The 67,601-nt window shown below is 46.7% G+C and overlaps 3 protein-coding genes across 3 annotated transcripts in view; 2 read left to right on the forward strand and 1 right to left on the reverse strand.

Annotated features, from left to right (window-relative positions):
• Positions 1 to 43: 43 nt before the first annotated feature.
• On the forward strand, positions 44 to 14,011 carry LOC306952581 (DEP domain-containing mTOR-interacting protein-like; the record flags this gene model as incomplete). Its single annotated transcript, XM_079543299.1, has 9 exons — positions 44 to 174; positions 5,821 to 5,999; positions 8,336 to 8,459; positions 9,593 to 9,771; positions 10,341 to 10,526; positions 10,895 to 11,035; positions 11,165 to 11,235; positions 12,927 to 13,031; positions 13,886 to 14,011. The coding sequence occupies 9 exons, from the start codon at positions 44 to 46 to the stop codon at positions 14,009 to 14,011; spliced, it is 1,242 nt and encodes a 413-aa protein (XP_079399425.1).
• Positions 14,012 to 19,649: 5,638 nt separating this feature from the next.
• COL20A1 (collagen type XX alpha 1 chain) lies at positions 19,650 to 60,545 on the forward strand (the record flags this gene model as incomplete). Its single annotated transcript, XM_079543213.1, has 39 exons — positions 19,650 to 19,722; positions 22,495 to 22,605; positions 23,827 to 23,970; positions 24,402 to 24,560; positions 24,679 to 24,873; positions 26,012 to 26,167; positions 26,889 to 27,008; positions 27,170 to 27,334; positions 28,292 to 28,456; positions 29,790 to 29,962; positions 30,628 to 30,757; positions 31,253 to 31,398; positions 32,667 to 32,790; positions 33,205 to 33,344; positions 33,516 to 33,645; positions 34,124 to 34,266; positions 35,456 to 35,588; positions 39,483 to 39,625; positions 40,226 to 40,355; positions 40,643 to 40,699; positions 43,275 to 43,313; positions 45,104 to 45,242; positions 46,851 to 46,993; positions 47,370 to 47,479; positions 48,957 to 49,115; positions 50,938 to 51,015; positions 51,411 to 51,497; positions 53,536 to 53,589; positions 53,985 to 54,080; positions 54,572 to 54,625; positions 54,807 to 54,860; positions 55,204 to 55,257; positions 56,760 to 56,831; positions 57,219 to 57,254; positions 58,577 to 58,643; positions 58,880 to 59,068; positions 59,170 to 59,247; positions 59,894 to 60,049; positions 60,532 to 60,545. The coding sequence occupies 39 exons, from the start codon at positions 19,650 to 19,652 to the stop codon at positions 60,543 to 60,545; spliced, it is 4,416 nt and encodes a 1,471-aa protein (XP_079399339.1).
• Positions 60,546 to 66,739: 6,194 nt separating this feature from the next.
• CHRNA4 (cholinergic receptor nicotinic alpha 4 subunit) overlaps positions 66,740 to 67,601 on the reverse strand; it is a gene marked incomplete at both ends in the record, with an annotated part of 18,148 nt that continues 17,286 nt past the window's right edge. The window contains one exon of the mRNA XM_079543334.1: positions 66,740 to 66,865. Coding sequence (XP_079399460.1) covers positions 66,740 to 66,865 — 126 coding nt within the window. The remainder of the gene's footprint in view (positions 66,866 to 67,601) is intronic.

Consider the following 67,601-nt stretch of genomic DNA (forward strand, 5'->3'; position numbering starts at 1 on the left):
ACCGCGGGCACAACCCCCCCCACCTCCCCTTAACCCGCACCACATGGGCTGCGCGGTGCCCCCGGCCCGCAGCCGCCCGCAGCCCGGCATGGAGCCTCTGAGCGGAGCGCTGAAGAAGAGAGCGACGGAGCAGCACTACCGAGCGGAGGTGATGATCGCCGGAGAGCAGCTGAGGTAGGGCTGAGCCTGGGCTCTGCGCTAACACGGCTTCAAAGCTTGGTCCTTGAGCAAGAACTTCCCCAAGGTGCCCCGAACTCAGAGCCTGAAGCAGGGATGGGGACCGCCCTGCAGAGTTGTCCCTTGGACGCCACATGCCTGAAGCAGGGCAACACGACACAAAGGGTTTTTGTTTTGAAAGCTACCTTTGGGCACTTCTGCTGTTTTATGGCCCTGGTTCTCAAACTACTTCTAAGCTTTATTCTTAGGAAGGCAGAAACGCACCCTGCTGTGCAACAAAACCGGTGTGACTGAGAATGTGTTCCTTGTGTGGATGGGGTCACAATACCAGAACTGCTCTCAAGTGTGTGCCTGAAGGCTTTTCCAGCTCTCGAGCAGTTTGCTTGTTTGTATCTCGAGCCATTCTGTTCTGTTATGAAACATATAACTAGAAAATACATCCTCGAGTAACATAAAGAGTCCATGTTTGCTAGCACCAGATTCCCAAAGTTAGCTCTGTGTCATTATGTTGTCCAGCCTCAGTGAGTCACATCAACCTCAGCTTTATTTATCTGCACCATATCAAGGACTGATAATTCCCAGCTAAATACTAGAACTGCATATTGAATACACAGCCCATGGCCAAGGTGGCTGGAATTTAATAGCGCCATCAAGGTCAGCTCCATCTCCGCTGTCTTTCTAAATTGTTGCTTTCCTGGCTCCAGAAATTACATCTGGTTTGTTTGTTTGTTTGTTTGATAGTAAACGGGAAAGAGCTGGTGCCAGGGATGGGCTGCATCAAACCTTCACACCATTCACAATTCATGTTGCAAATGAGGCTTAAACATTGAGCTTAACTTTCTTATACAGAAGAGCAGCATCAGATCGAAGGCTGGGTTGCTTTGTTTCAATAACTCAGTGCAAGAGATAAAAAGTTGTGGCTTTTTGTGTGCTGCGGGCAGGGCAGGTGCATTTGCATTTGTATTTTCAATTCTGTACTCATCCAGGGTAACTGAGGGTTAAAATGGGTTCTATGGCCAAAAAAAGGGGGGTAGGTATGCAGAGAGAAAGTAAAATAACTGAGCTGTCCGTTAAAATGGCAAAGAGTGAGCAAGCAAGGGCAACGATGTGGCCTTCAGTGAAGAGCTGGGGCCATTGCACCCAGGAGCACAGTGCTGGCAAATGCTGTTTTGCAAACACAGTGCTGTGAGGAGCAGAGCTGGGCGGCCTCAGCTGTTTCATGCCCCAGAGCTACTCTCTCCAAGCACTCCTACTCCATGTTAGAGAGAAGCAGGTGGCCTTTATCCAGCACAGCTGCATTGCTCTTCACTTGTGCTTTGCAGGTGATAGGTAAAATGTCAGTAAAAAGTCCTGGAGTGCTCAGGGATGGAAGCATGCAATTGTTTGCTCATGGTATGGCATGAAGCAACTGCATCCTTCTGCTTTGGGTTGGGGTGGGAGCTTATTCCCTGCACAGAAAGGCTGCAAATTGCTGCTGGGGAGGAAGGTGGAGAGCTGGGTTCTGCCAAGCTTGGCTAACTGAAAGGGGAATGAGGGATGGGTGAGCACTGCACTGAGTGCTTGAGTCCTTTGCCTGTCCTTGGGGGACTCTTCAGCCTGGCAGTTAGAGTGGAAGCAGTGATGTGAATCTTCCTAAGGTCAGTTGGGTCAGTAGTGATGGGGAAACTGAGGCAGGGAGCTGGATGACGTTGTTTGAGGGAAGGACTGAGCAGAACTAAATGCACTGTGCTTCTTTGCTTGCCCAAGGAGAAGGAATCAAGGTGCTGTGTGAGACGGCCTTGTAGCCTTCTCCTACACACACTCAATGTGCCTTGATCAGCTCTTGCATCTACAGAAAATCTCAACCATTTGTTTTCCCTGTTCCCTGCTTCCTGCCCTGCCTCCTCGCTATTGTATCCAGCCAAACAAACCTTTGCTCTGTCTTTATGGTTCTTTGGCTTGCTAGCAAGTTTGCAAATCCCTCTCAGTTTGTTTTGGCTGCAGCATGAAGTCTGTTCAGTGTCAGGACTCATTTCCCAGCCAGAAATAGCTGCGCAAGTGAGGGGTGAGGAAATGCTTCTTGGGGGTGGCAGGGAACAAACACATCCCAAAGAAATCAGTGGGAGAGGAGTTTGGGTCTCGAGCCTCTCCCCAGAAAGATGGAAGTATTAATTTCCATTTCAGTCACTGCTGTGTTTGCAGGGCTGCTGTGTCAGGCATTCCTTGCATCTTCTGCTGTCGGTCTTTGTGTTTCAGTTGTAAAATCTGGCGTGAAAGTCACCTCAGTTTTACTGAGTGGTGAGTGTTCCTGGGTGGCATTCTGTAAGAGAGGCCCCAGTAATTGCAACAAATGGCTGATCTGCACAGAAGTGCTCTGGAGCAGCCGCTGCTCTTTGAATTCACTCTCCTCTGTAACCTGGGTTTCTCAAGTACAGGCAGGTCCTTGGGTGCAGTTTGGGGATTCATTACTGTCAGGTGAACCAGATGTTCGCCACTAACTCTGCTAAGCTGCATTAATCACTCTGAGAAAGGAAATCTCAGTAAGTTCATGTCCTGGGCAAAAGGAAGGGAGAGAAGGAAAGTTTTTTCCTACAAAGAACAGAACAGTGCTTTCAGGTGCTGTCCAGGTGAGTGCTTTTATTTGGATGCTCAGATTGTAAGGCTGTTCAGCAGAGTGTGAAGATTTTGATGCACTGGGCTCGCTTTGAGATGCAGGGCTGAATGGGTCCTGGTTTGTACCTCTGTTTGGAACTGTGGGTACCTGATGTGGTGGTCCCTGGGGACCTTCTCTGGGCTGATGTTCAGATCACACTACATGATCAGAATGATCTTAGGAAGCCTACTGTTCCATTGTTTAGCACCGGTGAAAGAGAAGGCTGGAATGTACAGCTGTTCTTGCTGGAACTGCTTTCTGAGATTTAAGTCCTGTTTTCCTATTTGTGCTTTTAAATAGAAAAGGGAAAATAAGACTGCATTTTGTATTGCTTTGGGTGGGCTGCCTTGTGCATCCAGGGCTCTCCCCTTCCTAAAGCCTTTGTGCTCTTGTAGACATGGGAGAGCAGCGAGCTGAGTTTTGCAGCAGTTGTTTTGCATCAGTGTTCATCTCCAGCAGCTATTTAGCAGGGGTGCTTTTGTGACTGTTTCTTCCATTTACTGAGCACTCAGCTTTATGATTTTTCATCTTCCTCTAAAGATAGGAAAACATCATTTGGATGATGTGCCTTCAGGGTCATTCATTTGTATTTAATCGCTGTGGGAATGCAGCCTTGTGTTCACATCCTTGAGAGCTCTATCATTACGGGAGGCTCCAAGGTTCAGCTGTCCAGCTGCCATGCAGGAAACCCAGCTCCTTTTCCAATGAGAGGAAGCTGTTGGCTTTCAGCAAGGTTAAGCAGGATGAATGAGATGAATAAAGATGTCTTCTTAGTGACCTTGACAAAGAAACGAGTTGGTTCCCCAGTGCTGCCCATCCAAAGCAAGAGCATGTGCTAGCAGAGAGCGGGTGTGCCAGACTAGGAGTGTTTCACAACAGCTGATTGTCATGTTCCAGCAAGCATTTTATTTCATTTTTTTGTCTTTTTGAATTAGCAATAGGTACAATGGGAAAGGTTTTGGCATGTAGAAGAGTCGTAATATTGCATTACATGTTCTTCCTTAACATTTTTTTTATTTTGAAGCATGGTTATGAAACAATTATCATTTCACTGGCTTCGTTGTCCCAGCATGGTGATAGATTGCATTAGACTGCCTCGTGTGATTATGGTCTGTGTCATTAAGTGTCAAGATGTGTGTGTGTATAAATATATACACATGTGGTCCTTGTAGACTTCTACAAACTCTTAACAGTAATGGATGGCTCTTGCTTAAACAGTTCCTATCTTCAACAAACATTCCTCTAGAGTGGCATCCCACTTGTTGGTTTCTAGGGAAATAAAATACATCAGAAAGGCCTGCTCATCACTTCTGGCACTGGGGGATGCTGTCTGGGTGGGGAGAAGGAGCCTCTCTGCTTGCGGTGGCAGCTGTCCAGGTGTGATTGCATTGGAGGGTGCACAGTAAAATAATGGAAGGAAAAAGAGCTCAAAACTGTAAAAATAGCAGGCAACTGTCTGCAGTAGGGTAAGCTGTTCTCTTCAGGTAAAATCAATATGCAGAATATCTGTTGGTTACTTGTGGGAATGAATCTTCCTGGTAAGGAGAGTAAGATGCTGACGCAGAGCTCAGTGTTTGAAGGAGGCCAGTCAAGGCGGAACCAGGAGCTGGCTCTGCGTGGCACGCTGGGTTTCACCATTTGCATTGCTTTCTTTGTGTCTCTGCTTTGTCACATCCTGCTGTGTTTCTCTGGGGGTTACCAGAAAGGTCTGGACCTATACTGCTAAGAACTTGGCCTGAAGTAGCCCAAGCACTAATTGCAGCCATCACTTAGGACGTTTTCATTCAACAGAGGTTTTATCTTAACACTTTTGAGACCCTAATTAATCCTTATATTGGAGGATAATCCATTATTATCCAATAGATGTCAGTGAGTTTATTGCTTCTTGTACGGTACCTAAAGCTATTGTCCAACAGGCTGCACCACGTACGCTGTGCTGTACACAGAACCTCTTCAAAAAGAACAAAAGGAGTTGAGGAATTAAAGAAATGCTGCTGTGATTAATGCCTTTGTAAAATAAACCAGTCAGGGGCAAAACTGTGAGCTGAAATGAATAACTGGAAAGCAGAAATGTCCTGGAGTTACAGAGAAGATATTAATTAAACATCTCTCTGAGTCTGCTGCATGCACTGGGCACTTTCCAGGGTTGGTGTTCTGGGAACAGCAAAGACTACAGGACAGGAGTTTGTAGGCTGCGTTGGCTTTGGCCGGGACACAAAAGTTCTCTGTGCTCTGTGGCTTCATTGGCTGTAAAAGTCCTTTGAAAAGCCAAAGCCGTGCCCACCTGAGCAGCCTTCCTTCTTATGTATCTTTCCATCAGAGCTACAGACGAGCCATAACATCAGGGTGCTCAGGACAGGACACTTGTAGTTCTGCCCAACTCTGCCCCAGTCTGTCCCAGTTTGAACCAGAAAATGCCAGGACTGCTGATGGACTGAAGGCAGTGCTGTGTCTGGGTGAGCTAGAACTAATGTGTGTGTGATTTGGATCAGTGTGCTCACGTGTGCTGTGGGTGAGTGTGTACAGGAACACAGGAGAGCACAGATCTGCCTGGCATTTGTCCTTGTTGGAAGGACAAGTGCTCTCATCCAGCCCTTGTCCTGGAGGCAGTGATGTTCCTGCTTCCATAGACATGGGGAGGAAAATTAGGCACAGAGCCATGCAAGATGACAGAAACGCGTACAATTATTATTTCCTGTACTTTGGCCCTTTGGTTAGCTGATTTTAGAGGCTTATTTCGAGCACAAAGTCATGCATGGCTCAAAGTGAGTCCGGTTCAGACAATTACAAAGTGCACAAAATGGTAGTGGGAGAACAGGAGACGCTGAAAAGAGGATCTTGGGGATGGATTGATGCAGTTTGTAAAAGTGAAGAGGTTACACATAATTTTTAAATGACTGGGTGTTTCCAGGAGTCCCAACTCATCGGTAGATTCTCCAGGCTGGGCTGGGCTATTGAATTGAGATGTCCATGCCAAGCCAGCTGTGCTCTGTGCCCATTTCTCTCTCCAGGCTTCGCCTGCATGATGGAAAGCTCATTAAGGACAGGCGTTACCACCTCCGAACTTACCCCAACTGCTTCGTGGCGAAGGAGCTCACGGACTGGTTGATTGACCACAAGGAAGCCCCAGATCGAGAGACGGGCATCCGCCTGATGCAGAAGCTGATGGACCATTACATCATCCACCATGGTGTGTGGCATTCTCAGTGCATCCCCGGGGGACGACCACTGGTCTAGTCTCTGCTTGTGCCTAGCAGAGGCACAGCCTTGCAGCTGGGCTCTATGTTCAGCCTTCAGCCAAGCACTCGGGAAGATGCACAGATGTTCAGCCACAGCTGGGGCTGCTTCCCTCTGCCCTGCCCCTGCCTTTGGCAGTGCATCTTCTGCTTGGACAAGCAAGGGCAGAGGTGCTTTAATGAAAATGCTTTCAGTTGCAGTGAAGATTTCTTCAGATATATCTTAAACAAGGTTTTCCAAAGAGATCTTAGGGCTTTAGGCCAAAATGGTTTTGGTTTTGATTTTTAGGTTTTTCTTTTGCTACCAAAAGAATAAAACAGCTTTTACATTGCCCTTGGTAGGCAGTTTTGGGGGCTGAGCTGCCACCCTTGGCTGCTATCTCTTGCAAACCCGAACCCAGGTCTTTGGGACATGGTGGCCATCTGGTTGGAGCCAAGGAGACAGAAGCAGGTGACAGTCACAGAATTCTGCCCTCTTCTGCAGCGATCAGCGTAAGCCTCCTCCAATCATTGCAGTGCACTCTGTTGCCATCTACTCCTTGCTGGGTTTCATGCCCTTTGCATTAAGCTGCCCTGACTCAAAATCAGCTCTGCGGCTGTGATTTACCACAAAAGCATAGCACTGAAGCAGTGACTTCTCTGTTAACCATTAACACTTCAGACTGATTATTTTTCCATCTCTCCAGCCAACAATTTCCAATAAGCCCATTAGTTGGCTAAACCTGTGCGGACGTGGCTGCCAGAGCTGGATTGATTGCTTATCATGGGCATGTCCCTCCTGCTCCTGCAGAACACACAAGCAGGTTTTCCAGCTTGCTGTGGGACCATAAGTTGTTGTTGGTCCTATGGAAACGGGACTGTCTGCTGAATGCCTTGCAGTTGGCTGCCTATGCTGTTTGCCCTCCTCTCCACTGGTATCCAGAAGGACCATAATTATTCCATGCAGATGCTCTGTGCTGCCTTTAAAGGGCTGATATGCTTCGAGCTGCTGCTCAACTACATGCTGGAAATGCATTGAAATTGGTCTCCATGTGGCAAAATGTTTTCACTCAGAGGGTAGTGACGCACTGGAACAGGTTGCTGAAGGAGGTTGTGGCTGCTCCATCCCTGCAGGCATTCAAGGCCAGGCTGGATGTGGCTCTGGGCAGCCTGGTCTGGTGGTTGGTGACCTTGCATATAGCAGGGGGTTGAAATGAGATGAGCATTGTGGTCTTTTTTTAACCCAGGCTTTTTTAACTATGATTCTGTATGATTCTTATGGGTGCTGTCTGTCAAGGCTGTGTGCTTATTTCCCAACTATCACCCCATGCTATCTGAATCACTGCTCCTTTCAGTTAAGGGGATCCAAGCTTTCTCTTCTAAAACAACCACCTCACCCTGCCTTCTGCCTAGTGAGTCTCAGGCTTTGGTGCCCTGGCTTCCCACCAACACAACTGCTCAGGAGGAGTTCTGAACTCAAGATGTTCTGATGGGTCTTAGCCTTGAGTTTGTCACCAAAAGGAGAATGAAACATTACTCAGAAGAACAAATGGTAAAGTTTTAAAAAAGAAATCTATCTTTTGAATTTTATTCAAATCATATTTGCAAGGCTGACTTATTTGAAAACTGGACCATAATGTTTCATTTTATTTTCATTTCATTTCAGTCAAGTTGTTGTACAGTCATCTCTTCCAGCCAAGTTTATCTCAAAACAGCATCCCCAGTATTTTCCTGCTGAATGTTGCAGGCATTTAATAACCATGCTTTTATAGACCACTCTCATCTCCAAGGTAAATATCAAGCTGGGGTTTTTATCCCAGTTGTATGCACCTAGCTGCAGGAAAAACTCTTGAGGTCTGCTTGCCATACAAGTGATTTGGCACAAAATGGTAGGGAAAAGTTTCTCATTATGTCATTACACATTGTAATTCACAAGTATTTTTGGCAGGGATGGAGATGATTTGGTGGAGGTTTGGAGGCAGTGATGTCAGGTTGTTTTCCCTCTCCTCCAAGTCTGCTTACACATGGCAAAATTCCCATTCTAATGAAGCAATTTAGCGACCGGGTCAGAGTGTAAACTTGAAGTCAATCTGTCCCAAGGGCTTTCCCATAGGGCTGACCTCTCCCAGAAGCTGCGCAGGTCTGATTTGGGGACGGAAGGCTCAGATGCTGGCTCAGCAGCACAGTCCAAGAGGAATAGAGAGGGACGCAGCACGTTTCCCATAGCAGAACATAAGGACAACGCACTGCTGAGCCTGTGTGCAGTGCTTCTGTCTGTCCCACATACACTGACCTCCTCTCCTCCTTCCAGTTTGTGATGAGCACTCGGACTACAAGGATGCCAAGCTGCTGTACCGCTTCCGCAAGGATGACGGGACCTTCCCCCTCAGCAAGGATGTGAAGGTGTTCATGCGAGGACAGAGCCTTTACGAGAAGTGCGTGAGTCCCTTCCCAAGGCCTTGGGTCTGCCAGCTGTCCTTGCTGTGCTGCTTCATGGCTGGAACCACAGCAAACTCGTCTCTTTCTGTTCTGTATGCTGCAACCCTGGGAAATACTCTTTCTTGGAGAGGAGCTGAGCTCTGAACTAATGCGTGCTTTGATGCACCTTCTCCATACCTGCTCCCCTTCCAAGCCCATCAGTGGAGCACTCCCACAGACACCCAGCAAGCTTCCTAACTCAAAGTTACCCCACAAGCACAGTGTCACCTAACAAGTACTGATGGATGTGGTGTCCTGTCTCTCCACTCTACAACAGTGAGAAGTTGATTGGCCCAAAAACTTCGGGAACCAATTTAACATCCTCAGAGGTTTTTCTTCCCTGATAGAGCAGCAGTGTGATTGGGGTCATCAATCACACACATCAGCCCTGTTAGGACTTGTGTCCCAGCACAGCCAGCAGGTACAGGGCCAGCAGGGCCTTTCAGCTCTGTGATCCTGAGCCATAGAATGGCTGGGCTGAAAGGGACCCCAAAGATCATCCAGTTCCAACCCTATGCCGTGGGCCAGCCACCAAATCAGGCACCAGATCAAGTTGCCCAGGGCCCCATCCATCGTGGCCTTGAACACCTCTGGGGATGCGCAGGGATGTCCTTTGGACAGGTGTGATTTCTGTCCTTCATACAGGCATGATTTCTACTTCCCCGTGCCCTCTGCATTGCTTTCACTTCGCTTTTGCTCAGCAGTGGATGGGAGAGCATCGAGATTCTTACAGCTGAGGCTGCTGCACCCTCTCGTGGAGGCACTGCGTTCAGCTCCGCCACGCCACAGAATGAACATGGGCTTACCACAACGCACCTTCCCCATCCATCTGGACCAGCTGTTATTTGGGCACGCATTCGGTTGCTTGCTTAGCTTTCCACTGTAGCCTTTTGCTGAGGTTGCAGCCGAACTTGATTCCTCTGCCTCTGCTCCCGCTGCTGGGATGAAGATTTACAAACCTGTAAATGCAGCTGTGCCTTTCGCCCTCCCTTCCCACCGCTCGCAGGCAGCGATGATTTGGCTTTGCCCACTCTTCTCATCCTTGCTTCGGGCTGCGTGGCATCACGGGCGCTTGTCCCACCTCTGCCAGGCTGGTGAGCGTGGAGGGCTCCATCCTGAAGGTGAGGGAGGAGAACTCGGTGAAGTACCAGCGGGCGTTCCTGGGCTGCGAGATGGTGGAGTGGCTGGTGCAGGAGGGAGAAGCAGAGAGCCGGAGGGAAGCGGTGGAGCTGGGCCAGGCGCTGCTGGAGCACGGGATCATTCAGCACGGTGAGAGGAAGGGAAGCGAGCGATGAGCATAGCTGTCATGCCAAGAACAAATCCCCATTCATGGCATGCAACAAGTGCTGGTCAAGTGCCCACTTAGAGATAGCAACGGGGCCTTTTAGTGCTATGTTTGGAGCCGGTGACCTTTGAAGCCAGAGCAATCCACTGCCCACAGAGGCTTTGAGCTGCAATTTGAGCTGTCGCTCTGCGGTCCTTCAAAGACCTGGGCTGCAGGGCTGAGCCTCACCCTGAGTTTCCAGGGCTGGTTGTGAGGTTGCAGAGCTCAGCTGGGCTGCAGGTCACACCCACTTACAGGGCTTCAGCTTTCCATCTGTGAGGCAGGGAGCCCTCTGAGCTCCTGGAGCTTGGTGATGTACTGATGGGATGGCATGTCCTGGAGAGGTGGCCCTGCTGCTCTTCCTTCTTTGCACAAAGCATTCTCCAACAGTCAGAAAAAAAACCCTAAAATATAATGCAGAAGCATTAAAAGCAATTCATCCAGATAGCTTGGTATGTTTGCTACACATCTTTCACGCTCCCTCAGCCTCTCCTTCCTCTCTTGTCCTCTCCAGTCTCCAACAGGCACCACTTCTTGGATTCTGACATTCTCTACCAGTTCTGGATCAACTTCCGACGGCGGCGACGTCTCACCGAGCTGCTCAGTGAGAATTCCTCCCGTGCTCTTTCTGAGAGCCCCGACAGCCCCTTCTGCCTCCGCAAGCTCAACCCAGAGCCAGGCAACACCAGCTTTCTCTCTGGTAACTGTCTCTGCATATTTGAAGGGTGTGAAACCGAGGCTTATGCTGCCAGAGCATCTCAGGGCTGAGGTGTAGCTCCAGCATACACCATAGGGTGCTCCTCCAGACTTCTTATGAAGTAGCCACATGTCCTGCGTGCTGGTGGATGTCATGGTGCAGTGGCAGTCTCTATCACAGTTCCCCATTCCAGGAAAAACAACTCATCAGCTCGGCTCTTGGTCCTTCTGTAAGGCTAGTTTTATTCTGCCTAAACTCAAATGCTGTATTTGGTGCATGCACATCCTTCAGATGTGGGTCAGGCTGCCGTGGGAAGTTTACTAAACTGATCTGTTCCTTCCCTGGGTAACTGTTACTTCTGACTTTTGCAGTCCAGCCCAACAAGGAGATCAAAGTTGTCTCAGCAGTTCGGAGGAGCAGCATCACTTCCCTCGCTGGAAACTCCAACCCCTACTTCAGCATTACTCCCACTCTGGTTTTCCCTCCTGTGGCTGAGTGCAACCCCAAATCAGGTCTGGGCTCCAGCACTGTCCTTTTTGCTACACAGGATGCATCTGTTCCCTTGGGCATGAGCTGCCTTATTATGTGCTTTAGTGTATGAAACCCTCAATTCTGATCAGATCTGTCACCTTCTGCCCTAGTGTTAAAGAGACCCGTCACCAATGAAGAGCTCCTGTCCCCTGGGGCCCCCTACGTCAAGAAGACGCTAACAGTAAGTGACCATCATGAGTGGTGTCACTGCTCTGATGGCACCGATCTCTCTTTGATCACTTTCTGCTTTGATCACATTTTGCTGCTCTGACCTCTCAGCATTGAAACTTTGATTGCATGTCACCTCATCCCAGCTCCTTCATGGTGTGTCTCAGTGGGTCGATGTCTTCACACGTCCTTGTTGCTGAAAGCAGCAGTGACCGCTGTGGCCTCTGCTTTAATTTAATATATATCAGAGGGATATCCAGGAAAGAAAATGTTTCCTGGACAGGAGAAATCCAATTTTTGTATCGCCAACTTCACACAAACTGTAGATTCAATCAGGTCTTGTGGCAGCTGGGACTTTGACACTCATCCTGTGTGTCACGGAGATGTCACCTTTGCACTGCTTTATTCAGCTTCTGATTTCCTGTTGCAGAGAAGATATATTAATGTGCTCTGTCAGCTTCTGATGGAGTAGAATTGAAGGGGGAACATTCAAGGGCTGCTCTTCTTTTACTATGATGGGCTTTCTGTCATGAATAAAATAAGCCCCTTAGTTTGGGGCTTTTGCTTTTCACATTATTTCTAGAGCTGTAGGATCACATTAAAACAGCCCTGCCTGGGCTGGGGGCTGTGAATGTCACAGGACAGTTCTTGCCCTGAGGATCCTTTTGTGCTTGGCTATTTCTGACTCTCTCACTATGCTGGTTTGACTCAGGTGGGTTTGGATCTGATCCCCAAGTTAACTAGGCTGCAGAAATTGGAGGGAAAGAATGAGGAAAAGAAAGCAGTTGGTTGGTGTGGCATGCATGAAGATGTGCCACTTGTTCTCCTCCTGAACGCTCTTGCCCTGCCCTTCAACTCTGCCAGCTGGGGCCTTTCATGGCTCATTGCATTCTGCTTCGCTGTGCACTTGCTGTTATTTATTTATATGGCTAATGTGCAAAGTCCTTCGAGAATTCTTTTTCTCCTTTAGTCACATCATATGGCTGCAGTGTTAAGGCAAACTGCTTTGACAAGCTGAGATCAGAACAGGAAAGGTTAGGAGTGGCTGGTCCCATCCTGCAAATTCTGCATTAAGGCACAGTGTCCCTGTGTTTTGGAAATGCTTGGTGTGCTCTTGGTGCACACCCTGCACTGAACTTCGTGTTGGCATAAGAGAAATGAACAGTCCAGGAGTGCCAAGGCTCCTATGTGCTGTTTTCAGGTGATACGTGTTCAAAAACCTTCCACAAACGCAGAGTGGAAAAATGAAGTCAATCTTTACCCGTGGCTGAACATGGAGGAGGAAATGGGGAAATTAGAAGGGATGTGTCATTGCCAAGGATACTGTGAGAGACTCTGGCACAGGTGAATGAAAAAACCTCCAGGATTAAAAAGAGAAACAAAGACTGCCCTTGAAACCAATATTTGCAAGAGCAGTTTGTCCTCAGCTGTCGTGCATGGAGGTGGCAGAAGTATTTAACTGATATGGAAAGTTTCCTGGTGCCCAAGGATGCTCTCATTTTATCTGACAGACTGAGAAAACCACAAAGTAATGACAACTATTGCTAATGCAACTGGAAACAAAGAGTGAAGGTCTTTTTGTCTTCTCTCCTGCGCTAGATGGAAATTAGGATAGTGAGCAGAGCTCCGTGCATCAGTAGGAATTGCAGCATCCCCTCTATCCAGCCCATTCCTTTGTTCTAAGTTCTTTTGTTCTGCTTGCAGATCGTGGGGGATGCTGTGGGATGGGGTTTTGTGGTCCGAGGAGGCAGACCGTGCCACATCCAGGCTGTGGACCCAGGAGGACCTGCTGCTGCTGCAGGCATGAAGGTACTCTGCTCGCAGTGACACGGGGCAGGATTGGTCCCCTGCTGGAGCCTTTCAGGCTGAACACATCCCCCATGGTAATCCCACCTTCTGCAGCAGAAGTGGATCCGTGCTCTGGTTGTGTTTGTCTGCTTTTAACAACGTGGTTCTGCATGGAACTCTTTCCCCATGTGCATGAGAGCAGAATAACCTCAGACTGATGCCTTGATTTGGCTCCCCAGGTTGTGCCCAATATTCCTGGCTCAGGTGTGAGAAAGGGAGGTCTTGAACATCTCTTTAGACCCAGCATCTAAGCGTGAATGGGTTTTGTGTGTAGAGCTGCAAGCCTGGATTTAGGAGTGAATGAAAGAAATGGAGTTTCAGTTACCTCGTAAGAAGAAGAGCAGTGAGTGAGCGATTTCCACAAGCTGACAGCCCTGCAGCCACGTGGATATTTGAAATAATGGGGTTCTTCAGAGGCGAAGTGTGACTCTTGCTTCAGGCAGGGTTGGAAGGAGACGTGTGAGTTCATTTCATTTGCTCCAGAGCCTAGTTTGTTTCTCCTCACCTAATCTAATTTGCTACCAAATTGCTAAATGTTATTATTGTGCCTCATTTCCATCTGTGAAATGAACCACTGCTCATAAACGAGTAACTTCTCTCTCCATTAGCTCAGTCTAAATCCCTTTGGTCTCTTTTTTTATGATACAGTGATTATAGCACAGTGATTATTAGGGGAGCTTACAGAGTGGTGATGCTTTGGGCTTTGCAGGGTTTTGCAGTTATTGGCAATACAGCCTCTGGCTGCAGTCAGCCCTGAGCAGAAGCTGCTGTTGAAGGCATGAGCTGAATGTAACCAGCCCTTCCTCTCCCTGCAGGTGTGCCAATTTGTTTTCTCAGTGAATGGCATGTATGTTTTGCATCTGGACTATCAGACCATCAGCAGCCTCATCATGACCGGACCCCGGACTCTTGTCATGGAAATCATGGAAGCCATTGAATGAACGGAGGAGCCTCATCCCACCACCGTGTGGAGGAGGAGGGCACTGCAAAGTAGGGATGGACTGTGGGCAGGGACCAAGCTCAGCCTTTCACTCTGACGTGTTTAGTCAGGCATTTTAGCATGTTTTCAAATAAACACGTTCTAATGGGTGAGTTTTGGATTTTGATGATGTTGAAATCTTCACCTCTAGCTGACCTTGAGCTCTTGCCACTCCTTTCTAATGCTGGTGGGAGAGTTCAGTACTTGATGAAACCAAGTCTTGGAGCAAGCCAGCCACCCCACCAAGGCTGCAGGACAGGTGGTGCAAGCTGCTGAGCAGCAAGAAGTTTGATACCAAGAAAATGAGCATGTCTGAGCCCCCCTGAGCTGTCTGTGCAGTCTACCACGAGCTCAATGAGCTTCCCAGATGGCTCCTCAAGCTGTGCCATCAGCTGTGATGTATATGCTTCCTTGTAAATAAAGCCATAGGACCCTGCTACTCTTTGGGCTGGTTACTCTTCCCAACTGGGTTTTTTGAAAGGTAAGACTTCTACAGTAGCTCTTCTTGTGCCTCTAGTTTCGACTAATGCTTAAATTAATTAACCAGTGTCATCTTTAATGTTTTCATAAATGTCTTGGATACAAGACTTGAAGGTATACTACATAAGTTTGCAGGCAACAGGAAACTGGGAGGAGCTGTTGATGCCCTTGAGTGCAGAGAGGCCTTGCAGAGAGATCTTGACAAATTAGAGGGCTGGCAGCCACCAACCGCATTAAGTTAAGCAAGAGCAAGTGAGAATTCTGTAGCTGGGATGGGGTATAATCATGATTCCATGCACAGACTGGGACACGAGAGTCTGGATAGCACTGGGACAGGCTCTGAGGGTCACAGTCACAGCCCTGGCTTCACTTGCAGGCAGTGTGGAACACTCATACACAGCCTACTTTGAATGTAAGCTTGAATACAGGTAATAACAAGAACGTGGGGAGGTTTATTGCTCTCCAGTTCACACAGCACTCTGCTCATCACTTTGAACCTCCGGTCACTTTGATTTGTCTTGAAACGTGTGCTGATTTCCCTGGAAGATGTGGTGTGAGGCACTGCAGCACAGCTGGCTGCCTTATTTCTTATGCATACAGAGAGATGTGCTTCTCTCACGCTGGTGCAGAGAGGTAGCACTGCTGGAGCACAGGCTTCCTAGAGCACGGTCCAGGCAAGATGTTTGCACTGATAACCCACTGGGGTCTTTCCAGGCCCTAAGTGAAAGCGGACAGCCTTGTGAACTACACAAGCATAACCACTGGAGCAGTCCCATTATTTTTCTGGCTTTGAATTTCCTAGAAAGCGAATGAAGCATAGGAGATTCGTGCTCTTTCGTTTCTCACCTTCTTGCTTTGCAGTAAACTGCTGCAAATCTGGACTCCAGTTCAACAGGAGAGGCAGTTTGTGGTATTTAAATGCAGGGCAGTGCCAATTCTGTCTCCCCAGCTGCATGATGCTTCATTTTAACAAGATTTAAGTGTTTTCTTTTTGTGTTACCCTTCGGTTTGTATATTCTGACGCTTTAAAGCTTTTACTAGATGATAAAGAAAATCTTCAGTGAACTACTAAATGTTTGTTTATTGTGCAAAAATATTTAGAAACTTTGGTTTTCTTCCTTCCAACACTTCAACACAAGGGTGCCCATTTCCTGGAGAGTGAGCAGTGCACATTTCCTGAAGCTCACTGTTGCCATGCAAGGCTGATGCCAGCAGTCACCAGAGATCTACCTGCAAATCCAGTCTGCAGCAGGGAGGAGAAAACTCCACTATTGATTGTCCCATTCGTGGCAGTGAGGACAAAAGGTTTTGGATGAAGCCTTGGCTCTCCAGGGTTGTGTAGCCAAAGGTCAAGTCTGCAGGCACTGCTTGCTTTCCAGCTCATGAATCAGCTCCTGGCCTCACAGAGCCTCCAGATGTGCTTAATTCCCCTATCCAAACGCAACACAATTGGCCTTCAGCACAAGCGCTGGGCTCTTAGAAATACTTAATGGGATGTGAATACTGGACTGAGTTCATCTCTGGGATCATGACAGAGGGTGGGAGGCACAGCTTCTTGCTGCGCTCTAGGAAATCAGCAAGCAGCTTCCTAGATGGAGGTTTAGCACTGAGATAACACGAGCACTCCGTGCCTTTCATTGAGATTTACAGTCACAGGCTCATGCTTTCCTTGCATGCTTTATCGAGCCACGTGTCTGGGCCACCGCTCTGCTGCACGGTGCAGAAGGGAGGTGGGGGAATCTCTGTCCCTCTCCCACTTCCTTCCTCCCTCCCTCCCCTCCCTTAACTGCACTGACTCTGGGACTGAGCTTTCTCTGTTGAGATCTCTCCAAGCACGCCGACGCGCAGCGAGGCACTGGGGCTCCTTCCCCAACGTCTGAGAATGTAGCAGGATCCAAACTGCCTCCCGGCGAGCTGCTCCAACAGGTCTGTGCTTTGCTCCTTGCTGGTGCTTGATGTGCAGGGGAGGTCGGAGGGGCTGCGTTGTTTTGGGGCATGTGTGGGTAGCAGGGAGCTCTGAGAGGGTTCCCAGCCATGGGACGCTCGAGGCAGCACTGGCAGTGCTGCAGAGGGGTGGCCTCAGGTCTTGTGTTTGCTGTAGTTCAGTTGTGAATGTCACCAGGACTGCCTTATAGAGAGCAATCTTTTTTTTTCTTTTTTCTTTTTTTTCCAGTGATGGCTGTTGGATATGTGGTTTGATTTTCCTTTTCTTTTGTGGCTCACAGATTAAAACTTGCAGGGAATTTATGCCAAAGGTGCTGGCAGTGGCAGCTCAGGGTGCATTTCTTCCACCTGCAAGCATGGTGTGGGTCTGCAGGAAGCTAAAGTTCCTCAACCTGCCTGGTCCATGCCTCACAGCAGACCTTATCCCTTACTTTTTTGAGACTGATGTGGAAAGGAGCTGATGATTTTTGCTCAGTAGTGAAATAAATGCAGAAGATTTGCAGGCAAGAACAGACAGGGTTTGATGAATACAGGTTTTCTTCATCTGCTGTCGGTTCTTTAACTAGGAAAGTGCTCAAGGAATGTGGGCTCCTGCAGCAGGCAGGTGGCACCTCGGGGAGATCCCTGCCACTGCCTGTGTGCAGGGCCATGAGGTGACATCACTGCCAACAATTCTGTGCAGGGCTGGTGATGTCCCCTGGGATAACAATGGGAACATCCCCAAACTATCAGCTGGTTCATGGGGCTGCGGAGGGCAGAAAGAATTCACACTGCTCCTATGTCCTCGCCAACTTAAAAATGCAGCAGGGATATTTCTGCATAAAATCACTGTTTGGTTGTTTTTTTTTTTCTCTTTAATTGAAGCGGCTGTTCTTAGTATTTCCTGCACAAATCAGGGGATCTCATACGGCCTTAATCTCCAAATCCGCTCTGAGCACACAGCTGGGACAAACGGGATGTGGTGCGTGTCCCCCTCCCATTTTCCAGGCCCTGGAAATACTCACCACTTGCTCCATATGTTGCTGTCTCCAAATTCTTTCCCCAAACAAGTAATGGGAGAGAGACACAGGCGTGCAGGCAGCTCCCTGTGCTCTGCTGGGCTGAGGTCATCGTGGTCCCCTGGTCTGGGGTCTGCAGCTCAGTCTGGCCATGGTGCCACCAAAGGGGAGAAAGTGGATGCAGAGGGTGGGAAATGGATGGGAAAGGCAGAAATGGGTGAGATTTGGGGTCCAATAAGTAACCCTATGGCACAAGGAAGCAATAGCTTCTCCAGCTCTCATCTTCCACCATTTAAAACCACTGCTTTTGTTCTTCTTGATTTATGGATAGGAAAATGAAATTTGGAGAAGAAGTGCTGATGGTTTTGCCTCTGACATAGGAAGCAGAGATGAAGTCCTTGCTTCAGCCACAGTGCTGTGACAGCTACAATGCTGGAACTTACTGAGTGTAACCTGGGTTAATATCGAATTCTTCCTTACTGGCACATCCAGGTGAAAGCAGCTGATTTTGCAGCTCAGTGCAGGTTGCAGATGCCCATATACTTATTTCACTGGACTTTGGATCCCACATAACCCTGATTAACGTAAATATCCTACACAACACAGTGCTGTGCTGGAGTCCTGTTTGCCAGCAAAGCTGTAGGAAGGTGGCACAGAAATGCAGTGCCATTGCAGAATGGGACAAATGAGACCTCGAGTCAGGGAATTTTTTCAGAAATGCAAGCTCCTCTCTTCCCATTGCCACATTTACCCCTGCAGGAAGAGCAGGCTTTGCTCTTTTTGAGCACACAGATCGCAGAGCCCACCTGTAATATGCTTCTGTTTATGAGCGATGACTTCATCTTGTTAGCTGGAAAAAGGCAAGTGTTTCCCATGGCCAGGGGCTTCAGTTACACCGCAGTTGTTCTGTATAACTTGATCTTCAATCAGAAAAAGTAATCACAGAGTATCATACATGAGTGTGTGTGCAGGGGGAGAATGGTTAACATCTATCTGTTATAACTTGCAGTATATTTTTCCATTCGTTCTTACAGCAATTTTGAACTGATTTTAAACCCAGGAGATCATGGCTAGGTCACTCCTGCATATTTATTTTTCCTTGAAATCATTTTAAAGCTGACATATCAGAGGAGATACAGGCATTTGCCAGGAGCCTGTAAATACCTGTCCATCAGAATGAAGGGAAGTAAAATGTCGCTGCAGAGGAGGAAACTTGTGTACAGTCTGGGTCTGCCAAAAGCAATTGCGTAGCACAAAAATGACAGATGCCAATGATGCAAAAAACATCAGCATATGTTTTAAACCTGGTATACTGAGGCTGAGGCCGTGGGAAGGCTCTGCATCTATGTGTTAGAGTGGTTTTATGATGACCTGACTTTTCTGTCCAAAATGACACCTAAGTGCAGGCCAGAAAGACAACAGAAGGTACTCGAGGTTTGTGACCCCTAGGGTAAGTTCTGAGGGGTGGGGATGTCACAGGGGGTATTTCTAAGTCAAACTGATCCTCTGCCTTTATAAAGCCTGTAATTGCATTTCGGTCTTGTTCAGGTGAGCAAGTCAAAACAAGACCATGCTGATGCACCCTGGATGTGACTGCTCAGGAACTCCGCCATGTATAATAAATGAAACTCTCATTCCTAAGCTGGTGACATATAAATTGAGTGGTACCTCTTTTGCTGCTTAATTGCTTTACTGTGATCATTGGAAACCCAGCCAGCTGAGAAGAGCACTGGATTGAAGCCTCCTCCCCATCAGATGTACAAACTTGTTTCAGTTCTGGTCCAAGGAGCTGAGCAGCTGTATTGAAGAAACCAGTAATACAGAATAATATCTAGGAATTGCAGAAAAGTTGAATGTGAGCTTCACCATTTAGTGCTGTCAGTGATGGAAAGAGCTGTATATCTCAGCTCGTGGCTCCTTCGTTGGGGGGCTGGAAAAGAAAATTAAACAGCAACAAAACAAAAAATAAAAGCAATAACAAAAACAATAACAAAGTCCATTACAGCAACAAGCTTCTGTTCCCAGAGCCATAACAAAGCCCAGATGGTCACTACTGACATCCCTCAGAGAGCAGCAGGGCTTGCAGTGTGGAAGAACTGATTCAGGTGGGTTTTGGCATGGTGAAAAGTAACTGCAGCTCCTTCTTCCTGGTGCTTGCTCTCACAGGTCCTGCTCACCATGCTGATTCGCACCTGCTTCTTTTTTGCCTGCCTGCCTGTGGCAAGCCACGTCTGGGGACGAGGGGGGCAAGGTAAGGAGCTCACCTGCACTGCTCTGGGGGGACTCTGGGTTGGAATCTGGGCTAAGCTGCCAGCCCTTCTGGTGGGGAAGCTCCAAGCAGCGTATTCTCATATTTAAAGAGCAATAGGAGATCAGGGAGGCAGTGCTGGGAGAGTGTCTCCATCCCACCCCACTCTGCAATGCCTGTTCTCATCTCTGGCAGCAGCTCAGAGTGCCTCTCCCTTGCACTGGGGATGCATTTCAGTCTGTGTAAGCAGGAGAGGATGCTTGTGGGGTCTGCTAACAGAGCTCGAGAAACAGAAAGAAAAAAGTGTTGCTTCTGTTCATTGTCATGTCTGTCCTGCACTGTGAAACTGTGGAGCTACGGTGGTGATGTGTGACATCTGGGTAAGAGAGTACATGATGTGCATTCTCCTGTAGCATGTAGAGCTCCCGCAGTGCCATGAATGAGCAGAAAATACTGATAGCACCTCACCATTTCCTTTCCACCTTTCTATTCCATATGAACCACAAGGTTTACCTGAGAGGTGATGGCATGTCACATTCAGGATAGGCTTATCTCTGTGCTGTGCATCTTCCACACAGTGTGTCTGGGCTTTGCTCCCCATCAGCTGGAGAGCAAGGTTACAGCATCAGAGAGCACACATCCAACACAGGGCAGAGAAACAGTGGGGCTTTCATGGCACCGGGCTTCATTTGCATCCAGCACATAATGGAGCTTCAGAGGATGCTGTCCTTTCTGATCTCTCTGGGGACATTCTTGCCTTTTTAACTTCTGGGCTCCTAGAGCGATGGCCAAGGAGTTGGACCACACTTGTCCAGAAGAAGACAGCTTCATGTTTCCTCTATGAATTCCCCTCATTGTTGCATGATTTTTTATCACTTCTCTTCGGCACGATTCTGAGATTTGATTTCGCCCCTCACCCCTCTTCCCCATGTTTTCTTTCTTCTTCTTTACATTTTCATGGGGTGAGATGTGAATTTGAGCTTTGTTTCCCCAAAATAGTTGTCTGCTTGTTAGGCAGCCCACAGGAAGTCTCTGCAAGAAGAGGCTGAGGCACAGATGCTGGGTTGAGCCAAGCAAGTCCTTGCTGCCAGCTCCCACTGCTTTCCTGGGCTGTGACTTCATGCAAAGATGTTGGGAGATGTCTGACACCATGCAAGACCAAAATAGGAACATGTGGAGTCCTACAGAACACACAATGTGCCAGTGCTGAGCATGATTTTTGACACAGAGGGTGGTGATGCACTGGAACAGGTTGCTGAAGGAGGTTGTGGCTGCCCCATCCCTGGAGGCATTCAAGGCCAGGCTGGATGTGGCTCTGGACAGCCTGGTCTGGTGGTTGGTGACCTGCACATAGCAGGGGCTTGGAACTGGATGAGTATTGGGGTCCTTTTCAACCCAGGCCATACTATGATGCTCCAGGTCACCTTAAGCTTTATTTATATATGTATATTTAATAAGGAGTGAGAAAGGGAAAGAATCATAGAACCATGAAGGTTGGAAAAGAGCTCCAAGATCCCCAAGTCCAATCCCAGCCCACCCCGCTGTGCCCACTGCCCCCATCCCACAGCTCTGGGACACCTCCAGGGACAGTGACCCCACCACCCCCTGGGCAACCGTGCCACTGCATCACTGCTCTTTCTAGGAATAAATGTTTCCTAACATCAATCCTGACTCTCCCCTGGCACAATGTGAGGCCATTAGCAAGAGATTGGTAACAGCTGCCAACGAGGTGGGCATTTGAAGGCATATATTATTACTGTGCAGACAAAGGAGGCAGTTGCTCATTGCACATGAAGGAGCCTGCTGGAAAGACAGCTGTAGGTGCAGGAGCAGGGAAGAGGGGAGACAAATCTGCTGAGTTGCCACCCTACAGCTAGTCAAGTGGGAATGTTTCATACAGTGACATTTGTATGACAGTGTGACTGTATTTCCTTGAGGGATCTCTGATTCAGAGACTGACACATGGGTGAGACATTTAGCAGGGCTTTAAAAGATCTCTGAGAAATCTGGAGCTGATAAGAGAATGTGCTCTTTCTTCTTTTTACCTCCTTGTCTGATACTATTTTTTTCATCAGGATTTGTCGTTTCAGTTCACTGATCCCTGCAGTTCACTGATCCCAATGCAAGCTGGTGCCCGTGAGTTACGGTCCTGCCAGGAGGTGTTAGTTACACTTTATCAGGTTTTCTCTCCTTTTCTCTCTTTCTTTTTTTTCTTTCCTCTCTAAACCCAGCTGATCCCTGGAGCTTCCTCCTAAACAGTCTTTCTGCATAAGGGTGGCATTCATATCCTGGGGAATTTTTGTATTTTTCAGCAGCCTAAGTTCATTGCAGAGCCTCATTGACTCCCTGTATTCTATTCCTTCCCTTCTATTTCAGACATCTGCACCAAAACCCTTGCTGAAACCACACACATGCCATGAAGGTTCCCAGTAAAGACTTGCAGTGTGAGAGGAGCACAGAGGAACTCTGACTGCTTTGCTGTTTTCCTCATTTGCAGTAGCATGTAGTGAGGTCTCACCCAGAGAAGCTGCCCCTTAGCATAGGATGGAAGGTGGATTTGCAGCGATGGGTTTCCTGGTCCAGGGGCAGCAGGAGTGGCTGTGCAATGTCAGGGGATGCTGAGTGTTTGTATGGGATGATGAAGGTTCCATTTGCACTGCAGCTGTCCCCGTGTCTTTAGTAGACGTAGCACGTGGGGGGTTTCATGCATGTGTGAGTGTGTGCAGAGGGAGGAATTGCACCCACAGCAGAGTGGGCACCTCTCCTCCTCCTCAGGGTCAGGCCGGCTGAAACTCACAGTCCTTTCAGAAGACAGGCTCCAGATGAAATGGAAAGAAACCGAAGGAAACATCAACGGCTACAAAGTGCGGGTAAAGCCTATGGCAGGTATGTGCTACCCAGCAGATTGCTCTGTGTGAGGGATGGGCCCCCAGCTTCTGTGTGGCGCTGGGTATTGGCTGGATGCTCTTTCTCCTTGTCTGCACCATTGAATGTTTGCCCAAAGTGGAGAGGAAGACAGAAAACAAGTTCACGGAGCAGTGGTTATAACTCTGTCACTGCAGGGGTCCTGTTTGTCCCATCCTCAGGGACGGGATGTCCTTGGCCCCATACATGGGGATGCTCTGCCCGTGGCTCCCCGCCCTGGATGAGCTCCAGCTCTCCCTGACTTCTGACTCCAGACAGGCACTGCAGGAAGGGCACTGCGTCCTCGTGGGGGAGCAGCATCCGGGTGCAACCTTAGCTTGTGCCCATCTGCCTGCTTTTAGCTCAGCCCCCAGCTGTTTGCCCAGCCGGTGCTGGAGGTTTCTCATTCCTCCCCTGCCAGGGAGCGATGGGCATCCCAGGAACGTGGGGAATCCTTGTGCTGAGCACGCCTGAGGCTTTCCCCATGTGTGGGCTGGAGCTCCATTTCCAGCCCTAAGGGTGACAAGACCAGAAATGCATCCATTCCCACATTTAAAGGCTCACACACCTTTCTTACTCAGATGATTTTAGGGAGCTGCTTTGCTTCCCTTCCTTTGCTTTGTTCTTCTGGTCCAAAGTTTCTCCATACCACCCCTCGTAACAGAGACACGGTGCGATATTTAGCTGTGGTTTTGCAGAGCTGCCTTGCTTTATCTGCTCCTTGCTGTGCAGAGGACAGCTTGTGTTAGGGAGAGATGAGGTTTGCAGAGGGAACACAGCAAAAACGACTGTATTAAGTACAATGAGTCCCAAGGGCCAGGACAGAACTCTGGAGATATCAGAGCACTTCCTCACTTTGTCACGAGTGACCTCAAGGACATCACTTGGTTTGATGTTTCCATAAGTGGTGTTTGCCCAACCTTCACCCTCTGGGATCTGGCCTTTCTGTCAGCTGTTCTTTGAGAAGTCAGTGGGAGCCACACTAGTGCTAGGTGGGAACTTGTTTTCCATTTGGAGCATGTATCAGGGCTTTTTAAAAGACTTTCTCAGCTCTGAAAGCAGAGATCTACAGAATTAAAAATTAAATTAGAATTGATTGAGGTCCCCAGACAGACATTCTCTGTATTTCGGTGGTATTTCTGCTATTGTCAGCTTAAATGTAAGCTCTAACAGTTTCTGAACTGTGGCTTCATCCCACCTCAGGGGACTCAGAGCAAGAAGTCATGCTGAAAACAAAGACTCCCAAAGCCACAGTGGGGGGGCTGAGCCCTACCAAGGAATACACGCTGCAGGTCTACGTGCTCAATGGCTCCCAGGAAGCCTTATTCGCCAAGAGGAAATTTGTGAGTAAGTAAAAAGATCAACATTTTACCATTCCGAGGGCTCTTGGAGATGTGACTCCTCAGAGCTCGTCCTCTGGCAGATAAATAGTAGAATCAAGAATTCGTTTGAATTGGAAGAGACATTTAAAAGCCATTTGGACCAACTCCCCTGCAGTGAACAGGGGCACCCACAGCTCCATCAGTGCTCAAAGCCCTGTCCAGCCTGACTGTGAGTGCCTCCAGACATGGGGCATGCACCACCTCCTGAGCCACCCTTACTGTAAAGGGATACATTTTCTTACATTCAGTGTTCCCATAGACTGCACTGAAGCCCATTACTATTTTGTTGGAAGCTTGGAGAGGGGAGATGGTGAATACTGATGGGATAAAGGGTGGACCATGACTCACAGACCCATCTGGATTGACTCCTCCTTCTTGTATTTGTGATTTCTATAGTAGAGGACCTTAAAAATGCATCCCAGACTAGAAATAACCGAAGGAACGCAGGAGCTGCACCAGGAAAGAATCTCACCTCTGCGGGCAGCTCAACAGTAGAGCAGAGCCTGCGGATGGAAACAGCTCCACCACCCTTGAGCACCATCCTGACACATCCAGGTGGGTGCAAAGAGTGTCCTGGGGCTGCTGCCTTGCTATGCGCACATATATGGAAATGTAATCTTCAAGGCAGTAACATAGGAAGGGAAAATGTATTCTTTTTCTGTTTGGAGCACAGCAAAGGACAGAGCTGAAAAGAAAAGGCACAAAGGGACTCAGCCCAAGGGCTCAGGAGAAACCACGAGGAGCCAGCCTGGTGTTGGTGTGACACAAACACCATCACCAACCACAAAGTCATCCCAGCGTACCACTGCAAACGCGGAGCGAGAGTCTCTAGGAAAAGAAAAACCCACAAGGGATTCACTGAGGAGAGGTGAGAGCTGCTTCAAGCGTGTCCTGCTCTCTGTCCCCCACTGTTTTCTCTAGCGATTGCTAAACACAATCCTTCTAGCTGTCTCTCTGTCACCAAGGGAGCATGAGTGCTGCTGCTGCTCTTATTTGCTAGATCATGCTTTGGAGAGCTGCCAAGGATCACCGAAAGAGTTTGGAGTTCTGCAAAGCATTACAGATATAAAGGAAAGCTGGAGCTAAGACAAAAATTCCTTTACAAGGGGAGTTTTTTAATGAATTGATTTCCCACTGTTCTCTCTATGCATGTTACCACCTCTTCCTGCTCCAGACTTACCCATACAGGTTATCATTCTCCAGCACACGCTGGCATCCTGGTCTTGTTCTTCACATTTCCCAGCTAACTGATCCTTGCTGAAACTTTAGATCCTCCAACTGAATGGCTCACAGCACTTTTGAAGTGGTGGGAAGGGGGTTGGCTAGAACATCCCTCTTTGGTCCCTTGATAACAGTAGAAATTCATAGTTATGAGAAGAGATAGGAGACTGACCTGTTTGCATCTCAGTGCAGTTGGATGGTACTATCTATTTCCCTCTAACAAAGATGGAAAATTCTGCATCTGAAAAATATTTCAGGAAGATGCATTCAATCACCAACATGCCCCATCTTATCCTCTGTTAAGCTGCGTGCCTGGGGTGGAGAGAAAGGCAGTCCTTATGTATCTGTGATGAAGATTTTTGCAGAGAGATTGGATTCAATATAACACCAGGAAATAATTATAGCCCACAGGGGATCTCGCAATGGAATGTTATTAAGCGATCACCTGCAATTCTTTTGGAGACTTAGGCTAGATAAAAGGGAAGAAAGGGCTGGGGCTGAGATGTAATGGAGCTGACAGCCTGCAGAGAGCAATGCTTGGCCTAGGCATGCACTTCCCAATGGGTTTAACACTTTCTTCACAGAAAGGTTGCTACTCACTGCTCAGTTTCTTGATAGTGAGTTATGTTGCCCTTAGCCATGTGGTTTTCCCAAGATGCTGGGATGTGTCGGGCTGGCAGATGGTCCAGGGCTTTACACTGCACACTTGCTTCTCATCTTAAAAATGAAGTATTTTTCCTCCTTTGCAATTGCTTCTCTCCATATCAAACATTGTTTCTCCACAGGTTACCAGTTCCAATGTGACACGTCTGCAATGACCGATATTGTCCTGCTTGTGGATGGATCATGGAGCATTGGGCGCAACAATTTCAAGCTCATTAAAGACTTCCTGAGCGCTTTAATTTCCCCATTCAATATTGCCCAAGACAAGATAAGAGTAGGTAGGAGTCTTCCCTGTTTCCTGACCTTGGGAAATGCCTCCAGAAGGGGCCTTGGTCTCTATTTCTGTGTTATCGTGCTGCCCTAGGGAGTTTTATTCCTTTTGGCTGGATTCTGTGCATCGATCTTGACAACTTTCCCATCTGGTAGCAAGCTCTGGCCTCTAGCGGCTGTAGGAAAGAGCTGCATGGTGAACAAAAGCAATGTGTGAGCAGCAGCAGGCTGGGTGTTGGGGGAGCACACAACTGATGCTGAGATATGCTTGGAGTTTGCTGTCTCCCTCTGATGGGGTGCTCACCCTACAGAGTATGACACAAAGGTGGGCTGGCAGTGCCACACTGGGGTTTCTTTGATCTCAGCTGAGAACAGAGCCACTTCCAGCTCTGAGGGATGCTGAACCCAGTTCTGAGGGATGCCAAACCCAGTGGATGGCACTGGCTAGGCTGTGTGTGAAACAGGGCAACAGAAATCCTTCCTGTTCCTTGCAGCTAGCTAGTTTGTTCTTGAATAACTCTGAGACCTTAAAATGCTTCAGAGCACCACTCAGAGGTTACTACCACCATGGGGAAAAGTGGAGTTAGGAGCCAGGTCTGCTCACTCCCTTTCCGATTCATGACTTTGTGTCATCCGCCCATGACAAGCCCAACACCTCCTCCTCAAAACAGGTCTCCTCTTGCAGCCTACCTTGGCTCGCACAGTGTCGATAGCTCTTGCCTTCCCCAGGGCTGTCCCAGTACAGCAGCGATCCCCGCACAGAGTGGGATCTGAGTGCTTATGCAACGAGGGACCAGGTGCTGGAGGCAGTGAGGAACCTGCGCTACAAGGGTGGCAACACCTTCACAGGTAACTCCATCTCTCAGATCACAGCAAGGCTGCGTTGGGGGAAGTTGTTCCAATGGGATAGCATCTTCCTTGGGGGACAGAGTGAATGAGGGAAGGATAAAGGTGGAGAAAGGATAAAGTCTGTTGGCTGTAGCTCACCATCCATCTGTTCTCCTCCCCAGGCCTGGCGCTCACCCATGTCCTGGAACAAAATCTGAAGCCAGATGCTGGTGCCCGACTGGAAGCTGAGAAATTGGTAATCCTCCTGACTGATGGAAAATCCCAGGATGACGCCAACCTGGCAGCTCAGACCTTGAAAAACGTGGGCATAGAGATATTTGCTATTGGTAAGATCACAGACATCAAGCCAACCTACCTTCCCTCTTCATGCTGAAGCTTATGTTCTCTCAACGAGGACAAGAACATCCTGAAGCTGTAAAGCTAAGGTAGTAAGTAGGACTGTATTGCAGTGGGGCTGAGAAGAAAAATAACTCATTTATTCAGCACAGGTAGTGTCTTCAAATGAGATTTTGTTAGCTTAAGGAAAAAAACACTCATTCTCAAGAGATTTTACATCTTCTGTCTATAAAGACCTTTGCCAGTCTCAGCAAACTGTGCCATGAGAATAGTATTCTCTGCTGTGGAATTAGGCAAGAGAATTTTGTAATTACTTTGTAATTGCTGTCTCTCAGAACTTCCAGTTTTTCTGAATAATAGCATTATCTGCTTTTTACTGTCTGGTAGCAATAATGAGACAAAAAATGATTTCAAGCAGCGCTGTCCTCGATGACTACACAAGTCTGCTAAAGGGTAATGCACAGACAATAAAGTTATGCAGAACACTCTCCTAAAACTGCAACCTCCAGCACTTTATGTGCTTATTTAAGTCGGGAACACACAAGCAAGGCTTTATTACATACAGGTATGTACATAGTTGGCTATCACTTGGATTTCTTTCATGGACTGAGTGAAGCTGCTGAGCCTCAGCTGTGTGCTGGACTGTGCAGCTGAAATGACTTGCAGGTCGGGTCCCAGCTGGGGTCTGTGCTTCCCCTTTCTTACTAAAGGAAGGTTGTGTTGTTTGGTCCTGAGACTGAATTAATCCCAAGACACCTTAGTTCTCACCACAAGAGCAAAGGGAGAAGGACCCCTGCCTCACCTGGGCAGTGCTAAGATGGCCTAAAGGCTAGCACTGGAAAACAAAATCAGCTGTCTGCTGTTGATCCCCACAACCAACATCCAAGCAGAAGGCAGAAGTTGTCCTCTAAAGGAGCTTCCTCAGCCCTGTGCTCTGCTGTCTGTAGGGGTGAAGAACGCGGATGAGGCTGAGCTGAAGCAGGTGGCCTCAGAGCCACTGGAGCTCACAGTGTACAACGTGCTGGACTTCCCCCTGCTCAGCTCCCTGGTTGGCAGGCTCACCCGGGTCCTCTGCAGCAGGATCAAAGAGAGGAGCAGCAAGGAGAGTGCAGGTGAGGTGAAACCTTGGTGATGATGAGCTTCCTCCTGCTTAACATCAGCTTTCCTTGCCATCAAAAAATCTCCTTTCTCAACATCCTTTCTTGTACCTTTCCCTCCATGAGCTCCACCACCTCCTCAGCACCATCTGACTCTTCTTTTCTGTGCTGATCTCCCTGCTCAGTGCTATTGCTGCCTGAAAATAGTCCTTGCCAACATTTTGGCCAGGTTCAGCTGTGATCTTGGTGTTTACAAGACTCTCTGGATGCAGCTCTTCCAGCCTCACTCCCTGCTGTTGTGAACAAGCCATGGAGGGACTTGCAGGTGTTTCCATTCTCTTGCTTTTGATTTAGGTATCTGCTCTTATCCTTGCCAATACGGGCAACAGCCATCCTCACCAGGGCCTTGGATACCTTTTGGTGGCTGTAAATCACTTAATGGCAATAACTAGCATTGTAGGCTTCTATTCTACATTTTTGTTATTTTACTGTGTGAAAAATGCATTGCAATCATTTTTTTCTCTCCATTTCTTTCAATCGACAGGAGGAATTCAACACAAAAGAGCTAATTTGAGAATATAGTAGTTGTATGGAAGAAATCTGGAAGTAGGAAGAGGAGACAGCAAAGCATCTAAACACTTTTTTTATTCCTCACACTTTATATAATCTCTGGGGCATCTTCAAATCAAAACCAAACACTCGATTTCTTTTCGTTTTTTTTTTTGCTGGAGGGCAGTTTGCATGATGTACAAGAGAGTGAAGAACGACTCCAGATGTTAGCTTAGATCCTCAGGAGAAACATCACGTACACATTTCCGTCTCTCTCTTCTCTCAGACTTGCCTAGGGAGAATGGGAAAGCAAACTTTCAAGCATACATTTATTTTAATGCTCTGTGGATAGACATAGACATAATTTGATTCGTTCTTATTAATTTGTACCTGTTTGATGTAATTGGGCATCTTTTTACAGGTACAGGTTAGCCTAAAGAAAGATGGTTGCATCGAAAAAGAAGCCAAAATAACTTCTGGTTCATTTTGACAGATCTTCATAATTGGAAAAAAGCTGGGTCGTGTTTTGGATGCAGGCAAAAATGCATATTTCTGTTGAAAAGAATATTCTCAGCAACCAGAAGTATGCAGAAATGATTCTCGATGGAGTATTTATGTTCTCTGTTTGCTCAGTTCTTAACTATTTATTTTACAGCAGTTTGGAACCGTTGCTCAGCTCTGTAAGGAAGGGGACTGCAATTTGACTTACTTAAAAAATGGCAGTTGTATTTATGAGCTAGGAAGTATATTTGGTATGAGAATCTGAATACAAGAAAGTAACCGCGTTTTTAATTCCCAGGTAGAACTGTGAAAGATATCCCTACAAATACAGGTCCACAGCTGAGCCCAACAGACCTTAAAATATCAGCTGTGACTTCTAAAAGCATGCACTTGGCCTGGAGTCCTCCCCTGAGTCCACCAAAGAAATACCGGGTTGTGTACAATCCATCGAAGGGCGGCACTCCCAAGGAGGTAAGAGGTACCTGTTGGACACTGCAGTGCCTTCCAGTCAGTGGCTGGGAATGCAGGCAGACCTGGGTATGCAGAGCGATGAGGGTAGGAGTGCACTGAGCACAGGATACCAGCTAAAGCCAGGAATGAAACTGAACACTGAGTGCAAATGTGACGAGGTGATAGGATGGCAAGGCAGAAGAGGAAATTGGGTAAATACTGTGTTGCTAGAACTACTGCAAGTTATACCCATGCAGTTTTCTCTTGCACAGTGTTATCCCCTCCCTAAGGCACCTCAAAGAACACACACAGGTGCACAAAGGTGTTCAAGGATGCTCACTGGTGACAGATAGAATCAGAAAAGCAAATCCAAACACTTGGATTGTCCTTAATTATACACTTCAACTTTTGGTTAGCCCTGAAGTGGTGAGACAGTTGGGCTTGAGTATCAGTCAGGTCCCTTCCAACTGAAACTGTCAATCATGGAATCGCATTCTGTCCCATTCACTGCAGTGAGAGCATGACTGGGGTCTTGTGCTATGTGCTTGTACAGATCCAATCCTTCAAGGGCAGGAATGCTTACAGCCTCCTATCTCCATGCTTCCCAGGGAAGACTGCTTCAGCTTTTCCTTTGCCGTGGAGCGGCTGGCACTTCCCAGACTTGACCGTGTTCCTTTGTATTTCAGGTGCTTCTGGATGGAGCTGTCTCCTCTCTGTGGCTTTCCAACCTGACCTCGCACACAGAGTACCTGGTGTCGGTGTTTCCCATTTATGACACAGCTGTTGGGGATGGGCTGAGAGGCATCACCTCCACATGTATGTCGTGAGTAGGGAACATTCCTCTGACGTGTGTTTGTGGGAGGTGAACATAGCCTTGCCTTTGCAACCACCTCAGTCTGGAGCCTGGCACTATATATTCCCCCTCCCTCTGGTTCGGAAGGTTTGTCTGCAAATCTCTCCATCTCTGGAGATGTTCAGAACTTGGTTGGACAAGGCCTGAGTAACCTCCTCTAATTTGGCTCAGCAGGGTTGGACCAGAGACCCTCAAGTGTCCCATTCCACCTATGTCATTCTGCAAGTGACACCAGTGTGCCGAGCTCAACCTGCTAACACACCCCAAACAGAAATTTTCTACAACCCTTGTCCCTTTTCCACCCTTGGGCTGTAAATGAACTAATCCCACTCCTTGACAAGTGGCTGTGTTAGATGCAGGTCGGGTGTCCCCCAGCATGTTGTAAAGCCAACTCTCCTCCGGGGCTGGAGCTGCTGCAGACCTGCTGAAAGTGTCTTTCTGCCACATTTCTCTCCCAGTGCCTCTGTCTGCCCCCCGCTCCCTGCGTGTCTCCGAGCTGAGCCACAACAGCATCAGGCTGAGCTGGAAGGCAGCCCAGGGAGCCACGCAGTACCTGGTGCTCTGCTCTGCAGCCCCCGATGGAGCAGAGGATGATACGACAGAGGTACGCTCCATGAGAATGGTGGCAATACTGCTTTTCCTTTGTCTCTCCTCAGTTGAAGAGTCCAAAATCAGTGCCTGTCTCTCTGTGTGGGGTTGAGTTCTGACAATATCATACAGAGCAGACCTGAAGCACAGAACCTTCGGCAGCCCAGTGGCTGAGTTCACACCTCTGCAGCCTCAAGAATAACTTCTGCATCCTTGAGACTGCACAGAAATATGTTTGCTTTGCTTATCTTCAAATGCTGACTGGAAATTTGTTAGGGCAGCTTTCACTGACCTCTAAAAAGAGAACTGTGGCAGTGTATAAAAAATAAAGCAATGCCAGACGAGTGGAAAATCCTTACAAACTTCTAAGGTGAAGTTCACAATACGAACATTTTAAAGTAAACACTCAAAATGTGAACACTTTAATGAGTTGTCAGAAGTGCCAGCATTACAGTGTTCCCAGCCTTTCACAAATCTCTGGCTCTGCTGCATGCAGACTCCTGGAAGTCGCTGGGTTGGGTCCCTGCAGCATGCAGGCTGTGCAGGGAGGGCTGTGCCTTGCAGTGTTAGCGGCAGGTGGCAGCAGCCCGGCTGCTATGGCCCTGCTTGCAGCAAGCAGCTCTCATGCAGCCTTCCCAGGCCATAGAGGAAAGGAAGCTCACCATCTCTCACTTAAAACCTTGCTTTCTTGAAGCCCCTTCCATCCCCTCTCTGTGTGACACAGGGATGCTGCACTCTGTGCACACTCTCCTCTCTCCACTGAGTGCTGTAGAATAGTTGGAAATGGGAGAGAACTATGCTTCCTGCTCTGTTGTCTTTCTTCTGGGGGAATTTGCACCAATAATACATATTTTTTGCATCCTACTGTCAGAAATCAACCCCCAGCTTTGTTTTTGCAATAATGGAAGCCACTCTGCTTTTCACATCCATACTCATCTTTTCATTATAATGTCTTTCCCAGGAAAATCTCAATATTTTCCTTACAAAAAATGTCTCGTTTGAACTTACTTCAGGTACCCTGATCCAACCCAGAATAATAGTATCACCTCTGTATGAGAGATACACCTCTGCAGGCCCTGGGAGGAGAAATGGATGTGAGCCCTCAATGTACTTGGTGTCCCCTGGGGAGAGAGGGAGGCAGAGAAGCTCTGACAGTGCAAAGCACATGTCCAAGTGGATATTAGAGGGCAGCCCAGAATGGAAGGGTGTCCTAGAACTGAAGTGTTCCCCAGGACTGAGAGGTACCCAGAACTGAAATGTCTCCCTGAATTTCTCCTGTGACAGATGAAGGTGGCTGAGCCCGAGGTCCTTCTGGACAGGCTGTCACCCAGCACTGAGTACTCCATTGCAGTGTATGCGTTGTATGGGGAAGATGCCAGTGATCCAGCCAGCATCCAGGAAACCACCTGTAAGTGCTGCTGCTGGTTAAGTTGTTTTTAAACACTCAAGGTGGGAGAGATTAAATAAGTTAGGGATTTCTTGTATTGTGCCTGTGGCTTGTAAATCCTGCCTTTTCTTAATACTGGTCCCTAAGATGGTCTGTAATCACCTGGTGAGCTGTGAGGCAGTGATTCCCCCCGTTAAAAGAGGACTCCTAAAGGGACTGTTCCTTAAGATCTTTTTGTCTGGGGAGAAAGGAGGAATTTCTTGGCTATTTCTTCACCTGAATCGCAGATAGCATTCCATGACGTACCACAGAATGGGAATTATTTTGAGTCTTCTAGTTCAAGATGGAGTCACTCGCAAGTAGCAGGAGGCAACAAGCAGCGTTGCTTTGGTGCAGCCTTTCAAACCCTGAGTGCTGTCACTCACTGTGTTGCAGTGGCCTTGAGCCCTCCCAGGTACCTGAGCTTCTCAGAGCTCAGCCACTCATCCGTGCGGGTCAGCTGGGAGCCAGCAACACTGGCAGTGAAAGGTCATCGTGTCACCTACGTGTCTAGCAGAGGGAGCAACACTGGGGAGGTGAGTCCTCAGGGGCTGCTGGAGGGAGAGCTGGGAGGTCACACACTGCCCTGTTCTCTCTGGTGCATGAAGGGAGTGTTATCTCTGAAATGGGCACTTCTGAGGGATGTGCGAAGCTCTCTGCAGCTGTCTCCATGTTCTTTTCTCCCAACTCATCCCGTTCCATTGCAGGTTGAGGTTCTTGGCACTGCAGTGTCCACTGTCCTGAGACCACTGTCCTCCCTCACCCAGTACTTCATCAGTGTCCGATCTGTGTATGATGAGGGTGACTCCTTTCCAATCACTGGCAACGTCACCACTTGTAAGTAGGCAGTGGAAATGGTTTCTTTCCTATTGACCAAACTGTCCTGCGTGTGCCTAAACTGAGATGTTTTCAATGCTGGTCCCAGCAGCTTATGGCCAAGATCCCTGTACAAAACTGGTGACTGTTGGAATATGCCCCACTCTGTTATGTTAATAATAGAGGTGAAGCAATAAAGGAAGAAAGCAAACTACATACCGCTAACCTCTGTGTCCTCGGGAGCCTTCTCCCCTTTGCAGTATCAGAGTGATACATACCCTCTCCACAAATAAAATAATCCTCCTTAATTAGGGTTTTGAAAACAGCATTCTCCTCTCTGTCCTGATGGCTGTTGCCATTTGGATCGGAAGAAGTGAAAGACAGACTGATCTCAGACAGCTGCCTGGCTGATGCTCTGCTTCCCAACCATCTGCTCCCCACCTCAGCTCTGACAAGGCGCTGTCAGGGCTTCAGCTCGTTGTCCTCCTGCATCCCTCAGTGAAGGTCCCCCCGCCGCGGGCGCTGAAGGTTTCTGAGCTCTCTGAGAACAGCCTCCGGCTGCACTGGGAAGCTGTCGCTGCCTCTGATGTGGTTGTCTATCAGATCAAGTGGAGCACAGCTGGTGGAGAGAAGCCTCAGGAGGTACGGACCCACGTACAGCCGGGTTGGGTTTGTGTCTGCTGGATGGATACTGGTTGGGTATTAGGAAAAATTTCTTCTCAAAAAGAATGATCAGACCTTGGAATGGGCTGCCCAGGGGAGGTGGTGTGCAGTCACTGTCCCTGGAGGTGTTCAGGAAGAGGGAAGATGTGGCACTGACGTGGTTTAGTTGGCATGGTGGCAATGGGCTGTTGGTCCTACTTAATGATCTTAGCGGTCTTTCCAACCTTAATGATTCTATGGCGGCTCTGTGCTGACCTGCAAGAGTGTCAGAGTTGCAGTTCAGCTTGGGTTCATGCACTCAGGACCTTCAGCACTAAGACAGGATCTATCCCACACTGGCTCTGCAGAGTGCTGTAGTCACCTTGAATGCTGGAAGCAGGAGGGACAGCAGGGTGGCAGGTTTGGAGTCCTGCAGGCTCTGGGAAGATTGCAGAAGTGCTCTGGAAAAACTCAAGGATGAAATTCAATAGGGACAAACAAAGTATTAAGCTTAGGTAGGAATAATTAAAGACAGGTATACAGGATGTAGAACAAACAGCTAAGAAGCGATTCAGTAGAAAAAGATCTGGGGTTGCAGAGAATCACTGGCCCACAATGTCAAGTCGTTGTGGAAAAGATAAGGACAGTAGTCAGGTATTTGTAGTGGTGGTAAGTCCTGACTGCTGTGGGGACAGTACTCCTCAGGAAGGATGAGGTCTTAAGAACCAGAGAAGATTGATCACAATCAGAGCTGATGCAGTAGGAGTAGGGATGGACCAGGTGACCTCTTCTATCCCAAGCCCCTGTTTTCACAGTGAATACCTCCACTGCCCTTCACATTTAGGCTGGAATAGGGGTATATTGGAGCTTCTATGCACCATATATCTGAAAGATGGGAACTGAGCAGACATATTTCATGCTCATAGCAGGCAGACTGCCTTGTACCAGAGACTCTATGTTGTGGGACAGAAGTAGCTGTTAAGTACAACTGGCTAGCAATGGGCATCTACTCTGCATTCATTAGGGCTGGAAATTTGCCTTTGCTTGGATTTGTGCAACCCACAAGAGTCACAGCCCTGTGCTAACTCATTTGTGCCTGCAGGCAGTCTGTGAGCCAGACACTGGGATGGCATGAACTAGCATAGGGAAGCCTGGGAATTCAACTGACTCATTTCTTGCCCTGCTTCAGCTCTCCATCGCTGGAAATGTGGCAACTGCCATCCTGCCTGGATTGCAGAAGAACACAGACTACAAAATATCCATCTGGGCCTACTACAAAGATGGTGCTCGAAGTGACACGGTTTCCATTCAGCACAGAACCAGTAAGTGATCAGCTCTCTGTCTCTACAGCCTAGTGAAAACAAAGGGTGCAGGATGCCTCAGACCCAGGCACAAGGCAGGAGCTCAGATCTGGTCATCTGCAGCTATGAAAACCCAGACCTGGATATCTAAATGTGGCTGGAGATATTTAGGTTCCCATACTAATATTCTGAATTCCTCCTGAAGAAAATATACTGGGCAAGCACGAACTGGGTGGTACATTTCTTTCTCCTTTTGTAGCATGTATCGATGTGAATGCATGGGCTTTTTGTTGGGTGTTGAGCTGAATATGTCACTGTGCTGCCTAATGAATATTTCCTGTTAGTAAAAGATTGTCTGCTAAGGAAGGTGTGGGTTTCTCCAGCTACATCTTCGCTGAGCTGTGCTTCATCTGAGGGCACTTGCAAAAATAAGAGAGAATCCTTCAGGCAGACTCTGCATGGAGGCATTATCTAAATCTTGCTTTGTCCAGGCAGGATATGAGGTTAAAAAGTGGTACTCCCAGAGGTCCTCTTAATTAATATTGCCTGTATAATGGCTTTGTTGGCAGCAAATGGAATACAATTCATTCAGTAGCGGCAATCCTCTCTTCCTCCTCTCAGCTCTCAACCTCCTTTGCAGAATGAAGTCTTTCAGGCTGGTGCTGAGCTGATGAAGCTCAGAGTAAATGGCAATCCTGGAACGAGAAGCTCAGGTTTTATTAATAATGAATAATAACAACTTTTGTTTATAGAAAGCTACCTCAGGCAAGTACCTAGGAGATGCATGCCAACAAGAACAAATAAAAAATGAAAGCATCCTACAGCTCTGTGAGAAAAATGAGAGCTGTTTAGAGGTTTCAGAAAAACGAATAGCTGTTTTAAAGCTTGAAGTACAAAATGTCAAAGCTGCTTCTTCAACCCACTGCCAATGGCATGTGATGGTGTTCTTCTCAGCTTATTCAAGCAAACCAATCCTTGCTGGCATTGGCTTCTGCTTGTCAGCTGCTGTTCTTGTTCAGGAACAGGGATGCATTAGGGACATCAGCCTTCACATCACTGGGATGCATGGGCATCCGTCCTCAGGGCTGTGTAACACAGGAGGGCTGGTAATGCTCTTCCATGGACCCAGTTCCTCACTACCATTGCAATGAATGGAGCACTTCTTCTCCAGTCTTAGTCTTGACTAGAAAAAATAAGATGTTTAGGGATATTTTTTGAGCAGAACAGTTAAGCAAGTCCTTCTCTGCAGACTTACCAGAAGGCACAGTAGGAGCAACAGCACGTTGGTGTATTTCCCACAGATAACTAATTTGTTACCATGTACTTACCTACGGTTCTGATATACCTTCTTGTCTCTGATATATTTAGATTCAAGGCTTATTTGTGTCAAGAACTCTCCTCTCATTATGTTCCTATAAATGATCTAGCATAACAAAGTCTTTGTCCTTGACTAAAGGCTCTATGCAGCGCTCATCTGTCATATTAATAAACAAGACTTGTGGTACTTCTGATGGACATAAACCTTGCACCCAACTAGTGGGAGTGTGCAGGATGCTCTCTGGGAGAGGAAGCTGCTGAGAAATAGCCCTTGACTGCTGAGCAGGAGTCCTTGGGAGACACTGGAAGTGGTTGCTTTTGTTTTTGCTGAGAAGCTGGTAGGGACCTCTCTGTTATAGAGAAGAAAAAGAGCTTAAACAAAATAGATCACCTGTTTTGTCCTGCAGGATAAAGGGGGGGGGGGGGGGGGGGTCCTCTATCTCTGGTATCTGCTATGTAGCATTCATTATTTAGTGGAATCTTTCTGCCCCTGTGTGAGTGCACCTCATCCTCTGCAGCACAAAGAGCAAGAGGGCAGTCTGGTGGGAGTGCTGCTAACGCTGGGCTGAGCCTCCTGGGCTGATTCTGTGCTGAAGTGGATTACAAAGTGCTTATGTGTCCCATTCCTCCGGCAGAGCTGTGCCAGAAGTGTCTGCACGTTCTTCCTCCTGCTCCTCTGTGAGCTCACACTGCAAACAAAAGGGGTTGAAATTTAGGGAAGAAACTTCAACCCGTGGTACCAGGGGAACAACTATAACCTGTACAATCACTGCAGATGGGTGTTGTGATGGAGCAGACTCCAGAGCTGTACTTTTACTTGGAATTTTGTCTGTGATTCTGGCTAGACCTGAAAACAAGTAGCCCAGGATTCCCCCTGCAGAGGAACAGGAGGTAACAGAAGCACAGATGGTGCCCTGGGTGTCAGAGATGCTTCCACCCCACATGGGCAGCTCCGGGAGGTGACCTTTCCCCTGGCTGTCACATCCATGCTGTCAGACTGTGCCCAGCCCGGGGGGCTTTCCAGAACAAACTCAATTTGGAAGACTTCACTTAACTTTCCTTTTGTTCATTTAAACAGTCACCGCTTACATCAGCTGAATGAAATAGCCAGTGCAGACAGCAAAGATGCAGAGGTATGGCACAGCACTAAGAATAGCAATGTTGAAATGACTTTCCCTCCCACACTTGTTTTCTTCTCTTCTTTACCTTGCGGTGATGCACAGCAACAGCCTCCAGCCTGATTCAGCTCTGCAAAAACTTGGTTCAGCTTCAGTAAAAGTAGGCTCGTTTTGTCCAGAAAAGGGAAGGAGGATCAATGAAGATGCAAATAATCTTCATCCAACATGTGCTCTAAGGTCACCTCAGTCTTTGCTGGGTGGGCAGAAGAGCTTGTTTGCATTGCAGGTAAAACTGCAGAATAGAAACTTCATAGCCTGGCTGTGTGTCCTTGGCTGTCCTTCGGACTCACCCATCATTTGTAGTGTCTTCTGAAGAAGAAGGAAAAAAAAAAGCCTACTTTTCACTCTCAAAACCTCTTTGTCTTCACACCAGTGAAGATTCAAGGCCAGATATTTATACAGAGCAAGAAACTACTTAGAAATAAGCTCTTGGAGTAGGTGACCCCATACTCCCATATGTGACTCCCATAACGCTCCATCACAATACCCACCTGCAGTGATTATAGAGGTCATATTTTTTTCCATCATTGCCATGGGCTGAACTTTCTTCCCTAGTTTTCAACCTCTTTTGTTTGAAAGTGGATGGATTCAGCTCCCTCTGCCTTTCTCTTAATAACCCTCAGCCGCTGCTCAGAGAAGTTGCTCTGTAACTATCTCTGTTGCCAGGTCCAACTTGCTACACAGTGGTATTCCAGGGAAGAAATGCATTTATGTAATTAAGATATGCTCTGTTTTGGTCTCTGGCAAACCCTGTTCTTGCTGACCACAGCTCAGGCCGTCACCCATTTGGGATCCATCCATCCACTGTGGTGCAGGGCCAGGAACAGGAGAGCAGTTCAGGCTTTGTGCATGATCTTTCCCTGAGGCTGTGGGTGCTGAGTGAGAAGTGTTAGACAAACTGCTGTGTGCTGGCTGCTCTGTGTGATTTTTTTCTTTAAAGGATAATTTTAAAGCAAAGGCCAAGCTGAGAAATAGTAGAAATGATGATGCATTAGCTTTGATCCAGGCTTAATCAGCAATCAAGCCTTTTCTCCAGCGTGTCTTCAGGTCTTTGATGAAATACAAGAACAATTTGGTCTTTCTGAAGGGTATCTTGTGTTTGTCCATGATGCATCCAAAGGATCTTTTTTTTCCTCATGCCTCCAGGACTCTTCTCTCCACCAAATATTCTTTTTTTCCCCCAGGACCTAGGCTTTGAATTACTGAATGCTTGAGTTGTACCATGTTGTCTCAGGCAGTACTGATCCTCATTCCTCCAGACTCTATTTTCTCCCCTGCCTGGTCCCTAAGGTGGCTGCTTCTGCTCCATTCTGCACATTAACGAAGCACTGGGGAAAGGACATGGAAGCAAGCACTGCTGGCCCTGATTTCAGACTTCACTATCTGACTTTAATGCTATTCCCATTTAATCCCTGCACAGCTTCTCGGAGCCCACCCACCAACCTCTTCATAGACTCTGAGAGCCCCACCAGCCTCCAGATCCATTGGAAGCCCCCCGAGGGCCGCATACAGCACTACAGAATCACCTACAGTCCTGTTTCTGACCCCAGCACCCAGCAAACAGTAAGTTCAGCTCCTTGGCAGGTGGGACAGAGGGACTGTTTCATGGCTAACAGCGTGCTGTTCACTCCAATAGGTTTTCTCTATCAAGAATTAGTTTGCGTGACAACAAAACCAAATTTCTTCCTTTGACTTGCTGTCAGTGTGCTGTGAAGACAACTTCCTTCTGATTCAGGCTTCCTTCTGATCCACTTATCAGTGTCCATCAAAGCTGCAAATAACACAGCTTTCTCCTCTCCCTGAAACAGAGTGGGGAATTCCAAGAGGCAGAGTGGTAGAGGGTAACTCCACTGCCCACCTGATTTGACAGGTTAACAATTAACCTTTTACAGTGAACATTTGCCGCAGCAACCCAAACTGGTGACCACATTTTAAGGATCTTTTGACCCATCTACAAGGGGTACATTAAGGTCTTTACTTAAGAAAACACTCTTTCCCTGAACACAATAGTTCTGATGGCAGTGCATCCACAGTTTCTTTTTATCATTCCCTAACTAATGGGGATGCTGCCCTGGAACTCACTGCTAGAAATCCTCAGAGCAGCCCCAGGGTGTGGATAAAAGCCAAACTCTGAGTTGTTTTTTATTTTCCATCCTGCTGTAGATCATGGCTTCTGGGAAAAGCAGCAGTGTGACCTTGCAGCCGCTGCTGCCCGATCGAGCCTACAAGGTGGCAGTTTCTGCTGTCCACTACACAGGAGAGAGCGAGAGCACAACTGCAACGGGTCGGACGGGTGAGTGCATCCATCAGTACGTGCAGCTTCATCAGCTATCATCTATCAGGCTTGGTGTAACCTCTCCAGGGAAAGCATTGCCCTTCTTGCGCTGAGCTGTGGCTGTGGCCAAGGTTTTGCTCAGCAAATTGCAAAAAGCCTGGAAAAGGGAAAATCCTGCCCCAGTTTCTGCCCGTCCCGTGTATAATCCCAGGATGAATGAGAAGGGTTGGTGACCATACGAGTCTTGAGCCAAGTGTCACTGTTCTGAGCAGCAGAGCTCACACACACGCTGCTTTCTCTTGCAGCTCCCGTGATGTCTAAACTGCCTTCAATACGAGGATTTGTTCCATCTAAGACAGAAGGTAAATCATCTCCTATAATGTCTGGCATTAGTATTTTATTTTTCCCCAGTAACAAATAGCACAGTGTGGATCCCTGAGGACAGGCAGCAGTGGGTATGTCTCTTCTTGACAGATGCCTCTGGGTCCTGAGAATCTGTCCAAGGAGAGCCTGGAACCACATAGCCTTAAAAGCAGACTCACTCAGTAGAGTCTGGTAGGATATTTAAAGGGTTTCTGCATATCTTGACCAAAATGGAGCAAAGAGAACGATGACATGTTTTAAATTAAAGTTCCTTGTAAAGTCCCTTATTAAATTTAATGAGCATATGTTCTCCTAGCTGGTACAAAGCAAAATATTAAGTGGATTAAGGAGAAATGTTGAATTAGCAGGGTTATAAGAAGCTGCTAAGAAGCAAATATTAGAATACATGTATTGTGGCATTAATGCCTTTTCCTGTCTATGTGAAATGATTCCAAACAAAACCTCAGCTTTAAAGTTCGTTGAGAGAAGCCAAGAAGGGAGAACAAAGCAGATTAGATGAGTATGTTTTAGACTGTACCCGGCAAAGAAAATATCAGACACAATTTTCTGTGGCTTATTGAGGAAATGTGCAGGTGTGCAGATCACAGAGGAACAGTCCTGTGAACCTTCAGCTGGAAAACAATCCCCCATAAGGCTGATGGAAAATGTAGCGTGTATGGCTATAATAGCTGAAAAGATAACAGGAGAAATATTAAATTCTGTGTGTTTCATAACATGAATTATTTGAAGGAGCGGAGATGATATGTAATAATACTGGGAAAACTGTTGCAGTAAAAAAATCTGATTTTAATAAGCAGTCACGTCGCTGAGGGAAGTGGTCTGAGCTGTTGTGGGAGGGGATGTTGTACAGTAACTGCGTTCCTCTGGGACCTGGGGAGAGAAGCACAAAGCAGAGAGAACAACAAGATGGCAGGAATCCTACGCTGGGAGGCCTCGGAAAAATCTTCAAAGCAAAATGCAGGCTGTCACTGACAGGGATCCTTCACCCTGACTCTGAGGTGCTCTGTGTAAGCTGAGCATTGCCAGATCAAAGAGCTGTGAGCAGTGAGAGTGCTGGGAGGGAGGTTAGAAGGGGCCTTCCTGACCCCCCAGCAAGGAAGCTGGATACCTGGCAAACAGGCAGGACTGCAGCCTGTCAGTGTGATGTTGGAGGGTATTATGTTTTCTTCATCATACTTCGGTTCTCAGCAATGCTTTGCATTTGAAAATCTGTTCTGTTTGTGTAAGGGGAAGGCAAGGAGCAGAGGTATGGCTTGTAGATGTAGACTGTTGTAGGCTTTAGCAGTCGTATGACCATCATTGCTTTGGGTGCCTTTTCTTTTTGCATATGACTTGACTATGAATAATCGTGTTGAATGACTTAGGAAGCTCAGCTGCCATGTGGAGGATGAACACCCCTCTGTTGTTAGAAAAGTCAGACAGTTGTAAGCCCTGCGTTTCTCCTGAGGTGTGAACTGACACTGATGTAAGAATAGAAATATAAAAGTTATAATGAAGCTTCAGTAATGATCTATTGGATTCTATTTTACTGGTGACCTAGAAAATCACTTATGAAATAGCCCATCTTGTCAAGTGTCCTTGATTTTCAGGGACATGTCTCATTTTGCATCAAGCATCTCCTTTGTCCCAGCTCCATCTGGCAGCCATGACCTGGGATTTAAATGGCAGTACATAATTGAAAATAGCATTCATATGCTGCTTTCTAAAGCACCCCCTTACTTGAGCCAGTTACATGGGAGTGCTCATAACCATGGTGCCTCTCATTGCAGCCCGTTCTCCCCAGCACCCCCTGATGCTGCTTTCTGCCTTGTGGCTAAAGGATTCATCAAGTGAGTTTCTGGCAAAGGACCTGCAAAACTTTGCCAAAACACAATTTGTGTTTCTCAAGTGCGAAGAAGAGCAAAAAACTGTCATACTATATGGAGAAATGTAACAGGAATGTTGCAATAAGTCAAAGCCTGGTCATATGCCATACAAAAGCCACATCACTGCTCATGTGCAGCACTGCATCTTTACTCCCTTTCTAGCTATTTAAAAAAAAAATCAGGTTGATGCTTGAGTTTTTGTTGTCTTTTGAGTTTTATGTGCAATATTTAGAATGAAGATATGCTTATTTATTTATCAGCCTACTAAGGTGCATGTTTCAGTAAAAGCACCATTTAAAAAAATAGTGTTTTTTATGACTGTTTTCAAAAAGAAGCTTGAAGAAAATGATGTTCCCTTGTGTTTCATATCACCAGGTGACAGATGATTCAGTGAAAAGAAAGTGATCATGAGGATGTTTGATGATGAAAGACGGTATTTTATTTTTTTGTGATGAATAAGACAAGGAAGAACTTTTATGTTAGCATAAACATAAATTCTCTCCCTCTCTCCGTTTATCTGAACAAGGTTCGGGCCAGACTGTGACTTAAGCTGTATAATATTACAGTACTCACTGTGTTTTGCTGTGTTTTCCATTGCTCAGCCCATAGGAACTGCATCAGTTTTGCTTTACTAATCCCCTACTCCCTTTCTTCCCTCATTTTTTCCCCTTCTGTTCCATTCCCACAGCCTGTCCCCCCATCAGCTCTTCTGCAGGCTCCGTACGAGGTACAGTATCATACCTAAACCTTTGCTGGGAATGTGCAAACAGTGTCTCATCTTGGCTTTTTTTCAAGAAATATACAACAGCTGAGCAAGGTGGAATTCTTTCCCTGCCCTGAGGGAAAGAGGAAAAGTCTGAGAATGAAATAGGGAAACACTCTATATCAGGTAAGACCTGAGACCCTTCAAACACTGACACTGAAGACCACTTTTCAAGCTGAGGGAGAAGAGAGAGAACTATGGCCCCAGTTTGGAATGGCTGGAGTGTATTCATACAGCATGGACAACAGGGGTTCAAGGGTTGCTGAGCCATAGGCTTGACCCTTGTCCTCGCCTGCACCCAGAGCAGTTGCTCTTCTCATCAGAGTTTGGGCTGTTATTGCGTGAGTCTGTCTGTGCTGCTTGAGCAATCTGCCTTTATGTGAATAATTGTTCACTAGGTGCAAGGCAGAGGATGAATGTGTTGCTTAGGGCACTTACTTGAGGTGTGGGACAGCCTGCTTGCTTCCTTGCTCCAGTGAATATACAAAGAAAAATGCGTGCAGTGGGATGGGACCAAATGGAAAGGACAGGAAAAGGTGCACTGGGAGACTGAGCTGTAATGGGTTGCATCTGACACACAGGTTACTGAAGAGAATAATGCTGTTAGGTTACAATATGGTTATAATTGTGAATTGAGCTTTGTCGTCAGTCTTTACACCATTGTGTTTCATGCATGCTTTAATGGAATCCCAGTGCCAGGAGCCCCATGTTGCAGATAAATGGCTCACAAGTGGGTCATTTCTTTTGGAAAACTCCCTAGTATGTTGGGCAACGAAAACAACTGTTCTCTGGACAAACTTCTATGCAAAATAACCACTCAAGCCAAACAACTGCAGATTACAGTAAATGGTGAAGGGGTGAGGGAATCCAAACTGGTAGGACTACATCGTAGTGAAGTTGTATCCCTTCATTTACTGAAGCATGAGCTATCTCCTTCAACCCGGGCTGCTGCAAACTGAGATAAAGTGGGAAAAAAAAAGAATCCAATTTCAAGATCTTGTCTTACCAAATAGAAAACTGAAATGAGAAAATGACTCAGAGCTTTAATGATGAGCCATGAAAGTGAGATGAAGTTGCATGAGCTGAACAGGCGATGTCAGAGATGTCAGGGAAGAGCCTCCCTCTGTAGATCGCATAAGCCGAGCCAACCTCTGAGTGCCTCATGGAAATAGAGAGAAATGGAAATGCTTGTATTTTAAAGTCCTTCCCCAGTATTTCTGACCCTTACATATAAGGCATTTCAGAGCAGAAATGATTCCTCCTGCCAGCAATCACTGGACAGATTCCATGTCTTTTAAAGATAGTATTTTTGCACCTACTTGAAATGAACGTGGTTTTGGGTTGGTTTTTTTTGTTTGTTTGTTTGTTTGTTGGGTGGGGTTTTTTTTGTTTTTTTTGTTTTTTTGTTTTTTTTTGGAGTAATTACAGAATCACAAAATTTCTCACTTGTTTTTCATTCTGGAGATTTGAAAACAAAATTATGGAAGTCTTCACCTTTACTATATCTCTCTCCAAGAGGCAATTGCAGCAGTGGATGATCCAGATGCAAACTATTGCCCTTAGCTGCCGCTTGTGGAATATAATCCAGTTTTATAGAGAGTCTGTACAGCCTTGCTGATATCTGTGTTCCTATGTTTTTTTCTCCTGCTGAGGTCTCCATGCTACCTAGAAGCTCATCCTACCTGCTCTGCCATCCCACTTTTTGGGGGGCAGTCTTTCCTAACCACTTCTTTCTCTGCTTTTCTTTGTTCCAGGATTCGATATGATGGAAGCGTTTGGCTTAGTAGAGAAGGAATATGCCTCCATTAAAGGAGTGGCTATGGAGCCATTCGTATTTAGTGGCTCTCGCACCTTCACCCTGTTCAGAGACATTCAGCTCACCTTGAGGACCAGGTGGGAGTGGAGCTGGGACCAGCGTTGTGCTCATCATGGTCCCTGTGCTCACACTGCTGTGTGTCAATGACAAATCCCCTCTGGCAACTTCAAAATGAAATTGTAAAGAGTCAGCTAAACTGAATTGCAGGTAGACTGAGAATAATGCCAGTTTTCCTTAATATATTCAGAAATTAGGCTTGGGTTGGCTTTAAGATGAGTATGGAATACATCTCAGAAGTCAAAAGGACGCAATGGGGGCATTCATTATTCATTTGTGTGCTGCCAAATGTTGTCACAGGGTGGGGGTTTTCCATTTTGCAGAATCCCTTTTTGCAGCAGTGTTGGTTGCTGTGATGGACGTAAGGATTATATCATGTGCAAACACTGCATGATTCTTTAGGCATTCTGTCCACAGCCACATACACTTTGGCCATAGCAGTTTGAGGTCATGTCTTCATCTTCAATCCCTCCTCCCAGCATCACTAGTTTGGAAACAGAGCTTTGCATTAGTAAATATTGGTCTCCTAGCTGCTCTCAGCAGCTTGGGCTTTTCTTGTTGAGAAGGAATGACCGCTGAGGACTGTGGCCTGATCCTGTTTTCTCTGTGGGTCTCAGGCAGCCAGGCTGCTCCCTTGACCTCACTCATTTTTTATGATAATAAATCAGGAACGATCCGACTCCTGACATTCAGTGCTACTTTGTTTAAAGCCTAATTACTGAGGCTCTGGCTCAGTTTAATCTTAGTTAAAGTAGTAAAGCTTCTTAGAGTACACAGAGTGGGAGAGATTCAGAGAGTGGTCAAATACTCCAAAAATTGTGGGCAAGTCATTTCGCTCAGCTGGCACATATTCCTTTCCAAGGACGTCACTCCACCACAAGCAGAAGGAGAAATAAGAAGCCGATATTACTTATGAATCAGTCCTGAAATGATGCTTGATGAACTGTGTACATGCCCATGCAAATGTCTCATTTCACATTACAAACGTATTCCAGGCATAACCAATTTGACTTTCCTTGTTGCCTTACTGCATCCTCCCACTGTGCTCCCAGCACTCTCTGAGGGGTTTGGCAGTGGCTGCAGAGGAAGCTGTGCTGTGCCAGGAGCTGCTGATGAGCTTTGCTGCATGCCCACAAGTTCTAGAGCTGAACTCAAATTTTGCAGCTGGGCTGTGGGGGTTTTCTGGGAGCTCCATGCTTATCTCTGAAGGGCAATTCTATTGATTTCTGCCAAGATTTACCCCAGGGTACACAACCACCATTCCTCTTCCTTTGAAAGAGGTTGCTTGAAAAGAGTTTTGGACTCTGGCAGGATGTCTGATATGTAGTAAGCTCTGTTGTGAAGAGCACGAGGGCTGCCTGCGGTGCTCCCTGGGGCAGCTCTGGCAGTGATGGGCTGACACTGCCTCCTCCACCAGGACGCAGCACTCAGCTCAAGCACTAACAGCCTGAGAGGGATGCACGACATAAGGCTGGGTTCTCTCATGGCGTATCACATTCAAACCCCATGGGTGAAGCTTTTCTAGGCTCTTCTTCCCAAGAAAACAAGAGAGCCCCTTCTCTTGAATGTTATCTTCTGGCATTTGCTGCTCTAAATCACCAATGCTTCCTTGGCTCGTCTCATTCCAGCGATGTCCACCTCTTTGCCATCCCACCTGAGCACACCATCAGCATCCTCCTGCGCCTCCTTCCCGACACCCCCAAGGAGCCCTTTGCTGTGTGGCAAATAACCGACGAGGACTTCCAGCCCCTCCTTGGTGTTAACCTTGACCGTAAGGTTTCATGTTGAATGTGTTACATTCAGGTATCTGCTAACATTTCTGCAGGCAGCAGACCTCATTTTGGGATTCACTTGGGAAGCGTGGTGGGTTTATGGGCTTTGTTGTGCAGCTGCAGTTTTTGGCTGACATCACATTTTAAAGGCTTCCTAATGCAATTAAAAGCTGTATTTTCATTGTTATTCTACTTGTAGCATACTCTTTATTTTTAGCTGTTATTTTTGTTTTCCATTGTTTAGAAACATTTGGTTGCGATACATGAGGTTTTCTCACAATGCTGAAGCCTATATATTTTCTGTTGCTCAGTATGTGGTGAAATCAAACTCTCTTTGAATTCTAAAAGCTGTTATTTGTCCTATTTTCCCTGTAGCCAGTAAGAAAACTTTGACCTATTTCAATCATGACTACAAGGCTGATTTGCAGGAAGTCTCCTTTGACCAGCAGGAAGTGAAGAAGATATTCTATGGGAGTTTTCATAAGGTCTTTATCAATAAAGGGAGAAATGTAGCTCACGATTTCATCCGCTCTGAGACTATTATGCCATCAATGTGTATTGTTCAAAGCAAGGACTGATTATAAGTGCTTTGCATCCAGATTGCTAGGGAGCCAACGAACCTTTTTCATATGCTGAACGTTTTAATTGTAGACTTGACAATTATATAGGTTCATCCTATGTGTAAGACACGTTTCCCACTTATTGATTGCTTCTTAGAATGCACTGCATGTTTATGCATTTTTAAAGTACTAATGAGGATGGGTAAATTATGGTCACACATGGTGGCCATTATTTTTACATATAATATGTGGTAGCAACATGAAATGGCATCAAAATAAAATACACACAATGTATACTAAATCTCTCCCCTTTACAAGGTGTGTGTTTGCCATTTCAGTAGTTGTATTGCATGTTCAGATATTTGCTTTACTGAAGATACAGCCTCCCTGCACAAATAATAATTTACTGGATGGGAGCACTTCATGGACAGCACACTCCTCCAAATCCTTCCCCTTTTTTATTTCCATCCCCAGCCAGTTTATTTATGGGCATGTGCCCTTGTTCCTTTCATGACACACAGTTGTAGAGAAAAGCTCAGACTTGTTATCTGCAGAACCACTACCTGGGAATGTAATTCAAGGCACCCAAAGCCCTCAAAACTGAACTAAACCTGTGTAATGTAATTGTTTTGTGTTAAATTTGCGAGAGAAAAATATTCTTTCCCCCCCAGACATCATTACCATTACCATTGCTTCACTCATAGTATAGAAATGCTGAGATTGGAGAACTGCACTAGAAAGTGGTAAGAAGAAAGCCTTCAAACCCTTCAACTCTTGGAGTCTCTTCTTTACTGGGAAAAAGAAAGAAAAAGGGTTGCTTTTTATTACAGTATAATTTGGATTGGCTTCCTACAAAGCAAGATGGAAACTGTTAGGGAGTTGTTAACAGGAATGGACTGAAACAGAGAGTTATAGGAGAGATCTGGCAGTTTCCTTCCTTTTCCCCGTGGGGGCTCTTATTTTCAGGACTTGAAAAAAACCAAAAATTTTGGAACATGAAATATTTTTTATAATTTGGGATTTTGGTGACATTTTAATGCTGGAGGGAAGGAAAAGATAAAGTCTCATGAAAAATCCATCTGATCTCATAACTTTTTTGGGTTTTTTTTTTGTCTGTCTCTATCCTCAGAGCAAAGGTATTCCACCCAGATGAGCAATGAGCTCTTTCTATCAGTATTTACATTATTCAGCTGGTTCTGAGAACTGAATTACTCAGAACTGGGACTCCGGAAAGGTTTTGCCCAAGGAGAAGGGAACCATGAGGGAAGAGCAGAGTGCTGCTCTGTGCATTTGCTCACAAAATCCACACCTTGGATAACAGCACCAATCTGGGAACTGGGCAGAATGTGTTTAAAAGCTCCCTGCCCCATTGCGAAGGTCCAACCTTGGTCTTCCCACCCAGGTGCACCTTGCAGTGGGCCTTTTCAAGATCAAGCTCTATCTGGACTGTAAGAAAATAGCAGAGAGACCCATCAACACCATTGGCAGCATCTCTACTGCTGGCTTCGTCATGCTGGGAAAAGTGACACGAACGAGAGGGCCCAGGAGTGGATCAGTATCGGTGAGTGTCCAGATGTGCCTGCTTTGGAAATTGGGGGGTTAAATGTGAAGTTAGTTGGGCAGATGGAGGGTTGTGCCATCTTCACTGTTCTCACTCTGACAGCCTCCAGCAGCAGCTGTGACGCAGGGCTGTCTGCTGATCCCACTGATCTCTGCGGGTTAATGAGCTTTCCTGGCGTGGGGATTCTCCTCCTCGCCTCCTACCTGGGTTTGAGATTTGGGCTCAGGGCTCATTACTGAATGCTTGAAGCACAAGCTCTGCCCTAACAGGCAGCAGGTATAGGGAACTGCTTTGGAAGAGAAGGTTGTGCCATCGGCCCCCATTGAGTGTCACTGGGAAATGTCAGGTGTGGAAGTGCCTCAATCTCCTGTGTGCTTGGGCTTGGCAAATGGTGGCCAAATACTTTTCAGTACAGAGGCTCCTTGTCAGCTGCTGTGTAAATTAAAGCAGCCCAATGCTCATTGCCAGCCTGCAGGTATGTCCCTGCTGCACTGCACAGCACCCTGCGAGAGGACAGAGCAAGGGAAGTGTGAGCTCCGCACTGTGCCTTGCAACAGCCCCATGCATCACCCAAAACCACCCCTGCATGGCATTGCTCAGGAGCCTGCTGCCCTGCCATGTTTCCTCCACAAAACAGGAATGTTAAATATGTGCAGAATGAGGAGGAATTGCTCAGTGAGACTGTAGGAAATCATTCATGACTGTGAAGCTTGTACTCCTGGGTTCTGCTTTTAGGTCTAAAGATCTAGGGGGAAACAGCCCAACCACTGATTTGCAGCTTCCCTTGCCTCAAAGAAGTGCAATAAGAACAGTTTGTCGTATCCCCAGCTGCCTGGTCCTGCAGAGAGCAATGTAAAGCTCTGGGGTGCACCAGAGAAAAGTGGGCATTGGAACCACAGTGAGCAGTGGTGACATATGACAAACCAGGGCACAATGGGATTCAAGCTGTATTTTCTAAATAAGTGCTGTGGCAGTTTAGATGGATCACAAGCTTGTCAGAAAAGAGCCTGAGCTCTCCCTCTCCCTCCCAAACTCTCCTTGCTCACAGCTCAGCCAGACAGATGCAGCTGACTAATGAGCAGCTTCGTGCTGCCTCTGCTCCTATTGCTTTTCAAGCCCAGCATAAGGTTTATGTCATCCACAGCTTCTGCTGCCCTTGAGAAGATGGAGAGTCTCATTATTGCTTATCATGGAACCTCGTTTAATTTGAGATATCTTTAAATGCTGCTTGATCAAGGGGGCTCACCTGTATCTGTGATGCGCTCCTCAGCTTTGCAGCTTAAATGCACGGAGCAGAATTAAAAACAGAGGAGAAATGTTGCTAAGGAAAGCAAAAAAAAAAAAAAAAGAAAAATCTTCAGTGCCTCGCCTTCTGTTTTTGGTTTGCTTTGTGCAGTGTGTGCTCCTGTGTTCATCACAGAGGCGGCGGCTGGGAGGGATGTGGTGTAGGCAGGAGGGGTTCCTGGGATGGAACACAGCTCTCCTGGGAGCCTACTGCCACTTTTCCTCTTAGGTACATCCCTCTGAAGGGGGAAATGCAGACAGCAAAGTTTGTTTTCACATTTTGGCAGTGCTGAAGCCCAATTACCTGAGGACCTGCCTGCTGCTGTGGGATGGTGTGAAAAATCAGAGAGGCAGCTTTTGCAGGGGTGGCTTTGCAGGGCACAGAGCTGCGGCTGCTATGTGTGTCATGGCTTTTTTGGTGTAATTACAGTTGGGACCACACATGAAGTCTGTCAAACCACCACTAAACATTATTTTTAGCACATGATGAACTTTGGTGGTGCCACCTTCTCATCAAACCCTCTTCTCTTCCCCACAGTTCCAGCTGCAGTCGTTGCAGGTTGTGTGCAACAGCTTAGGGGCAGAGGAGGACAGATGCTGTGATCTTCCTGCATTGGTAAGATGATGTGAGGTTCTTTGCTGGGTGGGATGAAGCTGTGCACGATGGCACAGGAGTGACACCGCACATCTTTTTCATAGACAAGAAGGAAATCACTCTTCTTCTCATTTCTTGGGAATGTCAACTGGGTGTATCTTGGTGAAGGGAACCAAAGAGCATATCTTGTCCCACTGTGTCTGTTTCAAAAGGCAAAATCTCAACACAGTGCATATCCCTCCTGCCCTGAGCTCACCTGAGCCCCCCTGGCAGCCCCATGGCTCCGCTGCCACCTCCCAGCCCCAAGGCACAGTGTCTGTTTTTTTTTTTCCCCCAAGACTGAATTCTGAAGCCCTGCCATCACTACCTGTCACCGATTCCACTCTCGCTGCTCACATATCTTGCTGTCTTTTCAGAGGGACGAGGAGAGCTGCCCCACCATAGCTCCTGCCTGCTCCTGCACATCTGGCCGCCCAGGCTTGCCAGGTCCTCCAGGTCCCCCTGTAAGTTCACCCTTCATGCATATTGCATGTCTTATTTCATGCTGTTTGCACACCTCAGCTCCATGGGGCTCTGTCATCTATCTCCTGCCTTCATCCCAGGCTAAAGCAGTTCCTCCTTGCCCTGCACAGACCCCAGGGCTTTATTTCTCTATGCATGTTGTGGCATTTTGGGAGTGCAACAGCTGCAGCTGGGAGCAGGCTGAGCGTGTCTGAGTGCTGCATTAATCCTCTTAGGAGGGGAGGACAGGGCACCTCGGTGTGTGTGTGCATGCAGAGATTTCATGGATCAGTGGCTCCGAAACTCTTTGTAAATAACAGGAAAAAAAAAACCCTCAAAACATACAAAATCTGGATTCTCTGTTAAGCAGGAAGGCCAATAAGTGTCTGCACAAGTGGGTGATGTATAAAGAAAGGGGAATTTTGGGGAGGTGGTAACAGTCAGTAAGAGTGTGAAGTGCTCCAGGAAATGTTCCAGGTAGATGCTATGAAGTGGTTATCAAGAAAAACCCCACGTTTTAGAAATATTGAGAAGAAAGTGTTATGTGCACCCAACAGCCAAATCTGACAGCTTGTTCAGAGCATCCCATCTGGGACACTCTTGGTGCTTTATACCTGGAAATCATAGAATCATAGAATGGTTTGTGTTGGAAGGGACCCTTAAACCCCATCTGGTCCAACCCCCCTGCAGTGAGCAGGGACATCACAGCTCCATCGGTGCTCAGAGCCCCTCTAGCCTGACCTTGGGTGGCTCCATCACTGGAGTATCCACCACTTGGCTGGGCAACCTGTGCCAGTGTCTCACTGCCCTCATTGCAAAAACCTTTTTTCCTTATATCCAAACTAAATTTCCTCTCTTTCATTTTGGAACCATTTCCCCTTGTCCTGTCACACAGACCCTGCTCAAGAGCCTGTCCGCTCCTTTCTTACAGCCCCATTGTAGATACTGAACCGTGGAACATTCGGGTCTCCTTGCTCAAGTGAGGAGGCTTCAGCTAACTGCTCACATTGCTGTGGTTTCACTGTGACTTCAATGCCACGATTTGCAAGCTCCTCATTGCAGAGTAATTACGTGCTCATTCCGGTGGAAGTTTAATTACACAGCGCACTCCGCTATCGCAGTGTGCTTCAATATCCTAAGTGCATAATTAGCAGCTTGCATTGCCCTGTGGTTTAAACATCTCTCCAGTACTACTATTTAAAAAGCAGGATTCTTTCAAGCATTAGAGAAAATATAGCTCTGACACACAACCGTATCCTCACGCCATCAAACCCTTGCTAATTCGCTGTCCTTACAAGAGCACTCACTGCTACTTGTTAAAGTCCTTTTACTGGAGGCTGGCAAGGCTGCTGGTCGCTGTCCTTAATGGGTGTTTTTTACCAGATTCAAATGAAATGAGCTTCTGGGTGCTTCTGGGAGAACTTTTTCCAAAGCTCCCTGTAATTCTTAATCCAAATCCATTGTTTTTTTTTACCATCAAGAATAGAAACTTTCAGATTAAGTTCACGTGGTATTTTAAGTTCACAAGTTCACACGGCATTGGTTTGTGCCAGAAGATTATTTTTCTCTCTGATCCAGCAGTTCTGCAGATGCAGAGCTGAGCTGGGTCTCCTCAGCACTGCTTGCTGGCCCTGATCTCAGAGCTCGTCCCTTCTCTTGGGTATTGCAAACACCAGACTTGTCCCAAAGGACAGCAGGCAGGAGCTCCTCCTTATCTATGTTCATATGTGATCCCTTCCCCACTGGCTGTCCCAGCATGGATTTGCTGGGAAGTTGGAGGGAGGAGGTTGAAGATGTTGAACTTCATCTCTCCTTGCTGGAGGTGACGTGGTTTCATGGAGGGGCCATGCTGTCCTTTTCCCTCCTTCTTCCCCCTTTGCTGGATGACTCTATTTTCTCCTTTCCCCTATTTCCTGCTAGTTCTCTGGAGGGGCATCTTCCATTGTGTATAGCAAAATGCACCAGTGTCCTTCTGGCACCTATTTGCTCTGTTGTAAGGATTATGATGTTAATAACAGCAGCTCTGTGTCTTGCTGGCAGGGCAGCCCTGGGAGGAGAGGACCACAAGGTGAGCAGGGGGAGCCGGGCCCCAAGGTGAGTCTTGGTGTTACTTGGGAAGTGATGCATTGAGGAGGATGGGATCACGTTATTAATTAAATGCTCGATTGGACTCTGGAAATTGAGGTGATGGGCTTGATGAAGCTGAATTAATGCAAATTTTGTGGTCAGCAGTGTTCTTGGAAGCAGCCTTGATGGAAAATGGTTTGTCTTTGTGCTGTGCTTGGTGCTGCCTTGTCATTTTCTCCTATTGAAGATGCACCTAAACCTTACACTTAAAAGGCTGCTGAGCTTGCTGGAGATCCCCTGCTGTTCTGCCTTCATCTTGCATCCCATATTCAGCTCATGCTGACCCGGGCCATGCAGTACAGTCCTCGTGAAGGGCAGGCTCTAATTGCTTTCTTTCTTTAATTTCATATCTTTTGCTTTAGGGTGAACCAGGCCCACCTGGAAAAGTGGGACCAGCAGGTCCGAGTGGCCAGCAAGGCTCCCCAGGTTCCCAAGGAATCACAATTCAGGGCCCTGTGGTATGTCATCTCTTCCATTGCCTTTCTTCATTTCTTGCTCTTTGCAATTGGAACACGTCTCACAAATCAGTATCTCAGCAAAACCCCTAAACCTGGTCTGTGTATTGACATCATCCTCATTAACAGTTAGACAGCTGCACTAGAAAGATGATAATATTTTTTTCATGGTGATGAGTCCTTACAGTCAGTCATTCTGGCAAAGGACTGCTTTTGTCCAGACTGTCCCTTGTGTGCTTCTAATGAAAACAAGCCCAGTGCAGTCTTCAGGCATGTCTCTTCACAGTGATCATCATTACTTGGCTAGGATGTGGAGGCTGCTGCATGCGTGCCTGGGATGACAGAATCCCCATGAACGTGCTGTTGCTGCAAAGCTCCCTACATAGCATCACAGAGAGAAGCAGCAGTGCGGGCTGCGAGCGTGCAGCAGCAGGACTCTCTTTCCTTTAAAAGACGCTGCAGTGTTTGACTGTGTGCTTCTGTTTCAATCCAAGGGGCCACCAGGTATTAAAGGAGAGAAAGGAGACACTGGAAGTCCTGGCATGCAGGTAACAGTAGACACCTTCCTTGTAACTGTATCAAAGATTTGTCCATTTCTCCCAGTAATTAATTAAAGCAAGACTGAAAAGCCATAGTGTTGTCCCTCTTCCCTTCTCATTTCCCTTGCTACAAGATGAAGTAGGACAATGATAAGCAGATGCCAACTTCACCAGCAATTCTGATTTACAGGGCATTCCTGGTGTGCAGGGAGCTCCAGGCAGAGATGGTCTTCAAGGTGCAAAGGTAAAATGCATCAGTAACCCCCCAGTTTTCACATAGTGCTGCCTAAAATCCAATCTGGATCCAAACATCCATCTCTCCTAATGCACGCAGTGCAAAAGTGAAAGATATTTTCACAAATCTGCAAGAAATGGAAGAAAAAAAAAAAAGCAACTATTGGATCATCTCATGTTTGGCCAAATCTGCATGGCTGACCAGGTGCCAACCTTCTTGCCTGCTTGGCAGATATATTTATACCCATTTCTGGCAAGCTCCCATTAAAAACAGCACAGGGAGAAACAACCTCGCTGCTTACTGTGTCTCTTTGAGTCCCTTTGTTAATACTGGACTGGATTTGGTTTTGCAGGGGGTGAGGGGATTGGAAGGCACAGCTGGGCCCCCAGGACCTCCTGGACCAAGGGTGAGTACAGGAATAATGTGGATCTGTTTGAAGTCTCTTCCTCAGAAGGAGATTGGGATTACTGCTGGCCTGCTATCATCCAGGGGTGTCTGGGCAAATCCTCTTCTTGGGTTTTCACAAGGGAATATCCTCACACACGTTGCAGAAATCTACTTTCTCTGTCACTTTCTCACGGCTTCTTATGAAATAAACAGAAAAGCCTTCAGCTTACCCCTTGGAGGCAACTTCCGCTTTGATCCAGCATGGAGATGCATGTTTTACTACCCTTGCTTTTCTACAGCTAGAATTTTTCAAATATTGTGTGGGTTTGGGGTGTATGGGCTCATCAGAGTGAAGTCAGCTGGAGCCAGAGGATGCAGGCAGATATGAAAGATGTCCCTATACATTGGTTCCTGTATGTGCTACCTGGGCCATAAGCATTTGCACTCTCTCGTGCCCAGGACATCACAAACAGAACTTTAAGATGTGTTGGTGTCATGCTAAACCAAAAAACATAAAACCATGACAGTTGGTTTACAGCTGGTCACTTTAAAGGCATAGCCTTACCAGTTGTGTGTAACCATGGAATTTGGCTTTAGATGATAGATAGGAGACCTGATAGTTGCTGGTTCTCATTGCTGAGTTATATGGAGTTTGGCAGTCCTAAATAGTGTAAAATGGAAACTGCTTACTGCTGCATTTGCCTTAAATCCCATAGCAGCTCTGTCAAGGTATCTATAGTGAAGGCCACATTCAGCTCCTGACTTGGACTTGCTTATCCTGGCAAGACATGGAGCCAGCAGTGAACCTCAGCTTTTTAAACATGAGGAAAGCACTGCAGCCTTTGGACTAGGCTCTGAAAGATGGCTGGTGCTGCCTTAAAGTCTTCTTTCTTTCATTTTCCACTGATCAAAAGAGTTGTTGATCTCCACTGAGCTTAAACATAATAGCTGAAAAAACTACAAAAGAAAGTATTTCTAGTGCTTTTTTGCCTTATTTTTTTCTTCCTTTTATGGCTCCAAAGGGCAGAGAAACTTCTCAAAGGAGAGATAAACAAAGAAGGCACCTTCTACTCTCTAATCTACAGTTCTACTGTAAAAACTCAGCAGCAAAACACAGGTCTTCAAGGGAAAACAAAAAAGCAGTGGCATGGTACTAGCAGGCTGAAGAAAAGGGTTGTGCTCTAGGCTGTGCCTAAATCTGAACGTGTAAGGAAGGATGTAAACCCACATCTGAAAATCACATTGCAGTTTGTTGGCAAAACTCAGCTTTGCTGGCTTGACAGTAGCTGAGACAGTAATAGGAAATGATGTGAAGATGACTCATACGTGATGCGCTCTTAACATTGTGCTCATGGCTGGATGAGGTACTGACATAAACCTTAAGGCTGCAGTGCTCTTGCTGGAGTCCTCCAAGCTCAAACTGCTGGCGCCCCTGGAGCTGCAAGGAGATGTCAAACAGAAAAAGAACAACAGTGGGAATTATCCAGACTTTCATCTGTGTCTTGAAATTGATATCTGCAGGGTTTCCAAGGAGTGACAGGTTTCCGGGGCAGCAGTGGAGAGAAGGGACCTCCAGGTGATGTTGGGCCAACAGTAAGTGACTGAGCATGGGTCTCAGAGAAGGCCAAGGCATGAAATCATTGCATGTAAGCAAGTTGCTCCCATGGTAATTCTTCCTCAGCATCTGAAGGAGAGTTTAAATTCACACTCGCCCTTCATATGGATGTGCAAATCCTGAGCTTGTATCTATGGAATATCTGCATCCTTGTTGATGGTGTTCCAGCTCCTTAAGCACGAACAGAAGATATTCCTATGAGCTCATGATACTCTTAGCCATTTTCATAAGGTCAAGGGAAGTACAAGTGTGTGGGAAACAAACCTTGGGCTCCACGTCCCGCTGATGTAACCTGCATCCCCACTGACCTTCTGCTTTCTCCTCCTCTCCCTAGACCGTGACTTTTCCTTTTGCTTTCCTCGCAGGGACTACCAGGTCCAAAAGGAGAAAGAGGAGAGAAAGTGAGTTTTCCTGGTACTGTACATCAAGCACTCGAAAGAGTGGATGTGGTAATCTGCTTGGCAAGCTATGCTTACAAGTGAAGACATTTTCAGAACAGAATAACATAATGTACCAAGGGCTCGTTTCTTTCCATTCACCTGCACTGGCTGTTCTGATGGGTCTGAATAATGAGCTGCTTAGTACCAGTTGTAGTAGCAAAGAAGAAAAGCTAATTGAAAATCCATTCTTTGCTGAGAAGTCAAAAACAAAACCATCCAGCTTCACTGGGAGTTTGTTTTGTTTTGTTTTAAATGTGTGGCATAAGGCTGGGGCTCACGTCTGACGAACCTGTGCCACGCTCAGGTACAGAGCTCCTGAGGTCAGGAGAGCAGTGCTGTCTGTGAAGGTTATTTTATTGTCAGAGGAGGTTTTGTTCATCTTGACTTACAGTTAAAAAGAAATCCTATGTTTTTCTAGGAGTCCAAGTCTGCTTGCCAAGATTGAGTTAAGTGAAGTAAGCTTCAGACAGGCTCAAGCTGCTTTTCACAGACTGCTTTTCTTCTTTTGTTTCAAGTGAAAGCCCCAGCATTATAATTTTTAACACCGTCCTCCTTCCATTTCCAACAGCTTTTCCTTTTCTATACTTTTTTTTTTTTCTTTTCACTGGAACGTTCCTTTTTCCCTCCCTTGGATGTTGTGCCAAGCTTTTGTTTAAGCTTGGTAATCTGCATGGTGGTCCACACAGAGCTGTACAGCTTAGAAATGGTTCTGGAAGCATCCAGGGTCTTAGCTATGAATTTTCATGAAGAGACTCAGCCTTCATTTTTTAAGCAGCTTTTTGCATTTGTCCCTATGTTACTAAAACTTTCTAAAGAAAAACCTCTGATGTCATTTATTTAGAGTTTAATAAGGATAAGAATCAATATTCATAAAAGATTGAGACAAAGATAGGATATTGTAATATCTGGTCATGTTAAATGTTTTACATATCACAGACTATTAAGTTATACACTGCCTATCTGTTTTGATGAAATTTGAGAGGGAAATTTACTCTCCTTTTTTTGGTAGCTTCAGTAATTATATCAATTCAGTCTAGGCTTTTTGATGTGTGGGAGAAAAGCAATTATTGGTGCTTCCCAATGACAATTTTATGGCTTTGGAGCTTTGTAATAAATAAATGAAGAAAATGCATTTCATAGCAATTAATGTCTCAGTAACACAAGCTGACACAAAGAAAGGGCAGAAAGCTGTCCTGCAGTATGATATTGATCCTTTCTAAAAGATATCAATAAAGATGTGAATACTTCCTTTTCTAAAAAAGAATTGTAATGCTTCACTTTAGGGGGAACCACAGTCCTTGGCCACAATTTACCAGCTGGTTAGCCAGGCTTGTGAGCGGATGATCCAGAGTGAGTATAATCACCCTGAGAATATAATCACCCTGAGGTTGTTTCCATGCTTCTCCAGTAGCTGTGGACAAAAGCACAGGGGAGGATGGCATGAAGCTGTAGTGAGCCAGAGATCCCTCTCTGTGCAGTGCCGAGCATGGTCCCACCACACTGTCCTATCCATTGGTTTCATTGGGTGGTTTTAGCACAAAGACTTTTGTGACCTTGCAAAGTTCCTTTCTGTCTTGCCTTCTCAGGTCACGTGTTGAAATTTGACTCATTCATTCACGAACATGCAAGGAAGCCGGTTCCTGTTTGGGAAGAAAGACTGAAGCCAGGAGAGCCAGGATCACCAGGTCCTCCAGGTCCTCCTGGGAGCAATGGTGAAAGAGGAGAAAATGGCATCCCTGGTCAGACAGGAAAAGATGGGTATCCTGGAGAAAGAGGTATGGGCAGAAGTACTTATAAGCATGTTCACCTCATCACCTAGGAAGAGCCTGGTGGGGAGGCTGCAGGGAAGAGCCACTTGTCTGTGTTCTGTGATTAGGTGCCCCAGGACCCAAGGGAGAAAAAGGAATGGCTGGAGTCAATGAGGAAGGGATCCAAGGACCCAGAGGCAGAACAGGTAAATACTGTCTCTCTGTATTGACCACGTGGGGCTGCCAGATTCAAAGCTTCTTCAGTTGTAGGACCACTGTGCTGAGACTGAATGACCTCCCCACCACAGCGCTTTGCATAGTTCCTCTCTGCTCAGATATGAGACCGTTCCTCTCTTCTTTGGTACCCATTCTTAGGTAATGATGAGTTTTAAAGACTTGAGGTACATCCAGAGAATTTTACTGCATTTTTGCATGCAAGACCAGACACTCAGGAGATAGAAACTCTTCAAAAATTCAGCTCATGGAACACAAGAGTTGTTGAGTAATCTGTTAGGATTTCATGTACTCCTCCATCTTGATCCTTTTAACTTGAAGTCATGGGGAAGTTTACCACTCACTGTGAAGTCACAAAAACAGTGACTCTAAGGTGGATCCCAGAATTAAGGTGATTTTCTTTATTGACACATAGGTGGGCTTTCTTGTAACCAGCTTGGGGAGCTAGGTACCTTTAAGGCCAAATAGAAGACCTCTAGTTACCGAGAAGAATTCCAATTCTTTTCCCCAAAATAAAGCAACAATACTCAGAAAATGAATTGCCACGTTGGATGGGAAAAGTATAGAAGTGTTATATTGAAGCTGTAGATGTGCTGTGGCTTACAGCTTCTTCTTTAGGCCCACCAGGAGAAGTTGTGTTGGGGAAACCAGGCCCAAAGGGCTACCCTGGGAACACCGGTCCTCAAGGTTTTCCTGGTGTCAGAGGACAGCCTGGGCAGCCCGGATACTCAGGGGGCTGTGATGTCTCTGGATGTTATGGGCCAGGTAGAAGAGGTAAGTCCTGATAATTTAAATGCAAGAATTCTTTGCTCTGGTGGCTTCCCTTAAACTACGCAGGAACCTTTGTTCATCCTTCAGGCACTGTCGGTGCTGCAAGAGCCTCCTTTGCAAAGCAGTCAGGATGATTCATCTGCAATTAGCCTATTAATGTGGATAACAGCCAGCTCAATTGGCTACTCCTCAGCCATCCGTCGTAGATTAACACATAATTGCAGTAGTAGGGGAACAGGTGGAATGATCTTGGTTATCTTCAGTCCTTAATGCCCCTGACAATGTGTCCATAGTGGATAGAGAGGAATATCTTAGTTCCCACATATGTCTTGGGTGGAGGCTCAAAAAGTCCTGGAAAATGAACTTGCTGACACTGGACAAAAGATTTAAAGGGAAAAGAATTCATTCTGCAGCACTCCTTCTCAGTACTGCTTTACTCTGGTTTATTCTCTTGCTCACTGGCCTCACCTCATTTCCATGCACAGATTTCATCCCCTGATGGCCGATGTGGAGGCAGCTGAGGACAGTTCTCTGCCCTGGAAGTCTATGGGTAAAAGCTCCAAGAGAAGCAGCAACCTGAACATCAAATGTGTTTGTGCTTTTCTTATTTCCCACTATTTGTATATGGACATATCAGTCAAATGAAGCCAATATCAAACCCATCAAACCAGCCTGATGAGTCTCAGCCATCCACTGATTTTCAGTGCCGGACACCTGCAGTATTCAAACTCACAGCAAGGCACACAGCCAAAGCTACAGGCTGACAGACTCGTAAGAAAAAGAAATAATGTATGGAAATGCTCAGAAATAACAAATTTTTGCCCATTTGTCTGCTTGTGGTTTATTTTTGTCACTTGTTATTCTGCATCCCCAGCACAGAGAAAAACAGCACCTCATGCCCAAAGATGCGAAAATCCACTGGAGCAAAATAGCGTTTTCTGTTGGTTGACAAGGTAACTAAACCTAGCACCATTTGGGCTGTTTCTACTTTTGGCAAATGGCTGATGGCTTTCTTGCAGTGGTGCTCTGTGCAGAAGCACTGCAGTCAGTGCAACCATCTTCCTGTGATGCGGCAAACCCCAACCTGCAGCCTCGCTTTCTGGGGTCTGATAAGTGCCCGATGTTGGGCAGGGCACAGCCATGCACTGCTAGGAGCTGGAGATCAACCCGCTGGGCTTTCCCACCTTTACTTCCTGCACTCTGATCGGCCACTTTGCATTTTATCAGGTAGAATATTGAATTGCTCAAGTCTCACTTATCCATCTGACATGGAGGTAATTGTGATGTTACGCTCTTTTCCTTTTGTGAGCCATGGTCTGATGTGAATCCAAACTGTGCAGATACTGATAAACAGTACCTTCAGCTTCACAGTTGGTACTTTGGGCTGCCTTTCTACTTCTATCCCCCACTCCTTCCATTACAATCAATTATCCCTTAGCTTAATGCATTATGTGGCATGCATTAATTTGCATGCAGGGAGCCAGCATTCTCAGCTGGCTGTCAAACCTAATACCTGTGGACACTGGCAGATGCAAAGCAATGGGCAGGAGAGGCAAGGAGACATAAGGGGTAGCCTGCACAGTAGAACCTAAAATCAACCCCATCAAACACCCACTAATGGAGAAAGCAAGTAGTTCAAAGTGCAATGTCTGCACTTTGCAGTAATTCTGCAAATGTAAATCAGGGCAGCCAAATTCCCAGCTCTGAGCTTGCTGTTCTGTCTGTTCAAACCCAGTGGCTGCGGGTGGTTTGGCACAGAGCTCCTTTGTTTTTCTCTATCGATTAGTTTTGAAAGTGACTAACATCTTCTCACCGCTCACACCGGGGTTTAATCCATGCAGTAGAATTTCAAGTGGCGTTTGCTTTTTCTGATTATTTCAGATACAGCAGGAAAGGACAGGTTTTAACAAAACCAGCTCCTGTGAGGGCTATTGATTAGGAGAAAGAAAACTTGCACAAACAACTTGTTCATTAACGATCCTAAACTTTGTCCCATGAGTGGTTTAATTCACTTGAAATCAAGGGGATTTTGCCCTCTCACTATCACAAACTGTTGGTGCCATTGCTTTGCCACTCAGTTCCTTCAGAGAATGACTTGGGTTGGAAGGGACCTTCAAGACCACCTAGTTCCAACCCCCTGCCATGGGCTGGTTCCCTTCACCAGATCAGGCTGCTCAGAGCCATCCAGTCTGGTCTTGAATGCCTGCTTGGATGGGGCTTCCACAACCGGATCCTTGAAGACCAGTTCCTCGAAACCACCCACCGTGGGTATTAATATCCCACAGTCTTTGCTGGGTGCAACCTGTTGTTTCCCCTGTTGTGTTTTTCCAGCCCCATTTATCACCTTTAATGCATGCTGTAGTTAAAAGCAGTGGCATGCATTAGTAATGCAGGTTTTTTTCCTAGTAAGGGCTTTGTTCTCAAAGCATTCATCTCTACAAATAAAAGTTTGGATATTAGTTTTCCTGGATTTAATCCTGTTTTTTTTTTTTTTTTTTTTTTTTTTTAGATAATTCTGAATTAATCTCAGTGCACAAATTTAGCATGTCCCTGTGAAATCCCACCAGTTCCTATTCTTTCCCCACTTTGCAAAGGAATGCTCGTTTACTTCCCCCTCTGCTCAGTCCTTAAGGAAAATCCTTCTTGATGTTCTCATTATCACTCCCGCCCTAAGCAATCATTAGAGACTTTTTTCCACACAGTGTGTAACGTGATGTCATATTTTCAGGCTCTCTTACATCCTCAGATGTTTGTAAATTATGATAAAATTGGGTTTCTATCCCTGCTGCAGAGGTTGGCCCACCTGGTGCAGCCACATGCTGGCAGAGGCTGAGGACCTTTCAGAGACAGATTTTTTTGGCTACAAGCATCATTCAATCAGCCTCAGGGGTAAGATACAATACACATGGAGGACTAACTAGCAATATTGCTAACAAGCTGCTCTGAGAAGGCTCTCTCTCCAGGGCTCAGCAGCTTGATTTTCCCAAATACAAATACCAAAAAGAGATTTTGGGTGGGGACAGGAGATTTTATAAAAATGCATACTGCAGTGAGGCAGAGCCCAGAGGGGCTATCAAGGTAGGTGGGGCTGTTACAAGGAATGATCCTTAGCTCCATATGTGTCTGTCATCTCACATACATCTTTCTGCCTGCCTGTCCCTATGCAAGTGAATTTATTTGAATCTAGTTTCTAGGTAAGTGTTTAGAGAGAAACTTAAGCAAAAAGGAGGTGATATAGGTTATGTGGATTAGCTCACTGAAGAAGGAGATGGTATTGTGGCCAATAGCCCTGAAAACAGCTGGTAGGACTAGGAAAGGTTTATTTACAGATTATATAGCTCATCCTACCAACCAGCTGCAGATGAAATACCCCCCCAGTGTCATATGGCCAGGGGAGATGACTTAGGCAAAGTGAGTGCACATACGAAAGACTCCAGAAAATATATATCCTAAAATCTCTCTGCTTTACATGAGGTTGGAATAGCAGAATTATTCATTTTTCCGCAGTTACAGTCTGGTTCACATCTCAGTTTTATTCCAGTTTCTGATCATTGAATCCTATGGAAGGATACCATCCTCTTTAGCAATCTCCAGAGTGGAGTAATTCATCCAAGACAGAGTGATGGGGCAAGATTCCTGTTTTCTCCCCTTGGATTTTACCAGAAGGCACATCAGAAGCAGAAAGCAAGACATTATTTGAACTTTAAACTGGGGAAATATTAATGCCATGTGAGAAGAAATGGAGCTGCCACTACATGAGAAATGTTATGATGTTAGCAACACCAGAGGAAACCAGTGACCTGCATCATCCGAGCTTCTTCCAAATGCCACTAATATCTCTGTAGCCGGTTTCAGCTGTCACTTCTCATCTTGCTCTGCCAAACCCTGTGATCCCTCAGTGTCACTGAGTCTTCAGGGAGACACAGCCACATCCTCTGCACTCCCCATCACACCTGGCATTTCGATGTGCTAATGGAGCAGATGTGTGTGGGCAGCCCAGGGTGGCAGGGCAGCTGTGCCAGGACTGGATTGCACTGCTGTGCCCTTGCCAGGCTCCTGTGCTGTCACAGTGCAATGCTCCCCTGGAGATGCTACCGTGTGCACTGATAATCACTTTTTGCAGAGAAGACAGTGGTCTGAGGTGGCACGTTCGCTGTGGGCAGAGTGGAACCTACACTTGCCTCTACAGAATCTCACAAGAAGCCGTTTAGCTCTTGAATCTGTCCTTAAACCTTTCCTAGTCCTACTGCTGCACCCAAATCGTTCCCCTGTGTTAGGCAGGGGTCTGACTGTGGCAAGTCGGCCAGCTGGGATGGTTATATGGCTGCAGATGCACATATGGCTGCGGATGCACACAGTCAAGCCCACACCTGCTCCACTGCCCTGATGCTCATGGGCTCCTGAGTTGCAGACTGAGCTCTGAGCAGCCCCTGGCCACTGCCCAGGACCCAGCAATACTCCGGGGTCAGAATTTCTCCCACCTTCATGTATTTTGCACTGAAACGGGAACCCAGCTTGTCTGCAGTGCAGCCCATAAGCTTCATGCAGGCTGCAGCTGCATTGCTGCAATTATGCACTAGACCTTGAAGATGTTTCACTGTTTGTTTTCTTTGCATTGCCATAAGCAAGCAAGCTGACTGTGAAAAAGGATAAATTAGCATCTCTGAAGAGTGAGTCTCTATTCTTAAAACAAGCAAAGAGCCATTGGCTCCCTAGATGCAGCACCATGCCAGGACTGCGTTTCTGCCAGCTGCATGGATGGAGGGCACATGGCCAAGGCTGTAACAAGAGGAAAAGCAGGTGGAATTGACGGGATTGGCCAACCAGGGTGATCACTGCTTTGATTTTATCTTGTCCTCAAATTTTGATGTACTGTTTTTGGAATGGTTCAACTCCAGTCCTTCCAAGATGGATTAAATGTGAAAATTCTTTGTTTTCATTCTTCAGACTCTAGACTGTGTCTGGCAACAGTTATTGCAATTCTTGCAATTATAAGTAGAACGAAAATATTTCTCTCTAGTATAACTAATGTTCATATATTAGGATGCATGGTGCACAGAATATCGGAGCCCTCACCTTTTTTATAAAGAAGTACAAAGAACGAATTATTATTAGCTGACATTATGAACTGGATCTGGTATCATAGCATCATAGAATGGCCTGGGTTGAAAAGGACCATACTGATCATCTCGTTTCAACCTCCCTGCCTTGGGCAGGGTCACCAACCATTAGACCAGGCTGCTCAGAGCCACATCCAACCTGGCCTTGATTGCATCCAGGGATGTATAGGTTTACAAGATTTGCTGTCCTTCTTGAACTGAGTGCAGTATCACTGAACCATAGAATGGTTGGGTTGAAAAGGATCCTCAAGACCACCATGTTCCAACCTCTGCTTTGGGCTGTTTGCCACGCACCAGGTCAGGTCCCCAACCCAGCACTGCTGTCATGAGCAACTCCTAGCACTCTGGATGTGAGTAAGCCTCTCAAGCTCATACAGCTCTGGGTGTGAGCTGTGCATCCACCAAAGCTGGGACTGCTAGAGCTGCTGAGAAGCAAATTCCCTGCAGCCCAAAGGGTTCATGTGCACTGACTGCAGCGTGGGCTGCAGAGGGACGCCTGGGTTCTGAGTCACACAGCCATGCGATTCCTATGCAAAGGCTGTGTTTTTGGGCTGTGTCTGCTGTTCCTCGTGCAGTTTGGTAAGCTGTTTGTAAGCCTTTCTGCTTGTGGAAGCAAACAGGGAGATATGGCACTGAGAGCTGCTGTGCTGCTCCCAGCTGGCAGCCAGCAGTGGAGATGGGAGCTGTGCATTTCTAAGTGCCAAACAGAGGGGATGCTGAGCTGAATGGGGTATGAGAAAGCTGAGAGAAACAAGGCTGCTGAAGCACCAGTGAACAAGGTGATCTATTTGTGTGAGCTCAGCACCTGATGCTCATTAAGTGACTTCTTCCAGCCAATCAGGGAAATGGCAGGCATGGAGGGGAGACCTGCTGCATGGGAAAGAGCTGCAGAGGAGGATGCAAATCCTCCCTTGCTTTGTCTGAGCCTCACTGAGAGATGATGTCCTTCATACGCATGACTTCTGAAGGGTTTTGGCTAAAGAAACCTCTGGCAATATGAAAACTGCAACCGCTGTATTTTGGTGGGCAAATGTTCCCAGTTGTTCCCAGAGGGACTGAGCTGCCCTGAGGAATTCCTTCAGCCCGTCCCATATGGTACAGACACATCCAGCACGGGTATCCCAAAGCTGGAACTTTATTTATTTATAAAATGACTCATACAGGGACAAGCAACCCCAATCCACCTCAGCAGGACAGGGCAAGGTTACACAGGCACATGGGGACTTCTGAAGACGAGCGGAGCAAATTTGCTGGTTTGTATACGCAAAGCCTCTGCATGTGCTGCTTTAGGGGGCAAGCTCATGGCCTTACACTGCTGAGTATATGCCAGTGAATGGCACCATGCTATGTACAAACTTTAATGAGAACTTTTCCCCTAAAATAGATGGAGGACATGAAAATGGCTTGGCAAAATGATGTGACTTCAGAACGTGTTCCCAGTGTACTGTGGAACAACTCATGCGTGGACACGCAGTGAATAATTCAAAGGGCCGGCTCCATTTCTCTGCTCATCTCCTTCCAGATGAACTAAGACCCACAGGGCAGGATGTATTTCCTCATTCTGTGGCTGTGCTTAGATCATTCCTGCCAGCCACGGTGGGAGGAAGAGCCCAACGGTCCCCAGCAAACACACAATGATGAACATCCAGAGGAAGATCCGGTCAATGACCATCGCTACGTACTTCCAGTCTTCCTTCACCTGGCGACACAGAGAAGAAAGGCCAGTTGTTAATGCTTAATTGAGATTAAAATGTATGAAGACTATTTGTGCTTTATTCTAAATACAGTATTTTAAGTCCTTAAGTAGGGAAAAAGGAAAGGGTCTTGCTTACAAACAGTGCTGGAATATGATGGCAATTTTCACTCTGATCACTTGCATGGGAGACATCCCCAGTAACAAACCCTGTTCACAGCTCCCCAGGGATGATATGTCTGTGGATAATTGTGTATGCACACTCACAATCCCAGTTTTCCACGAGCAACAGCTGTAACAGGGTGTGTAAATGAGACTGAGATTCAAGTTGAAGTGGGAAAGAAATTGCTTGTTTCTTTGTGCTGGTAAACAGATTTGTTTACAGATTAATGAAGCCGAATGCATTCTGTGAAGGGAATTACAGCTTTGGCTGAGTGAACAGTGAAAACAAACCAGCAAATAAAACAAGTGGTTTGCCTCATCCTGCTTCTTCTCCACTTTTGTCTTGCTGTGGGATGATTTTCCAGCAATTCCTCTCTGGGGAAGCCTAGTTCTTATTAGCACCATCAGGCAAGACCTGTTGTAAATGGCTATTTCATCAAGTAAGAAACCACATAAATATGAAAACCTCTTTTATTACGCTGCTGTTATTAATTCCTTTCCCAGGAAGAGGACTGATCAGATGGTGAAGCTTTATTTGATATGGCTGCCCCAACTATAATTCTCCACAATATACCACTTG

The sequence above is a fragment of the Tetrao urogallus genome, assembly GCF_951394365.1.
Source record: "Tetrao urogallus genome assembly, chromosome: 16".
NCBI lineage: Eukaryota > Metazoa > Chordata > Aves > Galliformes > Phasianidae > Tetrao > Tetrao urogallus.